Source organism: Typha latifolia, chromosome 5 (genome assembly GCF_019914945.1).
Source record: "Typha latifolia isolate L0001 chromosome 5, TyphaL0001v2, whole genome shotgun sequence".
Lineage (NCBI taxonomy): Eukaryota > Viridiplantae > Streptophyta > Magnoliopsida > Poales > Typhaceae > Typha > Typha latifolia.
In genome coordinates, this window is record NC_133090.1 from 10180486 (window position 1) to 10243976 (window position 63491).

The 63491-nt window shown below is 37.5% G+C and overlaps 6 protein-coding genes across 17 annotated transcripts in view; 2 read left to right on the top strand and 4 right to left on the bottom strand.

The window, feature by feature from the left end:
• The first annotated feature begins 9112 nt into the window (after nucleotides 1-9112).
• On the top strand, nucleotides 9113-11893 carry LOC140788136 (GPI-anchored protein LLG1-like). Its single transcript, XM_073137267.1, has 4 exons — nucleotides 9113-9246; nucleotides 9320-9437; nucleotides 9517-9573; nucleotides 11379-11893. The coding sequence occupies exons 1-4, from the start codon at nucleotides 9217-9219 to the stop codon at nucleotides 11735-11737; spliced, it is 564 nt and encodes a 187-aa protein (XP_072993368.1). The 5' UTR covers nucleotides 9113-9216; the 3' UTR covers nucleotides 11738-11893.
• A 1640-nt stretch (nucleotides 11894-13533) lies between these two features.
• On the bottom strand, nucleotides 13534-14211 carry LOC140789130 (uncharacterized). The gene is made up of 2 exons (XM_073138738.1): nucleotides 14092-14211; nucleotides 13534-14043 (listed from the first exon to the last, which is right to left on the bottom strand). The coding sequence occupies exons 1-2, from the start codon at nucleotides 14209-14211 to the stop codon at nucleotides 13534-13536; spliced, it is 630 nt and encodes a 209-aa protein (XP_072994839.1).
• A 560-nt stretch (nucleotides 14212-14771) lies between these two features.
• LOC140789131 (uncharacterized) lies at nucleotides 14772-15597 on the bottom strand. The gene is made up of 2 exons (XM_073138739.1): nucleotides 15437-15597; nucleotides 14772-15303 (listed from the first exon to the last, which is right to left on the bottom strand). Exons 1-2 carry the CDS (start codon nucleotides 15595-15597, stop codon nucleotides 14772-14774), a joined length of 693 nt encoding a protein of 230 aa, XP_072994840.1.
• Nucleotides 15598-16820: 1223 nt separating this feature from the next.
• On the top strand, nucleotides 16821-18696 carry LOC140789132 (GPI-anchored protein LLG1-like). The gene is made up of 2 exons (XM_073138740.1): nucleotides 16821-16899; nucleotides 18338-18696. Exons 1-2 carry the CDS (start codon nucleotides 16821-16823, stop codon nucleotides 18694-18696), a joined length of 438 nt encoding a protein of 145 aa, XP_072994841.1.
• Nucleotides 18697-19625: 929 nt separating this feature from the next.
• LOC140788747 (actin-related protein 8) lies at nucleotides 19626-42918 on the bottom strand. Of its 6 annotated transcripts, none has more exons than XM_073138157.1 (12): nucleotides 42311-42908; nucleotides 40846-40931; nucleotides 33953-34023; nucleotides 33741-33808; nucleotides 29942-30003; nucleotides 28989-29086; nucleotides 26297-26378; nucleotides 23608-23750; nucleotides 23190-23338; nucleotides 20975-21108; nucleotides 20693-20811; nucleotides 19626-20070 (listed from the first exon to the last, which is right to left on the bottom strand). In XM_073138157.1, exons 1-12 carry the CDS (start codon nucleotides 42622-42624, stop codon nucleotides 19978-19980), a joined length of 1419 nt encoding a protein of 472 aa, XP_072994258.1. In that variant the 5' UTR covers nucleotides 42625-42908; the 3' UTR covers nucleotides 19626-19977. The 6 variants fall into 6 exon arrangements, 1 of the variants encoding a protein (XP_072994258.1); XR_012109088.1 differs by lacking the exons at nucleotides 19626-20070; nucleotides 20693-20811 and adding exons at nucleotides 21576-21823; nucleotides 21908-22062 and having other exon boundaries at nucleotides 42311-42918; XR_012109085.1 differs by lacking the exons at nucleotides 19626-20070; nucleotides 20693-20811 and adding exons at nucleotides 21576-21823; nucleotides 21908-22112 and having other exon boundaries at nucleotides 42311-42918.
• Nucleotides 42919-59951: 17033 nt separating this feature from the next.
• Nucleotides 59952-63491, bottom strand: part of LOC140788234 (protein MONOCULM 1) — a 3620-nt gene continuing 80 nt past the window's right edge. The window contains exons 1-3 of one of the 7 annotated variants that reach the window (XM_073137408.1): nucleotides 63365-63491; nucleotides 63112-63176; nucleotides 59952-61777 (exon numbers count right to left, since the gene is read on the bottom strand). The exon at nucleotides 63365-63491 is cut by the window's right edge and continues 80 nt beyond it. In XM_073137408.1, the coding sequence (XP_072993509.1) occupies nucleotides 60449-61636 (1188 nt within the window). In that variant the 5' untranslated portion in view covers nucleotides 61637-61777; nucleotides 63112-63176; nucleotides 63365-63491 and the 3' untranslated portion in view covers nucleotides 59952-60448. The other 6 variants (XM_073137406.1, XM_073137407.1, XM_073137413.1 and 3 more) reach the window with 6 other exon arrangements.

Consider the following 63491-nt stretch of genomic DNA (forward strand, 5'->3'; position numbering starts at 1 on the left):
GTGCACACCATAGCATTAAGCTTCCAACGGCACTTGCATATGGTACCTTGGACATAGACTCTCTCTTGACATCTGAAACGGGTGACATAGCTGCACTTAGCCTAAAATGAGGTGCCAACGGTGTACTCACTGATTTTGTTTTGCTATAAACTCCAAACCGCTGCAATACCTTCTTCAAATACTGCTCCTGAGTTAAGCATACTGTCCCCAATTTTCTGTCTCTCCTAATCTCCATGCCAAGTATTTTTTTTGCTTTTCCTAGATCCTTCATTTCAAACTCCTTATTCAATTAGAGCTTCAATTTATCAATCTCCACCTTGCTCTTAGATGCTATCAACATATCATCAACATATAAGAGCAAATAGATAAAGGATCCATCTTGAAGCTTCCTAAAGTACACGCAATGATCATAGTGACTTCGCTTGTACTTGTGCCTCCGTATAAACTGATCAAACCGTTTATACCACTGCCTAGGAGACTGCTTCAAGCCATACAAGGATTTCTGCAATTTGCAAACCAAGTCTTCTTTTCCACTGATTTTGAATCCTTCTGGCTGTGTCATATAAATGTCCTCCTCCAAATCACCATGCAAAAAAGTGGTATTCACATCCATCTGGGCTAGCTCAAGATCAAACTGAGCTACTAAGGCTAGCAAAATTCGAATAGAGGAGTGTTTCACCACCGGAGAAAACACTTCATTATAGTCAATCCTCTCCTTTTGAGCATACCCTTTTGCTACCAATCTAGCCTTGAATCTAACTCCGCCTTTTGATTGAGGATCATCCTTCTTGGCATATATCCACTTGCACCCAATAGCCTTCTTCCCCTCAGGGAGCTCCACCAAATCCCAAGTTTTATTTTTTTTAAGGGCCTTCATTTCATCATCCATCGCCCCTTTCCAATTTGCTCTTTCGGTGTTCTTCATAGCTTCTTTGAAGGAAGCGGGAAAGTCTTCATCAATTACCGGAAGAGCATAGGCCAACATATCAGAATAGCGTGCCGGTTTTCTGATTTCTCTTCTTTGCCTTCTAACTGCTATGGAGTCTTGATCATCAGTTTCTGGCTCCACACTGTCATCCTCTTACAAATTTGAATCTTCCTCTTCATTTTCCCCTTTTGAAGGTGTGTCTTGTGGTGAACTTGAATCTGCCTCAAACTCCACCTGCTGTGGAACATCTTCAGCACTGTCATCAACTAGGCTATTTGATGCTTGACTTTGTTTCAGCATGGATGATTCATCAAATATAATATCCCTGCTGATTACCAATTTCCTCACTTCTGGCCTCCAAACCCGAAATCCTTTCACTCTAGTGCTAAAGCCCAAGAAGATGCCCTTCTTGGCTCTAGGATCCAACTTGCTTTCCCTGACATAATAGTATGTAGGACAACCAAAGATATGTAAGGAATCATAATCTGAAACGGGTTTGCCAGACCATACCTCTAATGGGCTCTTCCCATTATTTGCAGATGAAGGTAGCCGGTTGATGAGATGACATGCATAGTTGACTGCCTCAGCCCAAAACTTCTTGCCCAATCCAGCATTGGACAACATACACCGAACCTTCTCCAATAAGGTCCGGTTTAGACGTTCTGCCACGCCATTTTGCTGAGGTGTCTCTCTAACGATGAAATGCCTTTCAATCCCTTCTTCTTTGCATAACCTCATGAATGGATCGGAAGTGTACTCTCCACCGTTATCTGATATGAGCTTCTTGATCTTCTTGACGGTCTGATTCTCAATCATCTTCTTCCAATTCTAAAAAATTTCAAGCACTTGGTTCTTATGGTGCATGGTGTACACCCAAGACCTTCTAGAATAGTCATCTACAAAAGTGACGAACCAGTGCTTTCCTCCCAATGAGGCCTTCCGGGTAGGCCCCCAAACATCTGTGTGAATGTAATCCAAGATCCCCTTGGTCCGGTGTACCGCAGTAGCAAATTTAACTCTAGTTTGTTTGCCTAAAACACAGTGTTTGCAAAATTCCAACTTGAGGCTCTTTACACCCTTTAGCAAACCATGACTTAATAGACTTTGCAAAGTTTTCTGTCCTGGGTGCCCCAACCTCATGTGCCATAGTCTGGAAGAGTCAGCCTCACTAACAGTGTTACTTGAGGCGGCCGCAACTCTTCCCAAATCCGTAGAGCCTTGTAAGAAGTACAAATTGCTTCTTCTTATGCCCTTCATCACCACTAATGCCCTCAAAGTCACCTTCAATGCTCCACCCTTTAAAGTAACAGTGAAGCCCTTTGATTCTAAAACCCCAAGGGAGATGAGGTTCTTCTTCAAATCCGGTATGTACCGAACTTCCGTTAGCTCTTTGACGGACCCATCTTGGAGCTTCAGACGAATAGGGCCAATGCCTTCAGCTCTACAAGGGCTATCATTGCCCATAAACACAACTCCACCGGAGATATTCTCAAAAGTGGAAAACCAACTCCTGTTTGGACACATATGGTATGTGCAATCAGAGTCCAAAATCCATTCATCCGTGCTACATGCAAGAGCCGAGCTTACCAAGGCGCTTTCCGAGTCCTCATCATCCGAATGTGCCACATTTGCCTTTTGGGGTTTCTTGTCCTTATTTTTCAAAACTGGACAATCTTTCTTCCAATGCCCTTTATTGCGGCAATAAGAACATTGGTCTTTGGCAATTGACTTCCTGTCTGAGGATGCACCTCTTGACTTTGAGAAGGATTTGCCTCTCTTTCCAAATTTTCTGTTTTCAGATCTACCCCTCACCATCAATGCATCTGAAGATGACTCATGAGTAGCTTGCTTGTCCAATTTTCGGTACTCATTGTTAATCAATGCATTTAAAACATCTTCATAATGGATTGAATCCTTTCCATATAGTAGGGTAGTAGTGAGGTGGTCATAAGTGTCCGGCAAAGAATTCAATAATACCAATGCCTTGTCCTCATTTGAAATTTCAACATCCAAGTTTTGCAAGTCTGCAAGTAACTTGTTGAAGGCATTCAAATGCTCCACCATCGGCGTTCCCATCTTGTATTGAAATCTGAAAAACTTCTTCTTCAAATAAAGCAAGTTCTTAATGCTCTTGGTCATGTATTTGTCCTCCAGTTTCTTCCACAAGCCTTTTGCCAAATTTTCCCTCATCACAAAATACTTTTGGTTCTTTGCTAAACAAAGCCGAATGGAACTACAAGCTTGCCAGTTCATCTTCTCCCAATCCTTTTCGGACATATCTTCAGGCTTCTCCTCCAAGGTGATGTCTAATTCTTGTTGGAACAACACATCCATAACTTCACATTGCCACATTCCAAAGTTGTTGGTGCCGTCAAACTTCTCAACTTCAAACTTTGCATTTGAGATAAGTTTGCCCGATTTGGATGATTCCCCCATTTTGCTAAAATTTCTTCAAATCCTCACTATTCCCAAATCCAATAGCCTAGGTTTGAAACCAATGGCTCTGATACCAATTTGTTGTGCAAATCTACCAAATGGGTGAAGGAAGAGAAAGCAAGACCTTCACCCCCAAATATCACAAATGGGAATAGTGAAAGAGAACACAATGCAAAGCTTGAAAAAACCCCCCAATAAGGATGTTAATGGTGATAGAAAAGCCCTAAGCAACTTCTAATCACGGATAAACACCCTAATATATGCAAACACCAAGCAAGACAACAATGGAGACAAAAGTGAGAGAGAGAGACAAGATTTACGTGGTTCGGCGATGTGCCTACGTCCACGAGCGAAGCAATCTTCTTTACTATGCAAATCCCTATCTTACAAAGAGTTTAAGAACTCCAATCACTCTCAATACAATGGTGGCTCAACCCTCATTTATGTTCTTCCAACCACTAGCCCTAAAAAAAGCCCCCTTTAGTATTTATAGTCGAGGGTTTTTCAGTGTTGCGTTCGAACGCACCCAATGTAAACCCAGCAAAACTCAAGGGGCGTTCGAACGCGGGAGGGGTCTGTTCGAACGCCTGCAGAAATAGTTGCTCTCGGGTTAGCTCGCGTTCGAACGCGGCTGAGGCCGTTCGAACGCCTGCAGAAAGTCTGCTCTCGGGTTGGCTCGCGTTCGAACGCGGCTGGGGCCGTTCGAACGCCTGCTTCACAGACTGCTCTCTGTCTGAGCCCGCGTTCGAACGCTCTTAGGGCGCGTTCGAACGCGCGGCACAGAATTGCTGAAACATGCTGAATTTTTACTGAAACATGCTGAATTTGAGCCAATTTTTAACAAGTCCCTCCCTTTTTCAATGGAAGCCCACAACGAGCTGCCCAAACATATCCTTCCATCAAGGTGCATGGTACCCATGACGTGTCGCCCAACTATTTGCAACATATCTTCATATTAATTCCAAGCAATATGAATGCGCGTGCTATCGACCTCACAACCACGTGTACACCGCCTCATGTCAAGTCTCTAACAGGAGAGGCCATAATCACTTTCTCTCTCGCTACTGTCAGACGCTAACCCAATTGTGACAACTAAGTCGGACGCAAATATTGATTCCATAGTAGATCTTTTCCACGTTCCAATTCAGCCTATCATCTCCATCCCTTTCTCCCAATCTGATGCCACTATTATCTACCAAATAAGAATATCCCAACCTCTCACTAACACTACTAACCATAAAGGTCGCACAATCAAAGGTCCCCGAAACCCTCTTCCTACAAAGAAAGAAAGAAAGAAATATTGCAATTGGATTAGTGACTTAGAGCTGCATGACTTAGGTTGTGGAGGCCTCGCCAACTACTTTTGGTGTACTCACTTTGCCGACTCCTATGTTCTCCACCTCTTTGCTACCATCCTTTTACCACCTCTCTCTTGGACTGTTGTGAATGCCGACGTTTCCATATTGAAAATTGGTGGGCACCATTGCTTTGTTCTTCCTTTTTTGCAAAGCTACATAGATCGGCTCTTATGATCAAAGCCTTTCTCCGTCTACTACTCTATGTTCACTCACTTGTTAAATATTGGTTTAGGCTAAGCTAATGTCGGTAAACTTCGAACTAAGATGAAGGTTGTTGAAAAAGAGATCTTAAAATTATAGTCCACACCCATGCAAACCATATTTAGATTTCAAAAGAAAATGTTTTCATGAGTCCGCATGATGACCTCCTCAGGAGGAACTCTACTTGCACCAATGTAACATAAAAAAAAGGCGCGCACGTGACCGACACGTGTGCCCCTTTCCTCCCTTTCCATCTCTATTTCTTCTTATCTCTCTGTCTCTCTCTCACTCTCCTCTCTTTTCTTTTCTTTTTCTTTCCTTCTCCTTGTGCGCAGCTCTTTTTCCCTCTTTCTTTTTCCAACTCCATATAAGTTTGATTTACAATTCTTAAATTAATTTGAGTTTTTCCTCCGGTGTTTCCTTCTCTTGGTCTCACCGTGATCCGACTGGCCAGTGGCTTTGTGTCTTGCCTTGCTAGTCCAATGAGTTTCCTCTCTTCGTGAGATGGCTTCTTCTCTCTTCTCTCTTTCAAGAGGTTTGTTGTAGGGATGATCTCTCTCCCTCTATCTCTTTATCATGGGTTCTAACTTCCTCTTTCATTTCCTCGATAAAGAGCTACATCACAAAAGACTAATGGGAATCAAAATAGCTAGGCGTGCTATCACTCTTAACTGATCTAATGCTTGTAAATGACTTCTTGTTATTTGGAAGGGCTTCAGCCAAATATGCTGCACACCTTAGTTGTGTTATTAATTATTACTGCTTACTCTCGAGCCATGATCTAAATGGCAAAAAAATTGCATCTTGTTCAGTGACGGCATTGACACTACTTGAAGATCTTCTCTACACTCTAAGAGCATCTCCAACCGGGCTCCAAAACTCCAAATTTGGAGCACGGTGGAGCTCCAACCGAGCTCTAAATGGGGCTCCAAATTTGGAGCCATGAATAGTGGGGCTCTAAATTTGGAGCCCCACCATGAAAATGGAGCCGGGCTCCATTTGTCATATCAACTTTTTGAAAATGCCAAAATTGCCCAATAAGTGTTATATTCAATAATTTTAATTCCATTTGTATCCTTTGTTAAATAATTTAGTTAGTTAAACTGAATATATAATTAGTTTTACTAATCATTTTTTAACAAAAATAATACCATTGGAAAGGTCTCATCAAGACCTTTAAAATGAGTCTAATATTAAATTATTTCTGAGTTAATTTTAATTTTAATTTTTTTATTATTTATAAAAATGAGTCTAATATTAAATTATTTTTGAGTTAATTTAAATTTAAATTTTTTTATTATTTATAAAAATGAGTCTAATAAATTATATATCCTAAAATATAATTACTCAAAATTATCCCCAATGTAAATATTAAAAATTAAAATACATTAGATATGAAATACATCAAACATGAAATACATTAAAAATAAAATACATCAAATAAAAATTACATTAAAATTTATATTCCTTCATTCCCGTGCCTCTTCCATAAGCAATATTCATTTTCATTTTCAAGTCGGAGGTTCATCGCAAGAAGGTGAACAAAGTCAAGAAAGAGAAGGTAGCTACGGAACCGGAACCGATGGCTACGGAGATGACTTATCAGAATATTAAACATCTATTGCTTTTATTATATTTGGTTAATTTCTACTTATTTTAGGTAATGTAATTTTGATATTTTTAGTTAATGACATGTAATGCTTATTTCGATGTTTATTTCGTGTAATGTAATTTCGATGCGTTTGATTAAAAAATTAGTAATTTAAAATTACTTCTAAAACTATTGAATATTAATCTTATTTTAAAGATCTCGATGAGAGTTTTCTAACTATATATTTTTTAATAAAAAATAATAACGCTAAGATGATCTATTAAGCAATTTAAAATAGCTAATATAATAATATATACGGAGCCCGGTGCATTGGAGTGCACCGGGCTCTTGCTCTATTTTTGGCTCCATATTTGGAGCCCAAAGGCTCCAAATATGGAGCAATCTAAGTAAAACTCATCATTGGTGAAGATAAGTATCTCCAACCCTCTCCTCTTACATAAATCTAATAAGCAAGCTTTCAACTTCGTCGCTGACAAAATACATCAAAAGCTAGCCAAGTAGAAAACCAAGCACGTCGCACGTCGGTAAGCTCATCCTTATCAAAGTAGTACTAAGCTCCAATCCAGTTTGCTTCATGGCCACCTTCATCTTTCCAAGATCCCTCCTTTCCTACCTCAATGCACTAGTTCGAGATCTTTGGTTGGGGTTCGGGCGAAATGGCAGGCACATGTATTTAAGGACCCGAGAGCTTAGATGCATACCTCTAGCAGCTGGAGGGCTTAGGGGTTAAACTATTATTCTCTCTTATCAGCAAATCTCGTCCTAAAGTTGGCTTGAAGACTGCTTAACCTTGGCAACAATGTGTGGTCTAGTGTTGTTAAAGCCAAACACTTCATTGCCTCTTCATTTTGGCATGTTAGTATGAACGGTAGTGGCTCATGGGCGTGAAAATCTATTCTTAGTTTAAGGTCTGAGCTGAGGAAGACTATCATTGGGAGGTAGGTAAGGGGGACCTCATCTCTCATCTCTATCAAGCAAGACACTTGGGTTTCCAATTGCCACCTCATTAACTTACCTTTACTAGAGGGTGTAAAGACTGTTTCAGACTTTATTCATGCGACTAACTCAACTTGGAACGAGGACCTGATCTCTGATATCATTTTCGCCAAAGATAGCCGCGACCATTCTCCACTAATTCAGCTTTCTCCTCACCCAAGTTTTCTCCTCCCTTGTTGAAGAAGCCTAGAGCACCTCATCTTCTAGCCCATCCCTCATAGTTTATGAACCTTTATTTGGAGATGCCTAGTTGGTGCTATGCTAGTCCGAGATGTTCTTCATTGTAGGGTCCAGGCAATCGACGAGAACTCTGCCCACTCTACGCCGAGGCTAATGAAACCATTGACCATCTCCTTTTGAGGTGGCCCTTTTAATCGTTCTGTTTGATTTTGCTAGTTCCCTTGGCTTACGAAGGAACCCCAGTTGTGATCTCTCCTCTTGAATCCTGATGGCCAGTGCTTCTTTGCTGGTCGAAAAGGCAACGACGTGCGTGGTATAGGTATCTTTTTTGCAAAGCCATGTGGAGCATCTCACTCACCTACTTACTATTGCAAGGCAATTTTCCTAAAATACTGTGAGAGTGCTCTTATATGAGAAGCCTACACAATCCACTATAGACTTCAGGCTCTCCTTCCCAAGGGTTCTTCAAACCCTATCTTCAGTGACTGTCATTAAAGCTAGCTGTGAATGACAGTACAATAGATGATATTCTTTGAAAGATCTCTCCTATCATCCAAGATTCTATGAGGTGGATTAATTTCTATGTTCTCTTCTGTCATGGTTCTCCACACTAGCAGGATCAACAATACCTTTGTGCTTTTCACAACAAATTATGTAACGATTGGACTAATCTACCATGGGATTTATAATCCCTATGCTTAATGAACCATCTATGGACCTTCTTTCAAAGGAAAAAAAAGAAGAAAAGAAAAAATGTAAGTTGTGTACGAGCTTTCGCATAAAGCTCAATTATAGCTAGAATTAAGTCAAATTTGAATTCATCTACCCATTAGATACTGATCTTGATCCAGCCTGATGAAGCCAAACTTGAGCCGAGTTAGATTCATTTGAGGGCCCTACCTTTAAGTCTGAATCGAGTAAGCGTGTCATTATTATATTTCACATCTTTTTCTACCTTACAAACCCAATAAACACGCCTAGACAAAGGAATCAGGTGGAATAGTTTACATCAGCTCTCGGCATCATATGGAAATATCAAATAACTTTCTCCCCTACTCCATATTGCTCATATTGACTCCTTATCTGTGTCTTGATTCTTTCTCTTTAGAGTCGTTTGTTTTAGTCTAAGTCCACATTATTATCTCTTAATTTCACTTCATGAGTCTGATGCGACGACGTTTCTTCCCCACCTTTGGTCCCTTCATTTGTGAGTTAATACTTTTTTACTTGCAAATAATATACAAACACTCTCCAGAAATACTTAAGCAGAAGCATCTAAGAGTTGATTTTTAGAGAAAAATTATAGATAAAATGATTAACGCCGTAGAGATAATAGATAATAGAGGGAGTCAAATGTTGAAATAAAATAAAATGGTCTAAGTGAAATTTTATAATAAAGCTAACGCGTCCCTCCTGGCACCAAAGATGAAACTCTACCTTATGGCCCTTATCTCTTAACTTCTCTTTCAGTTCGTCTATTTGCCAGCGTTGACCCGCGACTTTCCATGCCTTTGAATCGCGCGGTCACGATGAAGGCAAGAGATATTGGATTGCGAATCCCGTGACTTTTATTCTATCTTATTTATTTATTTATTTATGTCTTTGTAGCCAAGAGAGATTGGATTGCGAATCCGTAGCATCACGATGAAGGCGGCGCTGTTCCTCCTCCTCCTCTTCTTCTTCTTCTTCTTCTTGGTCGGATTCGCCTCCGCTGCCTTCATCACCGGTAACCTCCATTTCTTTTTTCCTCCTTTTATTTTTTTTGGGGGGATTATTTCCGATAATTTTAGTGATTTTATTACTAGGTGATGTGTTCCAATCTCGCGGATCCAACTCTCGGAGCCTCCTCCAGACCAAACAGAGTAAGCCCCAACTAAAACTAAAAAAAATCTCTCTTTTACTACCCAAAAAATTGTAGAACATAGAAGAGATGTAACTCAGCTACTTTTCTTGTTTTCTTATCTTGAATTATGGAGAGATTTCCAATATTTATAAAGTTGAAAATTTTCACTATTCCGATAGCAAATGGCAAGTGTGAATTTGATTATATGAAAATATCAAATTCTCTAAAAAAAAAATTGACCTGGACTTTCAATATAAGTCCATTGGATCAACGACTTAAATAATTTTTTTTAGCAATCTTTTGTAAGATTTAAAATTTTTATATAAGTTGCAGACTTTGGTAAGGCCTGGTTGAAATATATTCCAAGAATAACAAATATAAATTATTATTATCAAAATAAGAGATTTATTTTAGAAATAATTATTTTTATGTTTACTTACGGAATAAGTGTGTAATAATTATATTTTGATGTGATATGAAATAAAAATAAATAATAATAAAATATTTAAATACTCTTCAATTTGATTTAAAATAAATATATTTTATATATGTAATACTTGTGAGTTACTTATGTAATAGTAGACTAAGGTAGAGAGATAAATGCAATGCAATGCTATGGTGATAGGTATGCAATGTTTGAATTATAGGCTTATACAAATTTATTATTATAATTTTATAAAATATTAGTTTATTTTTGTCTTTTTTTAAATTTAGCTCTACATATTTTATAGTAAAAAATAATAGTTTATTATAATAAATAATTTAAAATATTATTATATTAAATATCATTATGTTTTATTTATTTTAAATATTATATTTTTATTATGGAAAATAATAAAATACTATTTTGCACAGAACATATATTTTTAAATATATCTTTACAAATGATATTATTAATAAGTTAAAATATTTACAATTTCATATGTTTTACTTTAGCTTAAAATATGAGATAATTAATAATATCATATTAATTTTTTTCTCAAATTTCTTATTTTATTTTTAAAGAAGAAGATTTTAATTAGATTAATACATAGTTTAAATAGCAAATATATTATTTTATCTATGAATAAATATTTAATTCGAGAAAATACTAGTTTATTAACATTGTTTTTTTTTATGTTATTAGTACATATTAGAATTATTTTAATAATAAGATAATTTATAAAAATATTTTATCAATTAAATACTATATCTTATTAACAATTTTATAATATTTATATGTATAAAAATAAAATTTATGAAATATTAAATTATTGTTTACTGTTCAAATTGAATTTTATTTATTTAGTGTAAAATAAAAAATTTGATAAGAGAGGAGTAATAAATTATGATAAATTGTTGATAAAATGTTTGAGAGAGAGAGGAGAGAAAAGTAATAAATTATGATAAGATGTTTAAGAGTGATGAGAGATGCGTGATAAATTATAATAAAATGGTTAAGAGAAATTATAGTTAAATCAAGCATAAATTGATAATTGAGTCAATTGCATTTGACTTGCATTTAACCCTATCAAAGCTAGCATATAATTAAAATATTTCTTCCTTTTTTTTTCTGATAATGTAGTTGATATAATGCTGAGGCGACCATTCATTTGCTTCAGTCTCTTTGTACATGATGCTCCGCTCCGGCCCCTTCATCATCAGTAATATAACATGAACTATGTTCAACTCTATCCATCATCATGGATACTTGATAAGAAATGTATTCAGTCTTAAAGTAGTTTCTATGTATATCCATGTAAATTTGGGGTGCTAGATATTGCCATATTGGTGGTTTGGACTGTGAATCTGATAGATGCTAATATGTTGTCTTCTTATAATCAGATTGTCCAATAACCTTTGAGTTCCTTAACTATACAATCCTCACCAGCAAATGCAAAGGTCCGCAGTACCCCCCGTTGCCATGCTGTTCTGCGTTCAAGGAATTCGCATGCCCACATGCCGATCTGTTGAATAATGGCACAAATACCTGTGCTAATGACCTGTTCAGCTACATACACAGCAATGGGAATTTCCCTAACGGATTATTTTCTAGTGAGTGCAGTGATGAGAAGGACGGCATCTCATGCCCCTCTGAACTCTCGCAGAACACCACCAACGTAAATGGAGGTAGCAGCGAGCAGAGCCTCTCCATTGCCCTGCTCCTTGTGTCTGGGTTCTCAATGGCTTTACAGCTATCCTGAAGCTGAAATATTCATACTACTGGTGTGCAGCCACGTCCATCTATATATAGACCTAATGGTCAAGTGATGACATTTGTAATTTCATGTTTGCCTGTAATAGAACTACACATAATTCTACTAGCCCAACTGAGGGGAAAAGTCCATTTTTTCTTTTTATTACTGCTTCGTCTTTTGGAGGATGCTCTGAAGAGGAAAGAAGATGGAAGTAATGTGCTGAGAGATTGGGGTGACAGATTACAACTCAATTGTTGAAAGCTAATCTGAGTTATTTCTCAATATGACTCCCTTCTCTATTTAAAGAGCCTGGATTCTGAGCTGCTTCTCTCTCTTGTTTGCTCACAAGGCTTTGACCATGTCTGCTGAAAAAAAAAAACAATTTGTTATACATACAAACAGGGGGACTGTTCAGCATTGACTTATCCTAGCCCACCACCTGCAGTAACTACTAAAATATGTTGATCTTAGTGGATGAGCATATGCAAGTTTTCAACTTCGTGGCCGACAAAATGCGTCAAAAGATAACTAGGTGGAAGACCAAACACCTCGCACATCAATAGGCTCGTCCATATCAAAGTAGTACTAAGCTTCATTGCAATTTATTTCATGGCCATTATCACCTTTCTGAGATCCCTCATTTACTTCCTCGATGCACCACTTGTTCGAGATTTTTGGTGCTGGAGGGTTAGGGGTTGGACTCTTCTCTCTTATCCCAAAGTTAGCTTAAAGAATGCTTAACCTTGGCGACAATGTGTGGGCTAGTATTGTTAAAGCTAAACACTTCTCTGCCTCTTAAATTTTGGCATGTTAGTATGAAGGGTATTTAGCTCATGGGCATGAAAATCTATTCTTATCTTGAAGGCCGGAGCTGAGGAAGACTATCATTAAGAGAGAGGTTCCCAATTGTGATCTCATTGACTACCAAAGTTTTTCTCTACTAATTTAGTTTTCTCCTCCCTTGCGGAAGAACTGAAGAAGCCTAGAGCACCTCATCTTCTAGCCCATCCCTCATATATAGTTTATATAAGGATGCCATCTCCAGAATCAGGATCTTTATTTGGAGATGCCTAGTTGGTTCTCTAATGAAACCATTGACCATCATCTCCTTTTGAGGTGTTCTTTTTAATCATGTGCAAAGCTAGACCTACCTCTTATTCTTCGTCCCCCCACCACACACACTGTCACAGAAAATATTTAAGCATTTTTTTTTTTAAATTATGTCAAATTTATAATATACCTCATAGCTATTCTATACTTCCACCGGAACCTAAAGATAAAATAATTTTTTGTTAACATCGTGCAGATATTAAATAATTAGAGGAGTCAAATGCTAAAATAAAATAGAAAGAAAATGAGGGGCCTATGTGGAATATTGTGCTTAAAATTATAATAAAGCTATCGCGTCCCTCCTGGCACAAAAAAAATCTACTACTTATTTTAATTTCTCTTCAGTGCTGTTTTATTATTTTTTTTTTTTTTTTTTTTTTTTTTTTTTGACTGCAAAAGAGCTGAGGTCAGCTTCGATTATTTTGCTGTCGCCACGTGTCCGCGTCGACAGCTAACAGGTTACATAATTCCGGTGGAGCGTTATTTAGACGCTCCACGTGGCAAGACGCCGAGGCCAAGCGGCCTTCGCCGCGCCCAGCTCGCGACCGCATTGGCCTCTCTCCCAACATGGGTTAACCCGACCTCACCACACTCACTAGCTAAACGCGCGCATTCACTCGCGAGGTTTCGGACGCGCCATGGATCGCGCTCACGGTTGCCGCACGCGGTGATGGCCTCGGTGCGGTCGGTCTCTACTGTAGTCCTGGATCCTCCCCCGCCATCCTCAACGCCGGCCCGGATAGCCCGAGTTCGGATTGAAGCGCGCGAGGCGCCGGGCACGGCTCCCACCCCTGCCGAAGAAACTCTCCCTCCGCGGTACGGAAGATGGCCGCTGCTCCGCCTTGGTACGCACCAACTCGCAGGGCTCCGTCGGTGTTTGCTTTGATCCATCCCAGCTCCGGCGGCTCCCAGGGTTTCCTTGTCGTGCGAAGCTTCGGGATCTTCCGCTTGCTTACGCACCTGTACTCCTCCGCCATTTGAACCGCGGCCACGACCACGGCCGGCTCCGGCGTACGCTTCTCTCTAAACACCACGCCATTCCTGCTCTTCCACAGGGACCATAGTGTGCATGCTATCAAACCTTTGGCCCGTCCGTCTTCCTCGGCGCCCACACTCCACTCCTTCGTGATCCAGTCTAGGTCGATCTCCGCCGCCGGCAGCCGTTCTCTGGTACCCAGGATCTCCCATACCTCCTGCTGTATCTACACGTGAAGAGGAGGTGCTCGCTCGTCTCACTGAATAGCCCGCACATGGCACAGCGATCCTCTGGGCCGATATGAAGGTAGCGGAGGTAGGCGCGCGTCGGGAGCCTGCCCCACAGGAGCTTCCAGCAGAAGACTCTGATCCTTGGCGATACCTGGAGACGCCATAGGTTACTCCACCACCGCCCGTAGCCGAGCATTTTGAGGGAGCGAGGGGCGGTATATCGCCTTGACCGAGGGCGTTCCCAGGGTGCGGCCGGAGTCCACTGTCCTCGGTGCGGCGGCTCCCATGGTGCGGTTGGTAATCTCGGACGCCGGCTCGAGATCCCGCCTCCCGGCCAATTGCTCGGGGTCCATCGACCGTCTCTGGTGAGATGTGCCACACTCAGAGTTTCGTCCATGAGCCCGGGCGCCAGGATCCGAGGCTGTCTGGACCATGGGGTCGCATGCAGCCACGGGTCGAACGCAGCACGAGTGCCTACTCCCATTCTAATCTGGTTTGCAGTTTTTGTTAGCGCCCTCCACATCCATGAAGGATGCAGGCTCTTCGAAGTCTCCCATGGGTGAAGACTCCGTATTTAGCTTTGCATGAGATGGATCCAAGGCGCCTTTGCTCCTTGTTTAGGAATTTGAACACTAGCTTACCCGGGTGAGCCATTCGGCCTCCGCGGCCTACGGACCCCAAGACCTCCCCGCCGTTTGGGGGAGCGTCACTGCGCCTGAGTTCATCAGTGTAGGCCCCGGCCTTCCGGATTTTTCCAAAGGAAGTTACGGGCTTTTTTCTCTATCTCCTCCAGCACTCCGTTCGGCACCCACGTGCTACCTAGCCAGTAAGACGGGATCGCTAGCAGCGCCGCCTTGATCAGGGTGAGCTTGCCGGCTTGGGAGAGGATCGTCCCTTTCCAGCCCGCTAGTCTCTTGCTGATCCTTTCCACTAGCTCCTGCTGCTCCTGCACCTTCACCCTCCTCCCCGAGATAAGCACCCCGAGGTATTTGAAAGGCATGCCGGCCACCTTCAGCCCGAGCTGGGCACTGAGGTTTGATCCTGCCTCGGCCCCGACCCTGCTAGGCAGATACAGCTCCGACTTGCTGTAGTTCACCCGCTGGTGAGTGAGACTCTCGTCTTGGCTCAAGCTCTCCCGGGATCTTTGTGGGCGTTTGTAGGCGTGGCTTCCAGCATCAGCAGCAGGTCGTCCGCGTATAGCAGGTGAGTCAGCTGCACTTCTCTGACTCTGAATCCTCGAGAAGGCCTTGGGCCGCCTTCTCGTTGATAAGTCCCGATAGCACTTGCGTAACTATAATGAAGAGGTAGGGAGATATCGGGTCACCTTGACGTAGACCACTCCTAGGCGTTATCCAGGAGGTCGGGCTCCCGTTGATTAGCAGTGCAAACCTAGGGGAGGCGATACAAGCCTGCACCCAGTTGCACCACCTAAGAGGAAAACCCATCCGCCGGAGCGCTCTACCACCGCTAGGCCAACCGACCCGATCATACGCATTTTCCATGTCCATTTTGATCATCATGATAGGCTCTCCGCTCTTGTCGGTGGCCATGGAGTGCGCCACCTCTGGGCAGCCAAAGTGTTATCTCGCAATGCTCCGACCAGCCACAAAAGCCACCTGCTCCGGTCCAATGAGCTTTGCCAGCACTGCCTTAAGCCTGTTAGCCATGATCTTTGCTATTACCTTGTAACTGACATTGCACAGGGCGATCGGCCGATAGTCCTCCACTTTAACAGGGTGCTCCTTCTTTGGGATCAAGGTGATGAAGGTATCCCCCCAGGCTTTTGGCATCGAGGCGCTGGTGAAGAAGTGCCCGACGGCCCTGCAGAGGTCACCACCCATAGTATCCCAGAATTTGGTGTAGACTTCCGCCTGCATCCCGTCCGGGCCCGGGGCCTTTCCTTTCGGTAGGCTCCACACCGCTTCCTTGATCTCCTCCTCCGTCACCGGTCTTTGCAGGAGTGACGCTTCCGCTGACGAGATGGAAGGAAGGGCTGGCCACACCTGGCTCCCAGGGTCTACCTCATCCGCTTCACCCCAGAGCCGATGGTAGAAGTCAGTGAAACAGCGGCTCACCGCCTCCGGCTCCTGGAACCAGCTCCCGTCGTTACCCTGGATGCCGACAATCGAGTTGCGTCTGCGCCTCATGGTAGCCGAGAGGTGGAAGAATTTGGTGTTGCGATCTCCTTCCTCCGTCCACTTTAGGCGGGATCGTTGCAGCCATTTAATGTTAAGTTGCCTGTTGAGGGCGAGCTTGTAGTTGTAGCAGCTTCTCAGGCTCTGCGTGCCCTCCTCCGACAGCAGCCCATTGGCGTCAAGCTCCTCTAGGTCAGCCAGCTTCTGGTTGGTGTCCCTTAGCCGTCTTTCCACGTTCCCCACCGCCGAGCGGTTCCAGTTGGTCAGGCTCCTTCTCAGCTCACTCAGGCGGTGCGTGAAGGCTTGCATGGGGTTTCCGTTTGCGTGCCGCTTCCAGGATTCCTGAACTACGTTCAGACATTCCTCATACTCCATCCAGAGGAGCTCAAAACGGAACGGTCTCTTGCTTCTCGGCATTCCAGCAGGCACTGTGAGGAGCAGCGGAGCGTGATCCGACGCACCCCGGTCTAAGTGCTGGATTATTATCGCTAGTTCGGTATTGCCCGTGATATATTCCATGCCGTTGACTCATGCTGTCGTCTCCGCCGCCATCTTCGCAGTCAAAAGTTTGCTTCCATTTTTTCGTATTTATGTCTTTTTAGCCGAGAGAGATTGGATTGCGAATCCGTAGCATCACGATGAAGGCGGCGCTGCTCCTCCTCCCCCTCCTCCTTCTCCTCCTCTTGGTCGGATTTGCCTCCGGTGCCTTCATCACCGGTAACCTCTATTTCTTTTTTCCTCCTTTTATTTTTTTGGGGGGATTATTTCCGATAATTTTAGTGATTTTATTACTAGGTGATGTGTTCCAATCTCGCGGATCCAACTCTCGGAGCCTCCTCCAGACCAAACAGAGTAAGCCCCAACTAAAACTAAAAAAATCTCTCTTTTACTACCCAAAAAATTGTAGAACATAGAAGAGATGTAACTCAGCTACTTCTCTTGTTTTCTTATCTTGAATTATGGAGAGATTTCCAGTTATAAAGTTGGATTCTTTACTTATCCCAAAGAAAATAGAAAGAGTAAATTCGATTTACTTATCCCAATGAATGCTCAAGTAGTCATTTACTGTGATGCTTTTGTTCTGTCCTAAATAAATGTTGCAATTTTTGAGGATGCCTATAGGGTGGTCTTCTAAGCATGTATAGTTCCATCAGCAATATTGTACTCAGTAACTCTTCCAGAGTTTTTTACTATTTTAAGTCTGCCTCTAATTATTTTTATATGTCTAATTCATTTTAAAAATTAAATATGAGACTAGTTGTAGTTGAAAATTGCTGACTCAGTCAGTAATTTATAGATATAATTCAATGCTTGGATCAACAACTTACACAGAAATTTGTTTTCTCAAACTTAGGCAATTTTTTTAGGATTTAAAATTATTATATGAGTTGCTGATTCAGTCAACGACTTATGTTTGGAAAGTCGCTGGTTCTGTCAGTAGTTTCTGAACATACCTAGTTTCGTATTTAAATTTTAAAGTGTACTAGACATTTAAAATAAATATATGGAAGGGTTAGTTTAGTCAAAATCTCACTTTTCTGTACTATTTTTGGTGAATCTAAGTTTGCAAATGCGTTGTATTGAGCCTAGCGTCACGAAGGGTGTATTTTTTCAATAAGAAGTGGAGAGAAATAGTGGGTTTTCCAATTCTATATTATAGGTATATGTATTGAAGTTTTAATAAGATTCTTAGATTCATACCTTTTATCCTGACCGTTAGTGTTTCTGACAAATTTATTTATCTCTATATCTAGCTTTAAGCCAAATGCACATAATATTTCCGGATCCTGGTCAATCTGGATATGCAACTTGTTCTGGTTTTGATTGTATTTGACTTGCATTTAACCCTAACCAAACTAGCATTTCATTAAAATATTTCTTCCTTTTTTTTCTGATAATGTAGTTGATATATGCTGAGGCGACCATTCATTTGCTTCAGTCTCTTTGTACTTGATGCTCCACTCTCCTTCATCAATAATATAACATGGACTATGTTCAACGCTATCCATCATCATGGATTCTTCATAAGAAAGCTATTCAGTCTTAAAGTAGTTTCTATGTATATCCATGTCAATTTGGGGTGCTAGATATTGCCGTATTGGTGGTTTGGACCATAAATCTTATAGATGTTAATATGTTGTCTTCTTATAATCAGGTTGTCCAATGAGCTTTGAGTTCCTTAACTATACAATCATCACCAGCAAATGCAAAGCTCCGCAGTATCTCCCTTCTCCATGCTGTTCTGCGTTCAAGGAATTAGCATGCCCATATATCAATCTGTTGAATAATGGCACCTATGACTGTATTTTTAACATGTTCAGCTACATATACAGCAATGGGAATTTCCCTCGGGGATTATTTTCTAGTGAGTGCAGTGATGTGAAGGGCGGCATCTCATGCCCCTCTGAACTCTCGCAGAACACCACCAACGAAAATGGGGGTAGCAGCGATCAGAGCCTCTCCATTGCCCTGCTCCTTGTGTCTGGGTTCTCAATGGCTTTACAGCTCTCCTGAAGCTGAAATGTATGTTTATACTACTGGTGTGCAGCCAAGTTCATCTGTATTTAGACCTAATGGTCAAGTGATGACATTTGTAATTTCAAGTTTGCCTGTAATAGAACTACACATAATTCTAGTAGCCTAACTGAGGGCAAAAGTCCATTTTTTTCTTCTTTTTGTTACTACCTCGTCTTTTGGAGGATGAGCTGAAGAGGAAAGATGGAAGTTATGTGCTGAGAGATTGGGCTGACAGATTACAACTCAATTGTTCAAAGCTAATCTGAGTTATTTCTCAATATGACTCCCTTCTCTATTTGGGTTAAGAGCCTGGATTCTGTACTCCTCTCTCTCGTTCGCTCACAAGGCTTTGACCACGTCTGCTGAAAAAAATAATTTGTACATACAAACAGGGGGACTGTTCAGCTTTGACTTATTCTAGTCCACCACCTGCAGACCTACCAAAAGAATTTGATGCGAAATGAATTATATAATGGCACCTTCAAGTAGATTATGCTGGAAATCTGGAAACATTCTCAGCTTCACTGCATTAACTCCTGCTGGAGGAAATGAGAAACCTTATTCCCACAAAAGAGTCTGGATCTCCTTTTTCTGTTCTCTTACCCATGTAATCTCTAATCTCTCCCCCGTTTTTTTTTAAAGAAATCTTTTTAATGTTTTAATTTTTTTTTTCTAAAGAGAGAAGTAAAAATTTAATATATTGTCCCAATTATACTTGTCCTCAAAACAATACGAGCTTCTCTAACCATCTGAGCACAATTCTATTGGCATCCATTCCTTTGTTTTGCTTTACGAAGAAAAATCAGTTCTGCAGTATTTCATTTAAACCACATTATGTGATAGGGTTGGTCAGAAAATTCCTGCTGTTTGACATCACTTCCTTCCTGATTCTATTGACAAGCACAAGCTAGCAAACAAGGCACCAGTTACACCAAGGTAAACAATCATCAATAAAAATTCATAGATGAACATCATATGGATCTGTCTGATTAGTTGCTCGAGGTAATTCTTACAAAGATACCCTTTCAAATAGATTTGCATTGTTATAAATATGATATTAACTCACTCTCACGTCACTTATATAATTATTTACATGAACTCTTCATGGAACCACTTAGACAATGCAAAGATTTGGGAATACAACGCCTTTTCCTGTCTTGCCAAATATGGAAGAGTAGGTGTTGGAGATTCTCCTTTGCACTTCTTCAGAGAAATGTATTATGATATTTGGTACCTTCAAGAGACACGTTTCCCTTAATTTGATAAATCACACAATCATCACCATGTGCCAATGAAAGATGACGGGTTGCGTTGAGCCTTCTGCTTGAACTGTTTTTTGCTCATGCACCATGCCTTAGTGAACGTACTCACCTATTCACAGATGAAACAATATGATCAATGAATTCGACGGGAAGAGTCAAATGGGAAAAGATTAAATAACATGATTAAAAAGAAAGAACGCAAGAGTTCTGCATTAAGGATTTACGCATTGTAGACAGAAAATTGCCTGCATCATTACATTCACAAATCACCTTATGACGAAATCTATAAAGTTGAGGTTCTGCAGAATGGTGTCAAATTGTTCATCGACGTCTAGGGATTACTACAAAGTGGTCATGTGCTAGTTCCAGATGAAGTCAAGAGAAAGCAACTCTAGCTCAATACTTTTCACTAACAATCCACTAGTGCACGAGGATAGGCTGCTTAAATGGCAACTTCATGAGGGAAATGCCTTCTGATGCAGAATTTTAAGGCTAGCACCACATATATATAACTACCAAGGGAAATAAACAGCTGTATTTGTCCTGAACATTTCACCCAACAAGCAATTGAGGGAAAAAATAACTCATTTGTCTTGCAACTTAGACATTGATAAACAGTAGTTCTTCAGTAAAAGATATGCCTGTAAGTATTCAAAGTAACATTCCACAACAATCTTCATCAAATTGTTAACTTAGTTATTCAGTATTGAATGTGGTGAAATTTGTCTTACATTACTAACTATCTTCGCACCAAACCAAGCAGAATCGGCACCATATGGAGGGGGAAGGACCTTTATTCCCTTAGACATGTACGTTGGAAGAAGTTTCTGGAGCTCTTTCTCTAACCTCTCTGCAATTGAATGATTATAAAATACATTTGTTCAACCATGTAGTGAATTGCAGTTCCTAACTAAGAAAAGAACAGTAATAATCCGACAGCAGTGCAAAGTGCCATTGTGGAAGTACAAAGTATACTATCCAGCACTTCAATCAACAGATTCTCAGGTATGTACCTGGCAGACCAGGTAAACATGAAGTTCCACCAGCCAAAACCACAGTTTTGAACCAAGTATCATCACTGACCACCTCTGAGCTAAAACAGTGATCCATACAGAGAGCAACTGCTCGATGCAGACCCATGGCACGCCTGTAATCCAAGATATACAATATAGTACAAACAATTCTGATGAGATTTCTCCAGGAATTATGAAATGCCACAAGCATAAAATACATATTGCAAATGCTACAAGAGAATAGATATAGGCATATAGCACATATAATGTGTTATATTATATTATATATACATATACACCCATATAAAAAAAACTCCGTTAAAACTTAAAACCAAGTTTTAACACATATCTGTCTATCTATCTATCTATTCCTTGGGATTGGTTTATTACCATCAAGGTAATTTCTAAAATTTTAACATAGAACTTTGTAGCCCAACTGACATACATATACTGTATAGATAGATACATATAGGCGACTAAAATATTTGGAAATAGATTTGACACTCCTATAGGCACTGACCGGAAAAGAGTATGAAACATTTAGAAAATGCTACCAGAAGAGCATGTAGGAAACAAAATCTTCTTGCAAAATTCTAATTACCACAGAGTCTAATCATCAGCTCTTCTTCCAGTGCTCTGAACTGAACACCTGTTCGGTTAGCAGGTCAAATTTCCTTCACAATGACAAAATTGTTTAACAAACAGGCTATAAAGGCTCAAACCATGTATCCTAGCATGGCATGAGATTTGACCTGGATCAATAGCATGTTTGCATCTTTTAACCCAGAACCCACCCATAATAGTTTCGGATCATCAGCTCTTCTTCCAGTGCTCTGAACTGAACAACACCTGTTTGGTTAGCAGGTCAAATTTCCTTCACAAACAGGTTAGAAAGGCTCAAACTATGTATCCTATAAAGGCATGAGATTTGACCTGGAGCATATTAAAATCTTTTAACCCAGAACCCAACCAAAACAGTTTTGGATGGATCTGCTTTTGGCCATTTCTGATGCATGGGCTGTTGCCTCTCTTTAAGTTATCTTTGTTCAAGAACTGAAGGCGAACTGATGGATTTCATCCTCATTTTCCTGCCAAAGTGTCTTTACTCATCTTCCAAGAAGAAGCATGTTGCTGTAATCTGTATATAAAGGGCCTTTACTGTAGGAATAGTAGTTGCACCAAATTATTGGAACATTTTTGTTCAGATTCCCAGCAGGTATCTCTTACTTTATTCCTTAAATATGTATAACTTTTACAGATATTTATAGGACTATCAACATAAAAGAAACAAAATTGAGCTAGTTCCCTCTACTGAGGAACCGGCTTTAACAAGTTATCCCAGCTACTTTCATCCTAAATCAATCTTGTTGTTCTGTTTTAGCATGTTCCAGGCACACATACGATACATAACCTGCCCCATTAACTATAAATCAATGCCGTCAAAGAGGTCTCTAGCTTGTCCAGGTTCTGTAACTTGTATCAAGTCCTCCATTAGTCCCATAAATGGGCATGCACTATTAAAGACAGCAGAAACAAAAATGTCTAAAACTGCAGGCTTAAATTTTGCCTACAAATACTACCAAAGATTTATAAAATTTTTACTAAAGATTGAGCAAAGAAAGTTGAGGCCAATCAGCCTTGAATGTGGGAGATTGCAAAAACTCTTGCAACCAAGTTTGCATCCCATCAGGAATGCCCAACTGCACTAAAATACTAGGAGCTGCTTAGGTTATGCATGGCACAGATATGATGTTAAGTTCCCAGAAAAAGAGTGGCTTAAAGTGTACCTAACAAAAATAAATGACAATAACATCAAGTGAGAATGGAATCAAGTTTTTCACAATTAAAACATGTAACAAGTTATTTAGAAATTCAGTAAACCTCACATGGTAATCCATTTCGATGCTAATGACTAATAAAAATTCTATAGTGGAACAAGGAGGTATCAGAAGAATGAATAATGATCTCATAAGATTATTAGTCAGTAAAAATATCTGAAAGGATGCAGAAAGTTGAGGACCAACATCCTCATTGACAAAAGATACCTAAGATATGAAGACTGGCGAATCTGACTGAGTAACAAGAAGTTGAAGATCTCAATAGTCACAATGACTAATAAAGCATAACGAACAAGGAACCCATTTTATGCTACTAATAATCCATGCTATAGATATGCATTGATAGAACATCCGTTGTATAAATGATGAAAGCTTACACTCCTCCCATTTGAGGCTGGAAAAGTATCTCTGCTGTCTGGAACCGTTCTTCCGACAGAGTGAACCAACCTTCACCAGCAACCTCGCATGAAGCTTCTGTAACTTTCTGAAGTTCGGCATCATAATCAACTGCTACATAGCATAGTTTCTGCAAGTAATCAATATGCCAGCCCAGTTAAATGGAAGAGTATCAGCTTCATCATGTGTTTAATCAGCTGGGTGGTGGTATTCAGATATTAGCAACTCTAATTCTGGTCCACAGTGGAAGAACACCTATTATGGGTATCAGAAAGAAAAGAAGTTCAAGTAGTTGGTACATGTAGATAAGTAGAAGTTGCCTGCAGGGTTATGAATGGTTTTGCACATCTCTTTCTTTGTGCAGACTCTGAACTTATTTGTAGATGGGGTGGTTCATACCTCCTTGATTGTTCGAACAGTGTACAATGACTCGAAACTTATACTTCTTTGTTGCATTAGCTCCCTTAGAAATCCAGTAAGTTTTAAAGCACCCTGTCCCACAATTTCCACACCTATCTCATGCATCACTTTACCTCGAAGGACTGTCAAAAAGAAGCATCTGTAAGAACATAATTTAAAGCTATCATGAAGCACACATCATGGTTAAGCTACATATTCACTATTCAGCTCCAGCACCTAACAAAGGCTTTAATTTTGATATTCTTAAAAACATCTCTATATTTCTATTATAATTCAAGATGAAATTTAAATAAATATCCTTATTTATTTAATAGGGTACATGTTATCTTGTTTACTCAGTGGAACCAATAGACATGGAGGTAATAATTTTCAGAATAAATATATATTAAAAAAAAGGTAACAGGTTTCATAATAAATTGGAAAGAATGATCTTCCCTAATGTTTGAAACACAAACTTCAAAAAGTTTACATTTAATACTATGGAAGTATGAATTAAAGTTTTGGCCTATCCTAATCCATTCCCACAATAAGTACTTTTACTTGTTTTAGTTCGGAATTGCCCCTATCAAACCACATTGGGCAGGATTTGGACCAGTTACAGCTGAAACTTATATTATTAACAGGTTTGGATCTGACCCGGACGCATATTAATAATTACCCCTCGCCACCCCCCTCTCACTCTCAACTCTCCTCCCTTCGGTCTCTCTCCCTCTCTCAACTCTTCTCTCTCTTCCCTGCTCCCCTCTCTCCCTCTTCCCCCTCCCTCTCTTTCCTCCTCTCTCTTCCACCTTGCTACTTCAACATCCCCTATCTTTACTGCTACAGTAGCCATACGCACACGAGAGAAAGAGAGAGAGGTAATTTTCTTATTTATCCTATCATTTTTTTTAACTTTTGAATTTTCCCTGCATTTTATAACAATTTAAATTTTTTACATAATAAAATAATAATCTAATACTGAAACAACCAATATGACATAAATGTATCATTTTTCTATGCGGTCAATCCCGATCCCAAAACTAATACTTAAAAAACCTAGTTTTGTAGTGAAATTTTGGAATGATTTAGATTTTAGAGAAGGTTCCTAGTAACAAGCCCTAAGGTCAAGGTAGAGGTCAGGGTTTTACTTTTGACATATTAAACAATTGATCCAATGATTAATAAGTTTAACCTATTCTCTTTAAGTCACTTATCAGGACTTTAATGTCACTCAATTGTCCTGCTGAATTGTATTTCAATTTGTAGACCCTATCTAGACTTAATAACTGAACTTTTCTTCAAAATTTGTCAACTACTATAAGAAGTTAATCATTGAAAACAAATTTCTTATCATTTTAGATGTTTGGATATTGGATTAGAGCCTTGACATTAGAGCTCGATAAGGTTCAAAAAGACTTGAAATAATTATAATATATATATATATATATATATAACATGAGTAATATTTTTTATACTATACTATAATTTTGTTATATTCTAAGATTTACTTAAGTGCATTGTTATGTATTTTGATCTTATAGAGTCTAGTTCTAAATTTTGATTCTATTAATTTATATTTTTTTAATTAGGCCTTATTTAATCTTGATTGAAGCCTAGATCAAGCTTAATTTAATTCAAGTTTGATCAAGCATGAAATTTGACTTGAATTGAGTAAGGCTTAAAATTGCTTATTGATCGGCTTGTTTAGGCTCGAACTTGGCTCAAACTCGAAAGTAGCTCGAAATTGGCTCAAATTAAAATTATTTCAATTCAAACTTGATCACAGATATCGGCTCAAAATTAGTTTCAATTCACTCGATCAAGCTCAGCTCGGTTACAACCCTCAACTATAGTACTCTTTAGCCTCTCCAAATTATTTGTAAATTTTGATTTATTGTCTATTATGTGTGTGTTGCCGAAATAACAGCTAGCCACTTATTTCTTCATCAACCAATATCAGAGATTGATCTCAATTTTCCCAATTGGTGTCCTAGCTTGATCATGTCAGTTGGTGTGAGAGCTTGACCCTAGTTGATCTTGTTTCCTGGCTGAGCTTCTTTATTCCATTTGGAGTGTTAATTCTTTTCAATAAGACTCATCTATATTCTAATTGCGCCCTTCTATATATTTCCTATTCAACCTTTGTTTCTTTCCAATTGACAACTTAATCTCCAACTGAATAACCAAAAGAAACTAAAGTGGGGACCCAGCAGCAGTCATAAAGAACAGAATTTTGCACATAACACAGTCTGTCTCTTCTCTCCTGCATAGGGATGCCTCTCTTGCTTCAGTTTCATTGCCAGAGGTGTCCTCCTACAGCCTTTATATAGACCATACAGGCCTGATGGATTCAAGCAACCAGCTACATTTAGATTTCAGGGACAGTAAAAATATGATCATACTAGAATATTCTGGAATATAATAAGTTGTACCAGATAGTCAAATTAGTCGGATAGGATACATCCCCTTAAATTCTTATGTGAATGCTGAGATAAGGAAAATCACACATCACAGAGAACAAGAAGAGTACCTAAAATAACAGGTGGTACAAAGAATTATCTAAAAGAATTAGTTTAGCATCTAGATACTTTTAGTAGCATACAAAATAAAAAAGTGTAAGAATATGTATCTCAGAATACAGAAAGATCTCAGATATTGATAGGTGTAAGGAAGGTAAAATAAAACTTACTTGGGACAATAGAGGTCACATTGAAGCCAATATTGACAACTATCCCAGAAGTTTGTTTTGCAGCATACAAAGCTAAAATTGCCTGAAAAATGATAAAGTTACACTTTGCATAGAAACAAAATTGTCAATTCATAGTAACTAGTAAAAGATATGGAACAGGTATAAAACCAACAAACTTTACAAGTTTTGGTTGGTCGTCATTCATCTTGCCAAAAACTTAATAAACAAGTGAAATCAAAATATGTCAGAGATTTGTATGTCTTGTAGAAAGTAGAAACATATTCCGTTTTACAAAAAATAACAAGAACTGAACATCAACTGACTGACACCAGCAAAGAATCATCAACAGACACCCTCCACAAAGAAGAGTGAAAAAAGAAAGAATGAGAAGCAAGTTGTAAGCTAACCACAACTACCACCAAAAATGTTCGGAGTTATCACCAATAAGAATTTTCCAAATAAGAAAGGTGAGGCTGGATAATCATGGAGAAAACCTATGTGCCAAAGAGATACACAAGCAGGTGCTTATAAGCATGCTCCAACTTTACTACAATATTTGATGAATTCTTGGTGTGTGGTAGCTCCGACAAAGTGTGGTCAAGAAAAGATGAAACTATTGGAAAGAACACCACATATGCACAATCAACATTTCCGCAGTAATCAATTCCCAATTGTGATTCACATGCAAATAAAAATATCTACAAAAAGAAAAGGAATTCCCATATAGTAGAATAGAAGATCAATTGATTCAAGAGAAAATAATGACATGAGTTACATTCTATATAAGCAATTCCTCAAGCCAAAAAACCACCAAAAAAGGACATGTGGTTACATACATTCTAGATCAAGCAGAACAAGAAAAAGTAGAGAAAACTACAGGGAAAGATCTTAAACCAAGGATGGCCATGCCGGTTGGCACTTGCCATGCCGATTGTGGCACGGCACTTGGCACGACCGTATGCCGAGCTATGATGGTCTCCGTGCCAATATGGAGCTATTTTTATCTTAATTTTTCTTATTTTTATTAATTATCATCAAATCAACTTTAGTTATTTTTTAACAAATATAATATGACATATAGAGCCCTATTTTTTAAACTTTTTCTTAATTCCATCAATCATTATTAATCAACTTTAATATTATGTCTTTAATCATATTACGAAGTATTCAATCATATTATAGAATATTAATAATAGTTCTAATGAATGTATTCAATTATATTATGTATTGAATAATATTTGCATTTGAATATTACTTTATCTTTGATAAAATGGGTCATTTATTAAAAAATAATTTAAAGATAATAACAAAAAATGTAGGTGTAATATATATATTTAAATTAAAAACTAAAGATTGACATGCCAAAAATTCAAAAACATATCTAAATATCTTAAAATTTTCACTAAAATTATATTAAATATCGGTCAATAGTAATTTGCAATATTATTGAAAAACTGCATAATGAAGTGCGTTAGGTTAGTGTGTATATATAAGAGTACCTAGTTTATGATTTAAAATTTTTTTAATTTAAAAATTGAGTAAGACTATGTAAAATGTAAAATTAATAAATTTAAATTCATGAAAAAAAGGGGAGATAGCAAGAGAATCAAATTTTATCTAGGAAATTATTTAAGTTTGTAATAATTTATTACAACTGTGCAATGAAGAAATTTAAATAGCTAGTCATTTGAGATTACCTGCTCTCTCTAGCTTAATAATAAGGCTATTGTAATGTCTATAAGAACCAATTTACAGAGAATATACCTACTCTGATCTGGGGTGGCTGAAGGACTGCATAACCACATATGCAAATGCAGGTGCACAGAAATATGTGGAGATAGTAGTTGTATAAACTATAAAATATCAAAATTCATTAAATATATGATATTTAGCAGAATATTCTTCAGATTTCCAGGAAACCCTACATCACCATCTTAACAAGCGCTGAATCAAATAATCTAAGTGCAAGTCTTGACTAAATTGTTTTGTCTGTGCCAAACAAAGTCCATAATTTCACTATACGCTTGTCCTTATGATCTAGATCCTAGAGCAGTTAAAATATAGAACATGTTCATTGAAAAGCCAATACTACATGCCTGTTCACTGGGAAAAAAACAGGACTCATTCTTCACTAAAAGTTTATTAACAAACAGTCCGAGGCTAAAGATATTAAAACGAAACCATGAGGAGATTAGATAACAATAATCTAGTCAGCCAAGCATATAGTAGCTACTAAGCAGAAAACTCTCAAAGAGAACAGCTGAGCCATTAGTTGATGATTCGTCAGTAATTACAAGGTACAAACCTGACATGGAGCAACATAGCCAAAAAATAAAATAAAAATAAAAAAGTAAAGAACATCTAATATTCCTCCCTCTAGCTGATGCAAATGCTCTGTGGAACAAAATAAGATCAAAATGCAAAATTAATAATGACCAGATTCTGCTGCAAATTATGCCATCGGTCATATAAGAAAGGCAAACAGTCAAAAGGATTCTGAAAGTCCGTTATACGATTTAGATCTTTTGGGTATTTCATGAATCCATAAGTCAACAACAAATTACACTGGTGCACAATATTATTTGTCTAATATTAGTCTGATAGAAGTAATCATTATAGTAGCATCTATTAATCGATAATCCATCATCTAATAAAGCAGAAATCTAGAAACTCAACAAGTTAACTTACATACTTGATCAATGGCACAAACAGCAGGGACATTCATATCAAATAATACGGAGTATATTGCCTCTCTATACTGTTTCCGAGATGCCCTAGCAGATTCAGTATCTGAGAATAAATATTAAAGCCAGTATAAGTTGGAAGTTCTAACTACTTGACAGGAAGGAGAAATTGCCTCGACAAGAAGAAAGATCAGTATTCATATCTTATAAGCAAAAGCTCTTTCTTTACCAGAAATGATGCCCTTAATTTAATAAAGCTAATAGATCAACACAAAATCCAAGTCTCTGACATAGCAATTATGAAGAAACTCTGAATATGAACTTTTCAACATAACTACTTAATTGCAGGTAAATCTGCACCTATATTCTGATTAAATCTACTTGCATATACTGGCTTATTTAGTATCAACTACTACCCACACAAGTAACATTTTATTACACATAAATCTTAGGTTTAGACAAGCTATCAAATTTATCAAGGTTCTGAAAATAATTCAGTCTAGAAACTAGCCAGTTGACTAATTTTGGTTGGGATACCCAATCCCTTTCAGCCGATATATATTGTTTTTTTGGGCAGCCGATCCTGATCTAAGGCCATATGGCACTATAGATACAGTGTGTGCATAGAAACAAAGAAAACATAATATAGGCTGAAGCATGCTTGCTAATCCATTTCTTCAGTTATCTCACCTAATGAAAAGAGAAGCACTGTTGAATCCTATAATGTAAGTATCAAGCTAGCTACCAGAACTTTGATATTACAAGTATTGGAGGTCTTTAGATCAAAGAATACCAGTAAGTTATCCATGATTAGACAAATAGGTGATTGTAGAAAATCAAAATAATATGAAACTACCATACTATGATCTGCTTAATGGAGGTTTCAGATAAAGAAAAGCTGACAGAACTTGTCCTCAGGAAGCTAATTCTAATGGCAACAACATGATGATATAGTACTAACCATCAGAGTGGCAGATTGGAATTACTACTATGATTGGCTGAGAAGATGGCTTCACCTGCATCCTGCGATACCACTTTGTCAATATTCAATACCACGAAAGGTCATAACATCATAAGATATAAACATGTTTGGCATTACCCAATTAGCCTCATTAAATTTTTCCACTTAAACATCATGAACATAGAGTTAGGCCGCCAGACTGCTAAACATGCCACTATGTTGCAAGAATGGCTTACTTCTTCATATCCATCATGTATTTCATACAATTTTTAGAAGAGAGAAAATCTCATGTACGAGTTTTCCTGTAGTCGCTAAAGTAACATTACATGCCTGATCAAAATCATATTCAATCTGGTATAGAGAGCTGGAAGAGTAACATGAGATATCAACAGACCTTAGAATAATTCATCTAGAACTCAAATAAAACCTAACCTTAGATATCTAAGGTATAAGAAAAATACCTAATCTCCCAGTACTTCTACCTTAGGTATCAACTGAACTCCATTGAATTGCCTAGTTTTCAAGCTTCACCCAATACTACAGACACCCAACACTTGTCTCCGCCTCCAAATTTATCTTTGAGAGGTAGAGCAGTACACTCAGCAATCGTCCTCTGTCCCACATCCATTGCTCTCACTGTTTTGAATGACTCGCTCATCTTCTGCACACACCTTTGGACTTCCTCCTATTGCTTGTCTCCTATCACCACACAATCTTCCCATCTCTTCATTTCACCCTCAACAGTGACATGATATAACCCAACCCAGTACAACCTAGTCTACAACTAAGCTCTTCATTCCACCTATATGATCAACACTGCAAAGACTGGGCTCCAGATTAAATTGGAAGAAACATGGGTAGGAATAACATATCTTAGGACAGGCCGATGTAAATCTTCTCCCTCCCTCTCTCTTCTCTACACGTATGCTCTTCACATCACCTATACGATTAACATGGGACTGGGCTTGAGAGGAGATGAAGGAGACAAGGGAGGGAGAGTAGGTTATAAAAGAAAAGGCAATGAAAGACCACTACAGTATAGTTGAAGTAAGCTGTTGTCTGTTGAGTTAGCCTCCTCACTCTCCCTTCTCTTGCTACCGCTGCTTAAATATAATTTATAAGTTGATTTTGAATATCAACCGTAGCTGCAGTACTTCCCAAAACTGGAATACTACCTATGGGATCTCCCCCCACCTCCTCTGTATTGCTGCTGCTGCCTATATGACAACATCATCCCATGGGACCTCTGCATCCACCATATCTTTTACCTTCCATCTTGTCCGACTTGAGAATGACTATCCTGGAGAAGTAATCCTATGATGCCATGCGATTCAATGTTTTCATGATTTTATCTTGTTCTGAGCATGGTCTTGTGCTTGCAGACGTGGTAGTTCCTTTATATATGTTGTACTGTATATATATATATATATATATATATATATATATATAGAGAGAGAGAGAGAGAGAGAGAGAGAGAGAGAGAGAGAGAGAGAGAGAGAGGGGGAGAGAGAGAGACTATATGGACCTCTGTTGATCCTTGCCATTCTTCTTGCCGTTGTTGCCATCTAGTTGCTCCCTCTTGGTGCTCTATGAACACGGAAGGAATCAAGAAAAATGACCAAGTACAATCCATTAGTGGCACTTAAATCCTAGCTCTGAGATCATCAGACATAAAGGCCTAATGCATTATGAGAGCTCATTAGTTAATTTTATGATAATGGAATAGGTTTTAGATTTTTCTTTTTTGGATAATATCACATCCAGTACCTCATGGAAACATTTCCTTTAAAAAGGAAGGGCAAAGCTATGTATATCTTGCCTTCCCAAATCCTGCCTCAGTGTTTTTTGCACTAGAATGCCTCACATAGAAAGTCCATTATTAAATTAGAGAGTATGATTTTTGCTTGGATCTACTTGAGTTTTTTTTCTATTTGAACTCTCATTTTTCAATTGCTATTTAGATTTGAGATAAATTGATGTTTCATCAATAGATCTTTGGGACTCATCCAGAAGAAAGCAATAAAATTCCTCTCCTTGTTCCCTCTATTTACAACTATCTTAATAAGAAGGTGAATAACTCCTTTCTTGTTCTTTTTTTTCCTAACGAACAGAAAAGAAAGTGAGCATTGGAGAACAATCTCTCGAAATCCATGATGTCTAAAACTACGATTTACGTGATTCCAGACGAACAACAACAAAAAAATTGAAAGAATTTTCAATTTAGCATTTGTAAAAATTATTTTTAGATAATCCAATTTGATTGAGATAACCTTTTTAAAAATCTGAAAATATTAGACTGATAAACATGTCCTTTTTTATATTTTGTGATGAAACGGTAATGCTGTAGGAAAAAGGAAAAAGTGGAAACCATTTAGAGACTCACCCCCGGGGCAAAACTACTTTGGGAACTACTATCTTCAAGTTAGATTATGCCATGAACAATACTAGAAGCATCAGAATAGTTCTGGACAAATGCCTTAAAAACCATGGCTTCAAGATGATATAGCATTATTAAATGATAGAGGAACTATAATACTGAACCATGATATGTTGGAAAAGGAGAGATTCAATTTCTTTTTTTGATGTTTCTTGCAACGGTGGCCATGCCGGTACGTGCCATCGGCACTTCCCATGTCGATGAAGGCATGGCCTTGTGCTGACCCATGATGATCGACACGGATTTTAAAAAAAAAAATTTTTACTAATAAAACTAATTTGGGGTGCACTAATAATAGAGTTTGTTCAATTTTTCTTGACTGATTATTTATATAAGTCTTTCTACATAGATCTAGCATTTTAGTGCTAGTTCTATGAAAAGTCTTTACAATGTAGGAATCAAAGGAAAATTTTGATTTCCCTAAAAAAAATTTCTCATTTTTAAAAATTCAAAGTTAATATATCAAATTCATTCAAATTGAGTTAAATTGGCATGAGAACATATTAGATTAACTCCATATGATTTTATTTGAACCCAAATATTATAATCTTAGCGAAAATTTCAGTATAATTAGATTTCCCCCAAAATATTCCCAAATTTTGAGAAATCCAAAATTAATATCTCAAATTCTGAAAAATCCAAAGTTAATATATCAAATTCATTCAAATTGAGTCAAATTGGCATGGAAACATATTAGATTAACTCCATGCGAGTTGATCTGAACCCAAATTTAATAATCTTAACTAAATTTCAACATAATTAGATTTCCCCCAAAAATTTTCAGAATTTCAATAAATCTGAAATTAAAATGTCAAATTCATTCAAATTGGATCAAAATTGATATAGGAACATGGTAGACTAACTATAACCTACTAGGCTTTGGTTCTAATTATTGAAATATTATTAATTAATGAATGTTTTCAATTATATTATGTGAATAATATTTCTATTTGACTATTGCTATTATTATAATAAAATAGATCGTTTACAAAATAATCCAAGGATGAAAGACTCTAATGTAGGCTTTAATACATATAATCAAATAAGAAAACTAAGAATTACCTTGCCAAAGACACCAAAAGTATCTCTAAATATTCTAAAATATTTATTAAACATATGCCAAAGGTGTGCCAATGCGTACTAGTGGCACACAAGGGCATGCAGACCGGAGATTGATACGACACATGCCTTCCACATAGCCATCCTTGGTTTATTGGGGTCACATTTTAGTGTTTAACGTCAGTAAATTCGAAGGGAAGAAAGGAAAAACAAAAAGAGTAGCTAAAGATTAGAGTACCATCTACAGTGACTACCAGATAAAGAAAGGATGAAAAAATAAAATGAAAAAATCATAGACCAAACCTGTTATAGATTGTCGAAAAAAAAGGGCGCAGCCTTGCATACATTGGGGACTCGATGTTGCCAAATTCCTGCAATCAAGACAGATTTAGATTATTAGACTTTACCATACATCCTTTGACACAAGGCACCAACAAGGAAGAAAAATAAGTATCTTAAAGATCACGCACTCAAGCACATCACTATTCCTGTTGACAAACTATATGGAATCTTACCAAAAAAGTTGCACAACGTCCAGAGGGACAAGCATACTTGCTCCAACCATACTTGCAATAGCCCGATCCACCTTGGCAAGGCCAATAAAGAAATAATTAATTGATTGAAGCTAATAATGGGGAATCTCAATAGTGAATTTCAAAAAGATGCAAGGACATACACCCAAGCTAGTAGTTCTTTTCACAAAAAGGGTATTTAAGTTAAATATTTATCTTCCATGCTTAATACAACCAAAATTAGCTGAGGTCACTTCAGTCTTGCCTTGAAATAAGATTGACACTAAATACAGAATATGAAGCTCAATTTCGTATCCCATAGAACAAGATTTACCCTCTGAATAATTTAAACATCAGCCGTTTATACTTGGTTTAATCAATTGACCTGCCCTAGACAGAACCAACATTATAAAAGATCAAGGGTTCAAATTAAGCATACATAACACCACTTAGGACTTAAGGCAATGCTCAACCAAATTAAAAGCCCAAATTTGTACAGAACTAGGTACTCAACAATGTCTTTGCCTTTTCAAAAGCAAGAATTAGATAAGGTCTTCGCCTTTTAAAAAGCAAGGGTTAGCAGTACAGTACCGAGATGAAAAGAAATAAAAAATAAGCGTAACCGAGAAAGAATAGTAGAAAAAAGAACATCATCTTAAGCATATTCTCTTCCTCAAACTACCATTAAGTACACTAAGTATCACACAACTAATAAAAAAATTCTAAACACTAATGCAAAGAACAAATTTTGTATCAACCTTAAAAAATTGTATTAGGGTTGTTAGTCACCAATTATTTTAAGACCCCGTTTGGTTTGAGACTAAGCCTCAAACTTGATTAATTAGTTTTATTTCTTAGTCTTGATTTGGGTACCTTAAATTAGTTTAAGATAATTTGGTGTTTGGTTCTAAACTAGTTTAAGAGTGTATTTATTATTTATGATGTGATGTGAAAAAGTATTGATTTTAGAGGGAAAGGAATGAGATGTGAATTTAATGGACAAAATTACCCTTCTCATGTAATGATGATAATCATTATTATAAGTTATGAATAATTTGTAGTGTCTATAATAGTCATTTGCGTGCTTAAGTGTAATTGTAGGCTTAAATGGATATGGGAGATATATTTGCCGGCTTAAGTGTAATTTGCAGGCTTAAATAAATATGGGAGATATATTTGCAGGCTTACAATAAATATGTGGTGTCTATAATAGTCATTTGCAGGTTTAAGTGTAATTTCAAATTATTTACAAACTTGTATGGTGTCTATAATAATAATAGCTTAAATGAATATGAAAGATATATTTGCTGCCTTACGTCTTTTATATAAGTATGCAAATTAAATCCGCAAACTGAACACACTAGGAGCAATTAAGCCCACAAATCCAATCTCCAAACTGAACATGTCTTGCGATTAAGCCCGCAAACGAAACACAATATTTGTGATTAAGCCCGCAAACGGAATTGTTCTCTCTCCATTTTTCTTGCTGAGAGAGGAGAGAGGAGAGAGGAGAGGAGAGGACAATGATGATGAGATTAGACATGATTTGACAAATCTCAGTATACGGACTTATTCTTCTTATTTGTAGACTTCATATTCTAAGCCAACAAATAATCCGACTAAGCCCGCAAATATATAACATATAAGCCTACAAATGTCAGAGTAGTGACTCATCATGATTTTTTTAATTTTTTTTTAAAAATAAACCTCACATGATATTTTTTTATTACACAATCGTTGATGTGTACGGTTAATTTATAATAGCAATTTTTTTCCGTACGCCTGCAATTTAAGCCCGCAAAACAACGTTTGTTGGCTTCTTTTATAAGCCAGCTAACTAGCCTTTGCTGCCTTCTAAACTCGCAAATCAGCTAATTTAATTAACCTTAATCCTGCAAATTTATTTTTAAGCCTACAAAACAACATTTTTTAATAACCAACAAGTTACTTTTATTTTATATATTTTTTTATTAAACCTACATTAAACGATATTTTTAGTAAAAATGTTCTAAAAATAATTATATTTTATCTGCTAAAATAATTTACACTATTTTTAAGTAACTTTTATTTTATTTCTAAGTTTCCCATTACATCAGAATATAATATTTACAATATAAACATTTGAGTATTTTGAAAGAGATGAGAGAAAGGAGAAAAGAAAAAAAAAGAGAAGAGATAAGATTCACAAGATATTATACTCATGTCAAGGGTAAAATTAAAATCAAATTAAAAAAATAATAAAATTTATATATTAGAGGACTGAACTTGATTAATGAAAATAAAGTTATTTTAGTGTTTGATTACTAAACTGATTTATGAGTCACTAAACTAGTTTATGAGTCACTAAACTAAGGGCTAAAAGTCTAAGCTAATAGAGAACAGTGAATCTTTTATACTCAACTCTAGGCTTGAGAGATTTAAATAAGCCCAAAAAGTAGATTTATATTTAATGGGCGGGGATCTTATATCTTAAATGACAGATGATAGACCTAATCATGATTCTCGATAGACCTAATCATGATTCTCAGCATGGATAGCCATGCAGGTCGGCATGGGGCATCATGGTTCTTAGCATGGATGGCTATGCAGGTCGGCATGGGGCATCATGGTTCTTAGCATGGATGGCTATGCAGGTCGGCATGGGGCATCATGGTTCTTAGCATGGATGGCTGTGCCAATTTGCAATTTATAATTTCCCTTTTTTATAAACTTTAAAAACTAATATGGGATATTCAAATAATAAATCTAACTCAATTTTGATAGATAGACTATATAAATCTAGCATTGGTATTATATATATTAAAAGTAAGGAATCAATGGGAATTTATTTCCTCTATTTTCTTCTTCAAATTTCAAAAAATAAAATTTAAAATTAATATGTCAGATTCATTCAAATTGGTTAAAAGTTGATATCAATATATCAAACCAACATGCCATGTGCGCGAACTACAAAGTCCTTGGCACGACAATTCTTGGGTTCATCAACTAGCATTATTCAAGCCCTTAGTTTCATTTAATCATTGGGAACATTCCAATATGTGCAAAGAAAACCAGGGACAACCGAGCAAATAACCCTCACAATATCAAAAGCACTAGATAAGTGTGCATAAAGAAGACCATGGTTCGCAGCAAAATCCAAAAAATCGAGATCAACCTTTCGAAAAAACAATACGTATTGACTAGATCAGCCATATCGGTCGTATCGGTTACTTAGATTAGATTGAACTTTTTAATTATGTACAATTTAAATATTATTTAAAAATATAAAAAAAATTCTAAAAATTTAGAAAAAAATATAAAAAAAATGAAAACTATGATGTAGTGAAAACTAAAAAGAAGAAAATTTTAAAAAGAAAAGCGAGTGATAAAAACCAAACAAAAAAAGATAAATCAAAGTGTAGTGAAGAAGAAGAGAAGGAAGAGAGTCAAAGAAATGAAAAAAACTAAGATAAATCAAAGTATAGTGAAGAAGAAGAGAAGGAAGAGAGTCAAAGAAATGAAAAAAACTGAGATAAATCAAAGTGTAGTGAAGAAGAAGAGAAGGAAGAGAGTCAAAGAAATGAAAAAAACTGAGAAAACTGAAAAAAAATAATATTTAAAAATTATATACTGGATTTTGCCAAAGCCATATCTCTCCATAAGAGAAACAAAAAGAAAAAAAAGAGTGAAAGAGAGAGAATTTAGATCGGAATTGGATTGAGATCGGGTTAGATCTGAACTCTCTCTCTTTCTTTTTTTCACTCCTTCTCACTCTCACTATTTACTCTTTATCTCTCTCTTTCTCTTTCACTCTCTTTTTTTTTTTTCTCTCCTTCTCTTTCTCTTTCACTCTCAAAACTATCAAACAGTTTAGGAGTGACAATGCTCCTGAATTCCAGTTCACTGAGTTCTTTCAATGCAAAGGTGTTCTTCACCAATTTTCCTGCGTCGACAGACCTGAGCAGAATTCAGTGGTTGAAAGGAAACACCAGCATTTGCTCAACGTTGCTCGAGCTTTATTTTTCCAATCCAAAGTTCCTATTCAGTTTTGGAGTGAATGCGTATTGACTGCTACATTCCTGATCAATCGTACTGCCATACTCTCTCCTTTATCAAATTCCTGTGGATTACAACTCTTTCAAAGTGTTTGGCAGTCTTTGTTTTGCCTCAACTTTATCTTCTCACAGGACTAAGTTTCAACCAAGGGCCACTGCTTGTGTCTTTGTTGGATATCCACCAGGATATAAACTCTATGACATTACTTCTAAAGTTTTTTTTATTTCCAGAGATGTTGTCTTCCATGAACATTTATTCCCCTTTCATAACATCTCTTTTGCTACAGAACTTCTTGATCCATTTCCAAATCTAGTTTTACCTCATATTTTCTCAAACTTACCTTCTTCAAATGAATCCCCAAATTCTACTTTACCTAATTTCATTGATCATGCTACTAATACTTCTAGTGATCATGCTATCATTGATCATGATACTACTGATCATACTGATCATGCTACTACTATTGATTCTAACAAACATGTTCCTGAGCCTTCTCATCATGATAACCCTCCTCCTAGAAAATCTTCTAGAACCATAATACCTCCCACTTATCTAAAAGATTTCCACTGTAATCTTTTATCCAAAACAACTCTCCCCCCTTCAAACACACCATACCCTATATCCCAATATATCTCTTATACAAATTTGTCCTCATCTCATAACTCTCTCATTCTCAACATTTCTGCTCATGAGGAACCACAGTTTTACCATCAAGCTGTTAAGCATGCTGAATGGAGAGATGCTATGAATGCTGAATTAGCTACTATGGAAGCAAACAACACTTGGACTGTCACTGTTTTGCCTAAAGGCAAACATTCCATAGGGTGTAATTGAGTTTATAAGGTCAAATATCACTCAGATGGGAGTATTGAACGACATAAAGCAAGATTAGTTGCTAAAGGCTACACTCAACAAGAAGGATTAGACTTCATTGAAACCTTTTCTCCCGTCGCTAAGTTGGTAACTGTTAAAGTACTCTTGGCAATTGCTTCAAATAACAATTGGCCATTGATCCAGCTTGATGTTAATAATGTCTTTTTACATGGTGACTTGTTTGAGGAGGTTTACATGGACTTACCTCTTGGTTATTTGCAATCACATCCTATTGCTAAAGGGGAGAAACTTGTATGCCGATTACACAAATCAATTTATGGATTAAAGCAGGCATCTCGTCAGTGGTTCTCAAAGTTTTCTCAGGCACTTCTTCATCATGGATTTCATCAATCCAAGTCAGATTATTCATTATTCACTAAAGGATCTGGAACAAATTTCATTGCTCTCTTAGTTTATGTTGATGATATAATCATAACAGGTTCTAATCCTCAAGCTATTACTTCTCTCAAAGAGTTTCTTAATACTCATTTCAAACTTAAAGATTTAGGTAAGCTGAAATATTTCCTTGGTCTTGAAATTGCTCGATCTGCAAAAGGGATTTTTCTCTCTCAAAGACATTATACACTTCAATTGCTGCAATTGAAGATATAGGCTTTCTTGCTTCCAAACCAGCTACTTTGCCTCTGGATCCTAAACTCAAATTGAGTTCTTTTGAAGGAGATCTACTTGAAGATGCATCATTGTATCGAAGGCTTGTAGGAAAACTGCTATATCTCACAATTTCCAAGCCCGATATTACCTTTGCAGTTCACAAACTTAGTCAGTTTGTGACCAAGCCTCGACAACCACATCTAGCTGCTATTCATCATCTTCTTCGATATCTAAAAGCTACCCCTGGTCAAGGCTTGTTATTTTCCCCATCCTCCTCATTTCAACTTCGTGCATTCTCTGATGCAGATTGGGGTTCTTGTCTTGATTCTAGAAAGTCAGTCACTAGATTTTGTATCTTCTTAGGAGACTCCTTAGTCTCTTGGAAAGCTAAGAAGCAAACAACTCTTTCTCGCTCTTCTGCAGAAGCTGAATATAGAGCTTTAGCCTCTACAACTAATGAGCTTATTTGGATTCATCAACTTCTCCAAGACTTTCAGATTACATCTTCAGCTCCTACTCTCCTCTTTTGTGATAATCAAGCTGCCATTCACATAGCTTCCAATCCTATTTTCCATGAGCGAACTAAACACATCGAGATTGATTGTCACTTTGTTCGGGACAAACTTTCTGAAGGAATTTTGAAGCTTCTGCCTATTAGAACAACTCATCAACTTGCTGATGTGTTTACAAAAGCTCTGCCAGCTTCTCTTCTTTTTCCATTACTACACAAGATGGCCATCTATGAGCTCCTGAGCCCATCTTGAGGGGGAGTAACAGAATTAATAACAGAATTAGTTAGCATATTGTTATGCTTGTACAGCTGCCTGTAACTATTGGTCTCAACCTGATAGTTAGTTATTAGCCAAACTCTTTATATATAGTTTCTTATCTTGTAATAGAGGTAGAGCTGAATACAAAAAGTTTTTTTTTTCTCTCTTTTTTCTCTCCTTACCATATAGTCATTGTTCTTTTTACGGAGAGATCTAGTTCTGACGAATTATAGATGAACTCTGGTATGTAATTTTTTTTTTATTTCAGTTTTTTCATTTCTTCTACTCTCTCAGTTTCTTCTCTTTTCTTCTTTTTCTTTCTTTCTTTTGTTTGATTTTCTTTCACTCGCTCTCTCTGATTTTTTTTCTTTTCAGTTTTCCATCATAGTTTTTCTTTCTTTATTTTCTTATTTTTTATCATTTTTTTCTAAATTTTTGAATTTTTTTGTATTTTTAAATAATATTTAGAATTTAAATAATTAAACAAATTCCAATCCAATCCTCGACCCAATCCTGATTTTTGAACCTCGACATAATAACAAACAAGAATAGAGAATCTCAAGTAGAAATTACAAGAAGTCCAATATGAAGTATATTAAGGTTTACCGTCAACAATAACAGAACCTGGAACCATGGCACGACATCCATAAATTTGCATGAATGATAGCTCTGAGGTGGCACCATAGTACATCCTGCAGCATATGGTAATAATAACTTATCAAAGTTAAAACTTAATAGTGGTGACAGAAGCAAGTCTACCACGTGAGGAGGTTATTTGCTAGGAAAGATTATCTTTAATTTGCTGCAACTGATAGTGGAACAACTAGAACAGAATGACATGTCCATCCTTTTTATGTTTTAGTTGCTCTTTCTCTTCTTTATGTTTTAGTTGCTCAACAATTTGATGCATAAAACAAGGCTGACTTATAACAGTTTGGTATAATTAAAGTTTTAGATTAAAGAAACTACATGACAATCAAATGACACACTGGAGGAAGTTCTACATTTTAACCACCATGCGTCCAAGTCTCTATGCAATGTCCTTATCATTTTCCCTTCTTGTCAAATTATCTGTCCAAGATAATAAAAGTACTCCATCTTATGTGCTTCTTGTCCATCAAAGATTTATTCTTTCTCTATTTTGACATCTTTGATTTACTGAAATTGATTCAATCTTAGACTCTCTTATGTTTAAAACTTTAGAATTCCAATTTTTTATACTTAATATTAATCCTCCATGTTCATCTGTTAAATAATGTCGCCAATAAACAATATATCTTATGGAAGCTCATCTTGAATATCTTTAGCTACTTCATTTCTAACCAATGCAAACAAGGACTTGATGTTGAATCTTTTAATAGGAGGCCCACCAGTCTGTCGTCCAGTCATACTAGATAGCTCCGTTATCTGTATCTTAGTCCACACCAGTGCATTAAGAAGCCATTTCTTCCCTAAAACCAACTAGATTAATACCTTATCACAAGACTTTCCTAAATCTCAAAAATGCCACATTCAAGTTCTCATCTTTCCCTATTTTTCTCCAAATTTAGAAAGTAAATTGCTTCTAAAGTTCTACTAGATTGATTTTCATATACGTCACATTCCACCTCTTACCTTTTTGCTTAATTATTTTCTCCCAGAGTTCTCTACAATGACTACAATTTTGATGCTGTCATGTATTTGCAAGTTTGTATAACTCATTTACTTCATGTTTTGTTTCCAAACTGTTCCTTCTCTACTCATAGAAGAGAATTTTACTTCTCAAAATTTTGTAAAATATAACAGTCAACCAAGCTAATACAATACCTCATAAGAACCCTCCAAAATGGTAGACTTGATATATTTTTAAAACAATTACAAAAGGGAAAACAAAATTTAGAAGAGGTTAGAGTTCAAATTGTTGCATTTTTGCACTCATTATATATGCCACATATTCATAATCACTTCCACAGATAGAAAAAATACAGTGAATACTACAAATAGTTAACATTACTCCAACAAACATTCACTCACAAAGAGGAAAAAACCAATCTCATATTTCGTAAGAAAAAGAAATTAAACCCCAACTTACATCATAGGAAAGCCGGATCGCAAGTGGGTCTCGGCGAAGACCAAGCAATCCCAGGGCTCCTTCCCACTCTGAAGGAAGAAGATCCACAGCCTATTGTCCGAAACCAACAGCCTCCAAGACTTGCACACGAGGCTCGTCCTCGCGGCATCCCTGGGCCCAAGAAATCTAAGGATTTGCATGAAGACATCGATGGGGATGAGATCGAATGCCCCCAGCGAAGGGTGGCCCTCCGGGAAATCGGGCAAGCTCCGGCCCGAACTGGACGCCGAGCGGCTCAGGACCGAACCCCAAACCTTCCGCAGCAGCAAAGACATCGAACTACCCACAAATTCCACGATCTGATGTTGGCGAGCCGATATATTAGACCAAGGTGTGATCTTTTAGGACCAAATCACAAGAATTTTCAGATCGAGTCCTCCCCCATTTCGTGGGACTAGGGCTTTAGATTTGGGGAAGAAGGCGAAAGGGGAGGAGGAGCGGAGCCGGCTAACGTGAGCCCGAGAGCGGTGAGCGCCGTGCACGTGGCTGGAGAAGAAGCCACGAAAGGGGGAGTACGGGGAAACGGTGGATTTAGTAGCCACGTGTTCAGATGAGGAATGGGTCTGGTGAAGGTAGTTAGTTTCGTTGATGTATCTGCGCCGCGGACTCGGACGCTCTTCAATCTTTCCTATTATCCGGGGAAAACATATTTATCCAATTTGGATAAACCCATGAGCTTTATATTTGAGAATATATATATATATATTTTTTTTTTTTTAAACATACACCCCTGATAAAAAGCTTTTTGATTTAAAAGTATATAGCTATATTTTTTTTCTTAGTTTAAAGAAATATATATAAATATTTTTTAGTTTTAAATGGTGTATATATACGTAAAACAATAATAATGTTGGAGTCTAAGTAAAATTATCCTTTAAATCTTTTATACTATACTGCTTTAGAATTACTACCCTTTTATTACAAAAATATTAGAATATTAAATTATTCCTGAGCTACTTACTCTTTGTATGGAATGTGGATTCCAATTATAGACCGGGAAGATGGGTGAGTCAGCATACTTTTTTAAATCGTTATTTTTGTGGATGAACGCTAAGGGTGTTTTGGTCTTTGGGTCGAAATTCGGCAGAATTTATTGACGCTAATAAGAATCTATTACAAAGTGATCTAAAATATTTATGCTAAACGTATGGAAGATAATTAGAAATAAAGCTAACAATAAAGCATTCGGCATGAGCCAGGCTTGGGCCAGATTCAGAGTCAAATAAGTAGACCAGACCGACCCGACACGGCCCAAATGAAGCTCTACTATTGTCGGCTATGTTTAATTTGTTAGGAAAATTTTCAAATAACACCCTATATTTTCTCTATTTTCTTATTAACGTCTCGTCCTTAAGGATTTTTTAATCTGACTCCTGAATTTTTTCTATAATTATCATATAACAACCTAACATTACTTTGACTTAACTCTATTGATTAAATTACTAAAATACTCTTGAAAAAATTCTTATATAAATCTACACTAGCTAAATTCTTTTTGAAATATACTCTATCCTGATAAAATATTCTTTGTATTAGCCCTTGAATGAGATTGGAGGTGAGAAAAGAAGTAACGTAGGTATTTTAGATATTACTCTTTTTATTTTAACTATATATTTATTTGTTAATATCCTATTGTTGTGGAAATAGTTAACTTAAATCAACTCACAGTGTTATCTAAAAATTATAGAAAAAAATAAAGAGAGCTGCTCTGCGAAGCTAGGCGTATAAAACCTTCAGATACAAGGATTAGTCCAAAATTACTGAAAATATAAAATGTTACTTAAAAATTTCTCTTTATTTTTAAGAGAAAGTTCATAGACATGCATTTCAAAATAGGAGGGTGAATGCAAGGTCCACATTAAACATGCATGTAGTTAATTGCCATATCTTATCAATCATCAATTCACACAAAATAAAATGACAAGAAGAATTAGCAACGAATAAAAAGAGAAAATATGAAGGAGCATAATCATCTCTAACAGTGTTTATTTAGCAAAGTTGGCGAGCCAATAATGGTGAGTGAAATTATTTTTTATTATTAATTATCTTTGATGAACTTAATGTATGCAAGATTAGACAAATCCCTATTGGGCTTCTTTGGGCTAGTGATAGGATGGTTCAAGGGCACTCCTCAAGCTCCTCCTCAAGCATAAGATTTTGTTGGCACCAGAGTAGATTAGTTTAACAGAATTGGAAGGATTGAGACTTTGATTTGAAAGATTAAGTGGTGCATAAAGTTAGGTTGTTCATGTGGAAAGTGATATATAAATAGCTCTCTAATCATCTTTGCACTTCGTAATTTTGACCCATGTGTCTGACTTATGGGCTTCATGATGAATTGATTAAGCACTTATTTTGGGAGTGTAATTATGCTTAGGTTCTTTAGTCACCGTGAGACATCTTGTCACGTCGATGCTAGCAAAATGTTCTGCTATAGATAGGCAATTCTCTTTTCTCCTCTTGAGATAGGTTTTTCCATCGCAACTAATGGCACTTCCCTTCTCTCCTTTTTCGGCCAAATGGATAGATGGAGGGGGAGAGTCTTATCCCTTCTCTTGAGAGGGTTTTCTCCCATTCCATTCCTCTCCCTTCCTCACTCTTCTCTTTCTTTATCCTCTAGATTCTCTTTATGTTGTTTACCCTCACTGTCACCCACCTCGCTCTCAATAGTCATCCATACCTCCCCTCATAGTTTCCCTCTTTATGTCCTCCCCCTCACCATAGTCCATCTCCTACCATGCCAATGGCCTTTTCTGACTCCTCGCTATCATCCTCCATAATCTACACATCGATGTCTGTGTCTTTCCTCCTACATTGTCCTTGAGCTTGCCTCTTTACCTGCCATCTCTCTTCACTCATTAATGTCAGTTCCCTCACCATTGCTTGTGCCATGTCGCCCTCGCTCTTGCCTGCCTCGGCTTTGCCCCCATGGCCATGCTCCTTCTTAGCTTATTCCGATTTAGTCATATCTCTCCCTTGTCGCCGTAACCTTTTCTTTTCAAATTTATTCCATCTAGTATATGTATGTGGATGTGCGTGTGATTCATGTGTGTGTATCATGCATATGTGCATGTATGCATGTCGATGTAATCGTCGGATCACCCTCTCCCGCCTTCACCCTCTTCCTTCCTGTTCATCCTTCATTTTCCATTTTTTGTTTTATTTTGGTTCTCTTAGCTTAGATTCGTGGGTCTATGTGTGATGGCTCTTCTAGTGATCTTAATGTATTCACTAAATATGTTCCATGTGAGTCTATATTCCAGCTTTCACTAGCTGCATTGTAGAGCTTTGCCTTCGAGATCATTATTGTTCTGATTTGTTTTGTTGCCACAGTTAGCTAAAAGGGAGAGGCTTGCTTTAGGGTTGTTGTTCTTCTCCCTCATTCTCTTATTGAGCGTGATTTTTATACTAGAAACTTTTTCTTATTGTTGTTTAGTCTATTTCTTAGCTAAGTATAGAGCTTGTGGCTAAGTTTGTAATCTTATTATTATTTTAATGTATCAAGTTGTAATCGATCATTTAAAAACTAATGATATTTTCAGTCTATGAACTTTCTTCCAAAAAAAAAACTATACTTAGTACGTCCAGGATCAAATTAGGAATCTCGTTGTGATACAAATTCCCTAGGAGCTATTATCAATTTGCTTGATATTGTGTCCCTCCTAATCTAATCAATCTTAATATATTTCATGTTGTGGTGACTAAGATGTGCGAAAACTTGTTTGACTGTTGTAAGGCTCATTTCAAGATAGCCCACAAGGCCATTGTTCTTGCCATCGATTTTTTTTTTTACTCCTCAGGCCTATGGAAACTCCTTCCACTAGGTTGGATAAAATTAATGCTGATGGATCATATGATCTAGTGTCCACCAAGGTAAAGTAGGCCTTATTTTGAGAAAATATAATGATAATCTGATATGTACAGGAAGCAATCAAATCTAGGATTGTGGTCCACTAGGACAGAAAGCAAAGGATGATTGGAAAAACTTTAGGCAGCTATGACCAAGGTCACATTATAATAACCTAGGTTGTTTAAAACAATCTTTCCAGGATATGATGTGGTCAGCCTTAACTCGCGTCATAACTAGAAGCAAAGCATGGGGGTGCCACGTGTCCCAATTGCTAGCCAATTAGCATTTGGAGATGGGAATGTAACACCCAAAAAATAAGAGGGGAGGGGCAAGGCAAGTGCCCACCCTCACCCCTCCCTTCTCCGGTCCCCATGCTTGGCCTAACAAATGAGTCCCTTGTCAGGCTAAAGTAAAGGGAGGGCCAGGCCTAGCCCCTCTGAACACGCCACTGACGACGTGTGCAGAGGGCGAGCCTCAAGTAGTGGGGCGCCGCCATTCTTTCTCTCTCTCTCTCTCTCTCTCTATTTCTATATTTCTTCATCTCCCCTTGGTTCACTCTCCTCACCATTCTTCTCATTCCACTACTTCCCCCCTTCATCCAAATATCGTCGCGGTTGTCATTGTTGTGGTCAAGCCAATAAAGTCATCGTCATTGGTGAATTCTCCTCTCTCGCTCTTTCTTTTCTAGCCGGTGATGGCGTGGCACTTCAGGCGCAGTGCCGTCATCCTTCCTCTGCCTTCAACAGTCCAACTGTAGTTGGTCGTCAACTCGTGGGGATGGTGCCAAGATTTCAATGGGATGGGAGGAAGCCCCTCCCCTCCGATGCAATGTCCTAGCCGATAGGTTAGGGACTGTCGCTCAGGCTGGGTGGTGCCCAGCTCGAGCGCACTATGGAGGCTCAAGCTGGGTGATGCCTAACCCGGCAGCCCTATCTCAGGCTAGGTTTGGCCCCGCCCATTAGCTCGAGCCTTTTTGAGTTGTTGTTTTATCATTATTGGGCTGGGTGGAGCAAGCTTGAGCACACTCGAGATCGAGCTGGGTGGGCCAACACGAGCATGTCGAGTCAAGCTGAGCCTGACCAACTCGAGCGTGTCTTGGCTACAGGCTGGGCTTGGCCTAGCTCGACAGCCCTCTCTTGGGCTAGGTTTGGCCCCGCCTTTCAGCCCAACCCTTTTTGAGTTATTATTTTATCATTATTGGGCTGGGCAGGGCCTAAGCTAGATTTTTCTTCCTCATTATTATTATTATTATTATTATTATTATTATTATTATTATTATTATTATTATTTGTCCTCTATTTCACTATTCCTTAAATTTAGAAAATAGGTGCTGCCCTAGTGATTCTACCGCATAGCACTCTAGGACCAGTGCTCACCATAGAGCCGGTCGTGATTAAAGTGGGGACTACTTATCACCAGAAATTTTAGCGAATTCAAACAAGTTGTCTATTCACTCTTACATTACGCTTGATGTGATGAGTGACAACATGAGCATCTATGACATGCTAATTCGTTTAGCATAGTGAAACATGTTTGATTAACATGTTACTTGACATAACTTTTATTAATTTAATTATGATGTGCATTTATTCGCATTCTTATATACCCCTTCTTGTGATTACGTTGTGCTAGTTATGTTTACCTTATCATGCCATTAGCACTAGAGCACAATCATAAAGAGGGATGACTTCTACGTCTCGATAGTACCCCACACCTCTCGAGTCAGGGTTATGGGCAGGAGATATTTATATTATTACATAATAGAGCCCACACCTAAGGTCTTAGTCTGTGGATCTCGTTTCGTCAGGTGATAGACAATTTATTATCGATTGGCCTCTTTTTAGGGTGTGTAAACTGAAAAGTAAGTGTAGGATGACGTAGACTTAGCGATACTCGATAACATACGGTAATTGTGTTCGTGAGCAACAACTCATGAGTTTCCTCTTGTGGTGTGATAATGTGGAGCCGTGGACTTAGATGGTCATATCGATGTTCGATACTAACTTATTCGATAGATTTACGACTAGGGTCCTTAGTCTATAATGGTGGACGACTAGTCATACTATTCGTCGGGTGACAAGCATGCGATTCTACTACTATGGTCTACCCTTCCTTGAGGGCCACTATAATTGTTGAGCATGGGTTAGTAGTCGACATCTTATATGGAGGGCGTGCCGCATATAAGTTATAGATAAAATAGCTGTAGTTTTGTCGAACCATGCTAGCCAATTACATAACATGTATGTTTTAGTTTACGTAATGTTTAGTTGTATAGTTGCACATGCATTTTTCCATGTTGGGTGTATTATTATCCATGATGCTTAACTAGTAATATTGTCACTTGCTAAGCGTTAGGCTCATTCCGTGCTGATACTTTATGCAGATTGACTAGTACCCTAGCGGGATGCTTAGTAGGAGTTCATCTTGTAGGGTAACAAGCTCTTTCCTTTCATATTTTGTTTTGTACTTACATTTAAGAGATTTATGTTCCCTTGTTATATCTTAATTTGAGCATGTACACTTGTAAGTTTTGTTGTAACTTGTAGGCCTCTTTTCTGCTTCCATTTAATTTATTGGGTCTTTTCATTCTTGGTGGCGTGTTGGTGAGGTCCTAAACCCCCAACATGATGCTCACTAGGAGGGGTAAGCCCTCGTGAGTGTCACGTGGCGGAATCGAGTTGTTACAGGATCGACCCCACTTCTCACACCGCATCAACTAGGAACTCTTACCTCTCTCCACTACATCTCTTTCTATTATTCTCTCTCTCATTACCTTCTCTCTATTTCTATCTCTCGATCTCTCTTTCCTTCTAGTGTACTATAGCCACCTCGGATAGCATCGTTGTTGAGCTACCTCATCGATGAGCTCTCTCTTTCTCTTTTTTCTTTATTTTCTCTCGTGGTCGGATTAGCCGAGAAGCAGAGCCGCTAGTAAAAGGTTGACTACTAGCTAGCTAGTAGTGGCCGGACCCCTCCCTCACGGCCAAGCTCCTCGCGCCTTATCGACTAGTACTATAATAGTGAATTTCTCTTTTTTTATTTCTTTCCTTTTCTTTTTTTTTATTCATCTTATTTTCTTTAATCTAAATTAGATTTTTTTTATAGTTAATTATTTCAATAATATTCTATGCCATGGAGGTTAAAATGCATACCATATACCCACTAATATTATCATTAGTTAGGTGTTATTATTATAATTACTAATTAACCATAGTTATAAACATTTGCACAAAGATAAATCTATAACTTTTATGCTTTTATTAGAATAATAATCGTAGATTGATTAAATTTTAATTATATTTATATATGCTTATATTCATATTTATATCTATGTACTCGTATTGATTTTATTATATACTATTATGTATAAAATGAAATATTAAGCATACACATTTATAATCTTACATGATTGAGGAATGATTATTTTATGGGTTATTAGTGATCGTTTTATGGGTTATTAGTGATTAGTGTAAATCTAACCAGACATCTCAACTTTCATAACTCTATCTTCTATTCAAATCAATATTAATTAGAGATAAGACTAACTTTATACTACACTAATATTTTCGGATCTCAAAACTCCTTTTAAAGATCTAGCGGACCACTTTAACAAGGGCTTCATATCAAATTAACAAATGTGAGAGGTACGTAGCTGCTGACTATTTTATAGTCGTACCGTGAGCAGTCTTACCTTTTTCAATCTTTCTCTCATTAGGGTATAGATGTTATATATATTATTTTAGCTTCTAGCGCAATTATATGATTGTATACAGAGGTTGTTTAATTTTGTATTAGCAATTCGTGTACAAAAAATCTATTTGGATATATTTAAAATATTTGAATGAGTATGATTATAGAATACTTGAATTTATATTTAACACACACTGAAAAAAAATTTAAAAGATATAATAAATGCCGTATGGATCTAAACTCGAATTCAAATTAATCACTAAAACTTGTAACAATTAATAAGAAGCTTATAGATCACTTGTTGATTCCCGCGACTTAATCTATACGATCTTGCTCACTAAACCCCGCAACACACTATTTCCATCTTTAAAATAAGTTATTGACTTGTGGGGAACCGAGACTATTTTATCTGATCTTGAGAGTCATCATTGTGCTTGGATCGATCAACTATGCATGAATAGTAATTCATTGCGAGTAGGATGAAAACAGATCAGATAAGAATCCACATTTTTTATTTGAATAAGGATTTGGATATGGATATTTGATGGATAGCAAAAATTAAAACCATATCCTAACTAAATGGATTCGAATAATTTTCGGATACGGATCGGATAGTTTTCGAATTCGGATACGAATCGGATAGTTTCCAAATACGGATCAAATTTAAAACGGATACGTATCAAATCTTAAATGAATTATGGCCTTTCTTTTAGACACGATTAACACAAAAAATAATAAATCACTTCAATTAACCATTAATACAAATATAACTTCACAAACTTCAATTAACTTCAACATAAAATCACTTCATTCACATTAATTTAAAAGAAAAATTAACACATATCCAAATACAAAGTCTAGACAAAAGCTAACATTAGCTTTAGAAAAATTAAATTAACACAAACACGATCTAATAGACGCATAGATTAATAGATGAGTTGGGTATTTAAATAGCGGGTAAACGAATATCCGTTATCTGAATCCACATCCGATAATATTAGTTATACCCATATCCGTATCCGAATCCGAATAATTTTTTAAGAGACTATCCATATCCGGATCCGAATTCAGATATTTTACTATATTCTTATCTATATTTGTATCCGAATTGGATAAAAATTTTCTATCCTATCCCATCCGATCCGGATCGAGTAGCGGGTTGGGTCGGACTTAAACTGACCCGCTTTCACCCCTAACTGTGAGTTCTATTGAGTAAAAAAGCTTAAGATATAGCTACAAGATTCAGCGGTCCGTAAGTAGTTCATGTATTTACATGTTAATTACTAATTATTGATTTGATCCCAATAAAAAAAATTAATAATTTTTACCCTGTTTTAGAAAAAATTTATATAAAAATTATTTGTGTTTGCTTTAATATTTATATCTAATTATTTGCCTATATTTATGATTCGGCGAGAGTGATGATATATATAATTATAATTAAATTATAATATTAATACATAATTTATTTAATTGTCGAGGACTAACGTCGTGCGTGTCACGTGTGCCGTGTTGCAAGGAATATGTGTTACATATGTATGCAGTAATTCTTCCTCTTTCACTTAAGATAAAAACAAAAAGAAAAAAGTTGGCAAGCCCAATCTACTGCCGGTGAATTATGTAATATGGAAAGTGGTAAGAGAATCTGAAAGCTTGTAGTTGATGGGCTATCAGCCTATCATTATCTTATGTTTAGAAAATGGAGGACTTCAACAACTCACTCAAAGATATACGACCGTTTCTTCCGTGACTTGGAAGGAATAAATGTTTATCAATAGGTTTGATGGAAGTTTAACAGTTAAGATCCTTAATGGTTCATTAGAATATTAAAATATTAAAATATTATCTGTTCAATAAGTAATTTTTTATTTTTAAAATATATTACATTGATATATTATTTTTTAATAATTATATTATCTTAATAATTTATCAAGTAAAAGACATATATATTCTTAACCGAGAATAATATATATATATATATATATATATATATATCAAAAGTATCGTTATCTTTTTAGAATTAACTTGATGAAAATTTAATTAAATTATATTTTCTATTATTTTTTAATATTTGCATATATCCCTCATTAGTTTAAGATTTATCTAAACTAAGATTTGATAATAGATATCTTAAATTTAAATTGAAGTCTATATGTAAAGAATTAAATTTAAATTATCTAGTATTAAATGATATTTTCTATAATTAAGGTTCAATCGTATCTATCACAATTATATTTAAGAGAAAGAATGTGTAATCTGAAAGTTAGGCCTACGTAATCTAATCTTTTTGACTAATATATCATTTTTTGTACATAATATGGGCATTGAAACTAGTACCGATATGAAAACATACTATAATAGTCATTAGATTATGATTATAAATTTAAGAGGGATATTAAGCTATTTGCTAAAATATATATATATAATAAGTTTTTGATCAAAATAGCCATCTCTTAAATTCTATTTACGGAATATCCCAAACTTCATATAAAAAAAGGATGTATTCAATAAGAGAGTAAAATATGGAATTCATCGTCCCTTTACTTTTAGATTAAAAACATCAAACACAGTCAATAATCTAGTCAGCACTGGCATATAAAAGAAAATATTGAATAGTTTAACGTTTAACTAAAATGCTCAATAATTCAAAATAATATAGATATAAAATTAGATATTTTACAACATATTCATATAGTATATCTTTAACCTTTTAAGCTATGGTCAAAACTATTACAAAGCCCTTGATGAGATCTATCTAATAACATAACATATTATATGATCAAAATAAATAAAACAACGCAAAGTTATGAAAGATTAAGCAAAAATATAGATAAAAATAATTAAATCTATGACAAAATCTTCACAGGGGCATATTTTAAATAAATAGTCCATTGTAAAATTACGATGTCTAAACTTTTTCTTTAATATGTTTTTTGTCTAAGGTCTAATTAAGCTTCAATCGGAATCATTAAATTTCTTTTACCTTCGCAATATTTTATATCCAAAATAAATTACTGGTTACAAATGTATGTTATTTTAATATGAATAATTTAGCATCTTAATAAGACAAATTAAATGGAAGAGATAATAGGGTCCTCTTCTTCTCGTACAAAGCGCAGCACTGAAGTATTTATCATTTTCTCTAAGGGCAGCACTATAGTCAGCAGTTTATTTTCTAAATAAAATGATTATTAGGTTTACTGACATGAATGCTGACATTTGATGGGGTTTAAAGTTTGGAGTTTAAAGTTTGAAGGAGGGCTGGGTTGGTTTAATACTTCTCGTAAGACATCATACATTAGAGACCATAGGTATCAGATAAGTCAGTTCGAAATGACTCGATTGATGTGACCAAAGACATTTAAGAAGACATTGTTTCTTTCGTTTTCTCTTCTTTATTAGATGTCGGCATTTAATAACTCAAAGATACCAAATTCTTCACCTAGGACAAGGGGTTCCCGTTAATTTCGGTTCTAGTTTCTTTTGATAAATAATTTTTTATTTTATTTTTAAGATATTAAATAAGATCTAATTACATTAGGTATAACTTAGATTTAAATCAAATCTAGCCCAAAATCTAAACCATCCTTAACAAAAATTAGGATAAATTACAGTTTAATCCCCTCTAATTTACCCGATTTAAATTTATCTTCGTATATTTTAAACTTGCACACTTAACTTTAATACTGCTGGACGAAGTTGAAACAATTAATCAATTATTAACGAGAATATACAAAAATTTAATTACTCCTACAGAAATATAGTAAGATTTTAAGATGGTAAAAATAGTTTAGTCATTTAACAATTTACTTATTACGATAAAAAATGCTTAAGTTTAAAAGTATAATTTACTTAAAAAAATTTCGGATTGGATATCAACTAAATTTATCGGTTTGGGATAAAACTTTGACCATGCTTTATATTACCGCATAAAAGGGTTAATTTCTTCTAATCTCTAGTTAATTTAGTGGCTATTAAGTATTAAATATCATCAAACTAAAATTTTAAGTTGGTAGAAGCATGGTGTCAAAGGGGAGCAAATTGGTCTTAATCTTAGAATGCTAGTGCTCAAGGTGCTACAGGAATTCATAAAAAAGAAGCTACAGAAAGAAGTGCTTGGACGTTTCCAAATTCTGCAAATGCTACTCCCTCAAGTTGTTCTTCCATGTAGGATTGACTGCATGATTCGTAGGATCACCACCTCCCCTCTTAACTTTCGAAAAGAGACTAAAGGAGACATACATACTGACATACATCTACAATGGTACCTTTCCCTTCATTATTTCATGCTCTCTCTCTCTCTCTCTCTCTCTCTCTCTATGCAATGCACGTGTAAGCAACTTAAACTTTCACTTATAATAAAGGCTAGATATGTTAAATAATGATTTGGAGACCACTTACAAGGCTAGAAGTCCATAATATGAAACCAGTCGATCGTGCGTTCATAATGAAATTGCATGCAGATGAAATCACAGAGAATTGCCACAAGAAAATACACACGCATTCTTTAATCTAATTTCGGGATGAAAAGAGAGATGGGGATAAAATTAGTTCCATAGTCACACTCACATATAATGTACTGAAGCAATTAAATAGTACGTTTGTTTTGATCTCCACAAGATTCATGACTTTGTATTGTGTATGTCTGCAGTATTAGTTGATCATGTATGCGTCATCTCTAACAAAATTTTCCATCTGTCCTGGAGATCCTTGATACAACTTTGACAATGTGCCTTAATAGATCGTAAGTGGCTAAGTGCAGCCTGTAAATAGTATGAGCATTTCTGTAACCCATTTAAGGACATGTAAGAAGCACAAATATATTAGAAATACACATGATCATACTAGTTACGTCTCTCTCTCTCTCCCTCTCTTGATGTCTATGTCTCTGTCTTTGATCTATATATACATCAAGTCCGAACGATTGTCGACTACCAGAAACCAAAATCCCCTACACGATTAGTTACTATCTATCTATCTCTCTTATTTGAGCAGGATTGTTTCTTTTGTGGAAGGTCATCTACTCATCTGTGCAATGCATGAGGCTTCTTGTCCTAAATTATTTCTCTACTCTGCACCTAGAAGTCCATACCCTCTCTCTCTCTCTCTCTCTCTCTCTCTCTCTCTCTCTCTCTCTCTCTCTCTCTCTCTCTCTCTCTCTCTCTCTCTGTGTGTGTGTGTGTGTGTATATATATATATATTTATATATACTTTACCCTACTCCTTAGATAGGCCTAAACCCTAAAACACCTTTGCTCACCAACCACCAGCTTCTTTTACCATACCAAGACATCTTTCCCCTCACCTTCCCTGCATCCCCCATCACTGAAGTCAGCAACCTTAGATTCTTATCATATATTTTATGAGATTGTTTCAAGCATAGCCTCTTGAACTAGCTGGCGCACAGGTCACTACTCCACACACAGTGGTACTCCCTTTCTAGTCTTTACCCTTTTGTGCAATGACCCAAAGCTGCTCCTCTTTTACTCCTTATAATATTCCAATGTCCCGTATCATTTTTCAGTAGCTCAATCCAAGGTTCCCTTGATTGTTAGTTGCAGAACCACATGCCACACTAACTTCGATATCTAAGAATATGATTTATTTTTCTTGATGCAGTGAAGCAGGAAGAAGAATATGTAGTACTCTTAGGTTCTGTTGATTTTTGAATGAATTATGAATCCCTTAATCCATATCTACGTACATTAGTTATAAATACTCAGATCAAGGACATCAACTAGTACCGTTTGGCATGAACCAAACTGAATGCCTCGACCACAAGTTCTACCAAGAAACCTACCTGTACCATGATGACCAAAGATCGTAGATCATGATCTTAACTCTTGTCGCATTTCCTTTTGGCCAATCAAGTTTTGTCCAGTTCTGAGAACCACTACGTCATGACTGTCTTTCCCTAGTCCAACTCACACTGAAATCCAGTGACTCGGTCCTTTCCACATACAAACACAAGCATGGATCGCTTAGGAAAAACTAAATTAAAACTCTAATTTCAAGAGAGTTATCAAGGAAAGATATCATTCTAAAATAGAAATATCTCTTACGTGAGGTCCTAATTATTGAATTCGGCGGGCCTGAAATTCTGTATTCCTAGAGGCACAGTAAGTTTTATGTGACCATAAGAGATTTTGACCAAATTAGCCATATTTTACTCCTCTAGTACACTTGAAAAACTTAAATATGGATCTAGATGAGTTTTGCCACGTCGATTCCAGTTCAGCAAAACCGCTACATTGAATAACTTTTAAATATAAATTACTGAACCGAAAAATAACTTCCATGCAAGTTGGTTTCTTGGAGCAACACACGCCTAAGATAAACTGTTGAACCGAATATTGACTTTCAAATATTAAGTTATTTTTGGTTCATTGACTTATATTTGAAAGCGATATCCCCGAATCAGCATTTTTACTGAGCTAGATACGATGTGACAAAAATCAGCTAAAAAATTATATTTAAATTTGAAATGATTTGGGCGGTTGAGAAAATTAACGGCAGAATTAAAATAGTTATAAACTCTAACCATAATCCAGATACATTGTACTTTCTTGTACTTCTGAAAATATGTTTTTTTTCTTCAGGAAAAGTATGAACGGTGGAAACGGAGTCAAGTAGCAGAGGCTGTTTGAAGTGAATAATTATAGTTTCTCACCTACTAGCTTTAAATTTGAAGTATGTATATATAGTAGTAGCAAAAAGTCCAACTTTAATTTCACAACCAGATGTTAGCTCCTTAGTATTACTAGGAGTAGTTTGTTTGCATCTACTGCTCACTGCTATGGATGGTGACATCCTTCTTTGGAAACAGTCTTGACGACAGGAAGCTAGCTATGGATAGATGGGTAGGGCTAGCTATCTTTTGAATGAATAATGATAAGAACTCACATGGTTCCAGAGGAGTGCAAGGTACGTAAGATGGGATGCATGGGTTGGGAAATTGTTTGTCCTTGCTGAGTTCAATGGACCCTCGTATCAAACTTGGATTCTTATACCAATCAGTTGTTTTGTACTGAATAAGCAAAATTACATCTTCACCCCCCCTAAAACTACGTATGATCAATGTCACATTAAGCATGATATGAATATATAAAAAGCATTAGAATTCCCAGTTAAACTATGTCAAATGGAGGTAGGTTGATTGTTCTTAGATAATTTATTAAGGAACATTTCGTATGGTGATACTAGGTCACAGTTCAGAACTGAAAATGTAATTTACCCCCAAGGAGTTCGTGATCATGGATGTCCTCTGAAATGAAATGATATTAAAATATTAAAACAGTCTGACATAGAATCACTAGAGGATTCTCCAAGTCAGACAATCAGAAACGCAAAAGTGGAAATGACCTTCTTGTTGCTTCTTTAGTTTATTGAGAGAGAGAGAGAGAGAGAGAGAGAGAGAGAGAGAACTTATTTCACGGAAATTGAGAACATGTATGTGTATAAATATGTAGAGAGAGAGAGAGAGAGAGAGAGAGAGAGAGAGAGTGAGAGATTAGCTTTAAGATCTTCAGTGGCACGAAACTAGTAGGTTTCCCAGGGGAACGAATATATATTAGGAGTTCCAACTGACTTCTAGGTTTATTGGCGATTGATCAGAACAAAGGTATAACAATAATTAAAGCACATCTAGGAATAAAAATATCAGGCAGTAAATCATACGCAGTCCAGACTGCAGGGATTTCCTGCACTCATTATATTTGGTCACCTGTAATTGGCTGATGAGTCAGTCAAAGTTCCATGTTAGAATGGTAACACAAAAGTGATATATAGTAAATGGTAAAGGTATTGGGTAATTAATGTTCTCTGACCTTGGAAAATATAGAACAACAACTGGCTGTTTGCATGCACTGCACACCATTAATGGATCACTCAATCTGCTAGCTAGAACAAAGCATATGCTTCAAAAGAGAACTAAGAAATTTAGATGCCCAGTTCATAGGAGAAGATGATGCCATGAACTTATCCTTTTCTGAGCATTCAATCATTAACAAAATCAATGCAGGATCTCTTTGACAGATTCTGTTCTATGATGCATCCCATTCTCTCCTATCATTGCAATAAATGCATTTAGTACCATCTTACACTTTGCCCAACCTACCAAGTTAGCTCATTACTTCAGCCACACTCATGGACTACTGATACATGAGTAAATGTAGTCCATGCATCATGCTTGCACATCCACAGCAGATGAACCAACATACATGCATAATGTGAATTGTGAGGAATTAATATCTGATATTTGCTTCACAGGGAAAGAGAAAAGAACACAAACTTTTGATGGAACTAAATGAAGGCTATGTCATGTCATCAACGGAAGATGGGTAGAAGTATCTAGGAGATACCATCCTGATTCCACTTGTCAACCTCATGGAATCCAATACCTTTCGGAGTTGGGTTTGTATATGGATGCTATATGGTATCGTTGCTAAATATTAGCAGTTCCCACATATATTGCCATGATCTAGGTTCTCCTGGCATCAATTGATAATGTTATAGTAAAAATAAAATAAAAGAAGCATTGTAAATTTCATGTGAATGAAGAGACAAGCAAGAAAGCAAGAAAATAAAATGAATAATATATAGGAGGGGCATAATGATATCCTTGTATCGTAAAGCTTATTATTATGCCTAAAAGATTTGCAGTCACAAAATTAACGCTTTAAAATTATAGTTCCTTAATTAATGGACATGACAATTGCTATCATGTACAAGAAATTTAGTGGAAAGAGTAATCATCTAAAATATGTTTGACATATATGCTTCTTATATATCTTCCTATCTGGCGTTGCTATTAGATTATTAAATGGTGTTTCCTATATTAAATTTACTGAAGATTATTCTATTTTTGGTTTAATATTACAAGAAAGTTGGCATGCAATTTTTTTTTTCCTTAAAACTGTACATCGGATCATAGGGTCCACTGAGATGGATCCATCAACTCATCATAGAGTCCATCGAATTACTAAGATGGGCCTACACCACTGAAGCATAAAATAACAAAGAAACATGACAGAAACACATGCAAGTTTAGGGTAAGTAGCATGAGAGTTTAAAACTTTCTCACTTTATACTACCAACGAGTAAGCAAAGGTGCCCATTGAGGTGGATCCACCAACTCACCAAAGCATCACAAGAGCCAACAATATTCCATTACTCCAAGATGAGACCATACTATATAACTTAACATGAAATAAAAAGTTAGGCGCAAAAGAAACCATTATAGCTTTGAGTAAACAGAATGTGAGATTAAAAAGCAAAGCAGTCTTTCTGGGAAAAATAATTAAAAGCATGGTCATTCTTGGTATGTAACAATGCATGCAAAAAAGAAACATAGATTTGTTGTTTACTCATGCAGAGAGAGAGAGAGAGAGAGAGAGAGAGAGAGAGAGAGAGAGAGAGAGAGAGAGGTTAAAGAAGACAGGAAGCTAGGGAGTCATGGGTGCTTAGGGAACCAAACAGGCATGCAAGATCCCAAGGAGATGGGCTTCTAAAAGAGAATTGTTTGTGTCCAAAGGGGGGCAAGGTTGACACCAAAAGATTTGGGCTTTGAGAAATCCCATGGTTTTGTTAGGAGACAAGGGGCAGGAATTAAGGTGGTGGAGATGTGGGTTGGTGCACTCTCAAAGACAACTAACAGGCAAATCTGGGGCATGAGCACAGAAAACAAGAACAAAACCCCCCTTATTGGGAGCACAAGACAAGAGAGTATATATATCAAACACTAGGTGGCCTTTTTGCAGAATAGAAGGGCCTATGCGATGATTACCCTCATTCAATCCATCTCTGTCTTATAAATGCCATCCTTAAACCTCTTTAATAATAATGCTTAGTAGTGACTGGGCATTATTAGTAATAATAAACTCACTGCGTTAAGCACCAACAAGCAACTGAATGCAAGCATGAGGTCTCATGAATAACTAAATGTGAGAGATGTCATCCATTAGCATAAAATATCCAAAGAGATGAACAACAATAGGAAGTGCAAAAGCCACACACAACCAAGGATCGACAAGAAATTAATAGAAAGATAACACAATAAATCCATTCACGAAAACATAGCACTTAAAATATCCAAATGCACATTAAGTACTAAGAAATACAAAGGAAAAATACATCTAGAGTAGAGGGATAAAAAAATTCGTGAGGGAATTAATTAACAAATGGTGCAACAAACCAGCCTAGTTTATAGAGATCAGGAAACGAGTTAAAGAAGAGGAAGCCAGTTTTGTTCACTACTTCCGAAATCCCCCATGCAACGTCCACGGTCATCCATGACTCCATCCCTCTCCTTCCCTCCTTCCCTCCTTCCCTCCTTCCCATGAAACTAGATAAGAAACTAGGGTTAGGGTTTTGTAGCAAATATCCTACTTAACCTACGTACATATATTTTCCTAGCTACTTCCCCCTCCCTCTTCCCCTACATGGGCATTTTTACTTGAGACCAAGAAATCATGCAAACACACCAAGAAAAGAAAAAAAAAAGAGAAGTAAAATAACTCGAACTAACCAATTAATTAGTTTTTTTTGTAGGTTTTTTTGCATTAGTGCCAAGAAGAGAGGGAGAAGAGGGGCTTGTTCTGCCATCCTAAGAGAAACGATCCCCTCACCATCTGTAGCTGGTAACCTTCCGATGGATAATGAAGTCGCAGCAAAAGTTTCGCCTGCGATAGAGCGAAAGCGCTGAGCTGGCGGCCGGCGAACCCCGCCGACTTCATCGCTATCTCCCAGCGATCGAGCCGATCTTGGCGGCAGGCTTCCTCCTCGTCGCTGGCCACCGCGTCCTCGATCTCCCGCCCGAGCCATTCCTCCACCGCCAGCCGCTCTGGGCTCCCCGGCGGCACCGTCGCCTCGAGCGACTCGAACACCGCTGTGTAGTAGTCCAGCGCCTCCAAGAACCTGTGTATAAAACTCGACGAGCTGTAGCTGACCTCCCTCTCCGCCACCGCCACCACCTCCGGGCTCATCGCCTTGATGCCGATCAAGAAGTCCCTAAGCTCGTCCTTCCGGAGCTTGTGCAAGTAGAGCACGCAGTTGACGGCGAGCATCTCGCCCGGTTGCAATTGGAGGGAGGTAGTGGAGATGGAGTTTGAACTGGAGGGGAGGAGGAGGGGGTGGAATTGGAAGGAAAGGTTTAGGGAGCGCGCGAAGGCGTGGAGGCGGTCGGCGGTGCGGAGGAGGACGTCGAGATTCGGGCCGGTGCCAGTGATCCGGATCGACGGTGGATCCGGGCGGTCAGCGATGGCCTGGAGGAGCGGCGGCCACTGCACGCCGTGGGCGGTGTCGAAGTCGAGGATGTGGATCTTGCTGCGGCCGTCAGCCGCCACAGTGTCGAGGATGGCCTGGTTAGCGGTGAGGTGGGCGAAGCGGAGGAACGGCGTGATCTTGTTGAAGGAGAGGTAGGACGAGGACTGGAGCGAGGACTCGTCGTCGAGATGGAGGACGTGGCGGCGGCTGCGTCGGTCGAGGCGGAGGGAGAGCGCCCGGGCGAAGCGGTGGGCGACGCGATCGGCGGAGTCGCCGCAGGGGGAGGCGGCGGAGAGCAAGAAGGAGGCCCCACGATGGGCTGCGGGGAGGTCATCGCCGCGGTGGATGAGCTCGGCGCAGCGGATCAGGAGCTGTCGGGCGCCGGCGGAAGGCGAGGCGATTAGGCCGCGGTGGAGATGGGGGTGGTGGGGATGGTGATCTGGGTCTTGCTCAGATTCCTCATGGGAGTTGAGTGAGCTGAGCATAGTTTAAACAAAGAGTAGTCGTAGTAAGGAGTGGAGATGGAGTTGGAGTGAGAGGAGGAGGAGGAGGAGATTGCGGAGGTTGCATTCCTTTGCTTTAATAGAACATCTGGGAGTGCAGCAGCTTCCTTGACAGGACATGATCTGCCAAAAAATACAGAGAGGGAAGTGAGAGTAGTAGTAGTAGTAGTAGTAGTAGGGAGTGGCAGCTTGTCTATAGACTCACTCAGAGCTTCTCTCTCTTTCTCTTTCTCTCTCTCTATATATCTTTCTATCTCTTTCCCTATCTTTATCTTTATGGAAATGTGGCAGGAGAGGGGGGGTGGGTTTATGCCTTTGTTGTCCTTTCCCCCATGGACTTTGGTGCCAATTGGGCTTCCTGGGGTTGATTAATTTGATGTCTGCTTAGAAAATGATGAAGGCCTAAATGAGGGCTCCAAGGAATCTAAAACATTCTGAAGGGCTAAGATACTAAGCTAGCTTGTAATGAAGAGAGAGAAGTAGAGGCAAGTTAGGTGGAAAGAGTGAGAGTGAGGACTAAACACAAGATTCAGAGAACTAAAAGATGCTGCTAATCTTGCAGATGAGAAGCAGATACAGGAGATGCCATCTGGGTGTAACAGTTTGGAGAACCTACTTTTTACCTTTAACTTCTGTGTTTCCTCTTCTCTCTCTCTCTCTCTCACCTCTTCCCCTGGATCTACACACGCAAAGCTTTTAATGGGTGAACAGAGACTACACACCCCCAACTCCAACTATCTTTTGTTTTGTCTCATTGTAGGATCTCCACTGATGGCTTTCAGATAACTTCCTTGCAGCTCTCTCCCCTTTGTTGCCAGTACAAAGGTGGAGACTGTTATAACAAGTAATCCACCTCTCTCACTTCCCTTCTTTAAAAGCCAAAGCTCTCTCTCTCTAAATATATATATATATATATTATATATGATTTCTCTCTCTATGGCTTGTTTGTGTACAAAGTATTGGAGAGGGGATCCAAGCAACAACAACAGCAAGAAAGTGAAGGGGGGGAGGGGAGGGGGCAAACACCATGATCCTGCTAGCTACCATCATCACTGCATCCTTCCATTGAACGCTCACATCAATGTAAACCCAAAGGCATCCGGGTACAACCCAATAGCAAACAAATGGAATATTGCAGGCCCAAGGGTGAAAGACATTTGCCAAATGGATGTAATGTTTCAGAAACCCAACCCCAGATGAGGAAACTCTGTCACCAGCTGCACTTCCATCACCCCCCCCTTCCCCTAATCACCCACAATTCATAAAGATGCCTTGCTTGTTTTGCTTGCAAAAAAAGTTGCGAGATTTTGCAGAAAGGAACACAAATCTTATTCCTTTGATGAAAGCAAAAAGATCTGTGTATGATCAATATAAATCTCTATAAATAATGATGTGGGTCTCTCTCTCGTGTGCTTCAAATCCCAACCAGCTTAAAAAGTACTGGGGAGAAATCTTACTATAACTTGTGGGAATTGAAGAGCTCTCATCCCCAAAACAGCAAAGGAATCTGCTGCTCCTCCCTCTGCTCTGCAAAGCATCAGGAGAAGGAAAAAAAGAGGGAAGTTAATGAGGACAAGCAGCAACCAAACAAGCCAAAGTAAAACAAATCAAACAATTCAGTGGGTGCGAAAAGAAGAAAAAGATAAAAGAAAAGAAGACCTTATAAAAGAACAAACAAATAGAAGTTGCTCATCCTTGCCCAGTTATTACCTCTATCACATTAAATGCACTGACTTGACATGCTCAAAAGTCCACTCTTTTCATGCAGAGCCTCCTTCCATTTGCTGGGTCTCTTTGTCCTCTCTCTCTCTCCCCCCAATCCCCCCTTCCTTCCTTC

Coding starts and splice junctions, on each gene's coding strand:
- LOC140788136 (XM_073137267.1), top strand. CDS start 9,217: ATGCCTTTGAATCGCGCGGTCACGATGAAG. Junction 9,247..9,319: donor ATCGCGCGGTCACGATGAAG/GCAAGAGATATT, acceptor ATGTCTTTGTAG/CCAAGAGAGATTGGATTGCG. Junction 9,438..9,516: donor CTCCGCTGCCTTCATCACCG/GTAACCTCCATT, acceptor TTTTATTACTAG/GTGATGTGTTCCAATCTCGC.
- LOC140789130 (XM_073138738.1), bottom strand. CDS start 14,211: ATGGCGTCTCCAGGTATCGCCAAGGATCAGAGTCTTCTGCTGGAAGCT. Junction 14,044..14,091: donor CCAGAGGATCGCTGTGCCAT/GTGCGGGCTATT, acceptor CTTCACGTGTAG/ATACAGCAGGAGGTATGGGA.
- LOC140789131 (XM_073138739.1), bottom strand. CDS start 15,597: ATGGCCACCGACAAGAGCGGAGAGCCTATCATGATGATCAAAATGGAC. Junction 15,304..15,436: donor GCTTGTATCGCCTCCCCTAG/GTTTGCACTGCT, acceptor ATCAACGAGAAG/GCGGCCCAAGGCCTTCTCGA.
- LOC140789132 (XM_073138740.1), top strand. CDS start 16,821: ATGAAGGCGGCGCTGCTCCTCCTCCCCCTCCTCCTTCTCCTCCTCTTG. Junction 16,900..18,337: donor CTCCGGTGCCTTCATCACCG/GTAACCTCTATT, acceptor TCTTATAATCAG/GTTGTCCAATGAGCTTTGAG.
- LOC140788747 (XM_073138157.1), bottom strand. CDS start 42,624: ATGTCTTTGCTGCTGCGGAAGGTTTGGGGTTCGGTCCTGAGCCGCTCG. Junction 40,932..42,310: donor CGATCCGGCTTTCCTATGAT/GTAAGTTGGGGT, acceptor CATATGCTGCAG/GATGTACTATGGTGCCACCT. Junction 23,339..23,607: donor CTGTTCGAACAATCAAGGAG/GTATGAACCACC, acceptor GATTACTTGCAG/AAACTATGCTATGTAGCAGT.